This window comes from Ochotona curzoniae, unplaced genomic scaffold (genome assembly GCF_017591425.1).
Source record: "Ochotona curzoniae isolate NIBS_2020 unplaced genomic scaffold, NIBS_Ocur_1.0 scaffold_4701, whole genome shotgun sequence".
NCBI classification, from domain to species: Eukaryota; Metazoa; Chordata; class Mammalia; order Lagomorpha; family Ochotonidae; genus Ochotona; species Ochotona curzoniae.
In genome coordinates, this window is record NW_024467122.1 from 30,058,025 (window position 1) to 30,118,972 (window position 60,948).

Below are 60,948 nucleotides of genomic sequence, written 5' to 3' on the forward strand. Positions count from 1 at the left end.
CCACTGGCCTCCCTTGCAGCCCCCTCCTGTTGCTATGGCAAGAATCCTCTCTCTCTGCCTCCCCTCCCTTCGCACAGCCATCTTCCTCTGCCCTCCCACTTTGCACAGCCATCTTCCTGCTCTCTCTAAGTTCCCTGCGGCCACCTCACCCACTGAAACGAAAGACCTGCTGTGTGACTCGTTGCATCTGGTGCTCGGGTTTGCGGCGTGATTTCCTAACACTTTTCTCCAATAAAATGACTCTCCTTGCCAAAAGTCTGCAGCAGCACAGAGGAAACAGCTGAGAGAAGAGGCAGGCAGGTCCTTAATGATGCTGCTTCACTACGTGGGTCAAATTGACTCTGAAGTCCATTCAATCTTTGAACTTTTTTTTTAAAGATTTATTTTTATTATTTTTTTATTGGAAAGGCAGATATACAGAGAGGAGAGACAGAGAGGAAGATCTTCCGTCCGATGAGTCACTCCCCAAGTGAGCGCAACGGTCGATACTTTGCCAATCCGAAGCCAGGAGCCTCCTCCGGGTCTCCCACGCGGGTGCAGGGTCCCAAAGCCTTGGGCCATCCTCGACTGCTTTCCCGGGCCACAGGCAGGGAGCTGGAAGGGAAGTGGGGCTGCCGGGATAGAACCGGCGCCCATATGGGATCCCGGGCGTGCAAGGCGAGGACTTTAACCACTTGCGCCACTGCGCCGGGCCCCAATCTTTGAATTTTCCCAGCAGTGAGAAAGAATGAAATTCTCCTGTTTTGGAAAGTTAACTCAAATGGAGTTTCCTGCCCAATACTAAAGAAGTAGATTTTAAAACCTTCTAGAACACAAAAATGACAGAGTTCTGTGATCAGTTAGATGCAGAAAGTCAAATGTCCTATGTGTAAATTCAGGCCTAGAGGGGGGTTGGATGGGGTCCTGGGTTGGAGCCTGACAGCAAGGAGTTTCCATTTCACCCCGTAGACTTTGGTGGGTGTGTGCAGAGAATGAAGATCGGAAACAAGAGCTCAGAAGCTGGTCAAGTCAGAGCCAAGACACTAGCGTCCACAGACACAACCTGGAGAAAGCCTCAGCTTAGGAGAAAGATCAGCTCAGCTGAGAGAATGAAGTCTCAGTTGCTAAGAAAAAGTCATAATCAAGGCAAATCTAAGCAAAAAATGGGAAAGGGGTGGGGGGGGGGCAAAGAAAACAGTTCAGTGCAAAAAAAGACAATGACAAACCAACAACCAAAATCTAAGATTTCAAGTGTTTGCCCAAGCATTGAAGACACCGTTCCGGATGCTCCAGCCTCCATCAGAGCCGCTGGATGCCATTCCTGATGCTCCTCCTGACTCCGGCTCCCTGCTGCTGTATGCTCTGGAGGTAGTAGATGCTGGCTCACATGGCAGGGTCCGGGTCGCCCTTGTAGGAAACCTGGATTCCATGCTGCCGCCTGGCCCAGCTCTATATGGATGTCTATATCCCTGTATCTCTCTGTCTCATCAGTGAAAGTACCTCAAATAATGATTTTTAAGAAGACAACGCATGGAACCAGCACGCTAGCACTGCTGCTTAAGCCACCTGCTACATATCAGTGCCAGTTCAAATCTCTGCTCTTCCGCTCCAACCCAGCTTCACGTTAATGCACCTGCGAAGGCCCTGCAAGTTTGCCAAGAGCTAGTGTCCCTGCCACCCACCTGGGAGACCAGGGTTCCTGGTTTCTGGCTGCTGGCTCCTGGCTTCGGATCCAATCAGCTCAGGCCGTCATGGCCACTTGGGAAGAGAACCAGCAGATAGAAGATCTTTCTGTTTCTCCTTCTCTCTGTAAATCTGACTTTCCATAGAAATGAAAATAAATCCTTTTTTTTTAATGTGTTCTCTGTAGCCATTACATTTTTGCATAACATCCCAGAATGAGGTAATATTTGAAAACTGTTTCCCAACCCATCTAAGATGTTCATTGTGCCAATGACAAGCGAAAGAACTTTTGGTCTCTATTTTCCTTGTTTCGTATTTGTCTTACTCATTAATATAAATGCAAGTAACAATCAACAGGAGGAATCTCACCTATCAATAACTCGAGTGGCTTTTGACAGTCATGCATTTATTCACAGTCCACGTTTTTTTTAAGATTTTTTTTTCTTTTTTTTAATGCTAAGAGGGGCAGGCAGTGGTCAGGATTGACATCTGGCTTCTGTCTTGTCCCCAGCCTTCCTGTTAACGTATGTATCCTGGGGGCCAAAGGTCACAGCGCACGTGACCTGGACTGAGTTCACAGCTCCTGGCTGTGGTAGCCTGGCCCAGCTCCACCCACTTCCAGAATCAGAGATTTCTCCTTCTCCCTCTCTCTCTCTCTCTCTCTCTCTCTCACACACACACACACACACACACACACACACACACACACATATTTTTTGGTCTCTCCACTTCTCAAGTAAGTAAAATTTTAAAGAAATTTTACAAAGATGTGATGGTACAGTGTCTAACACCAAAAGTACAGGTAAAACTTAGGTCTCTGAATGTAAGATGTTTGCCATTTCTGAACTAGCACAGCACAGCTCTCATCCTCCTGTCGGCCTTGGTAAGCAGTTAACAGCAGGTTCAGCACTCAGCCGTTCTTCTTGTGGTTATTTCGGTGGCCGGAAGCTCGCTCTCCAGGAGAGTTCCTCAAACCTCGTTCCCCAAGACCCCCTAAAACAACACTTGGACTCCCATCTCTAAAAGTCAGTTTGCTGAACACAAAATAAAACTTTCCTTGAATGCCTTAAATATATTACTTCTTTTTCTGGTGATATAAAGCACCCTATTAAAGAGAAAGCCGAAGGCCACGTAACATTATTGCTTTTATAAGTCACTTGCTCTTTTCCTTCCTAGCTATCCTTTGAAGTGGCGTTTCTTTCCTTGAAGTTTAGCAGGTGAACAGAACATGCCTTCTCATTGGTCCTTCTGACTAGAGACCTTTGCTTGTGCTTCCGGTACATAATGCCAAAGTTTTTTTTTTATTATTATTATTTAAGGAAGTCTTTCTTAATCCTAGTTTTTCATGTTCATTTTGAGCCTTTGCTTTAGTTTCTTCTTCAGGGAGCTTGTAATTCACATAATCAATTCCCTTCACTATCTTTAATGTTTGTCACTTCATCCTGAATCCCTTTGGAATCTTAGCACATTTTCTTTTTCTTTTCCAATTTTCCTCTTCTTTGCCTTTTGTTTATTTGAAGGCAGTCTGGAGGGGGTTTGTCTGCTCTTGCATTCCATCTGGCTTAATTCCTATATCTGAAATGATGATTTCTTCGCTGCATTCTGTCATCTTATTCCTGAGTTTTTCTACTGCTGGTCTATTTTACTCTGTTTCCATCTTCTAATTTTGTCTTAATAGCATTCGCTTGGTCTTCAGTTGCTTCTCAACAGTACTTGCTGATTCTGATCCACTTTGTGGGCAGTATCTGTGGCATAGTTGATCTGCTGAATTTTCTGACACTAACTTCCACCAGACTCGCCTTTGATCACTCTTGGGGGAGAGTGCGTGTGAATACGGTTTTCCCGGACACGCAGAAAAGGCAGTGGATTGGGAACCCGTGGGTTGGGAACCTCTGCCTTCACGGAGCTGCTTGGTGTGGGTTGGTGTGCGGTGATACGGTGGTTGGCTTCTTAAATCTTAGGTGACTGTTTCCAGTCCGCACTTCCAACTGAGCCATCTCTTCCCTGGGGCTCCAGTGACTGCTCGCAGTTCAAAGTTCATTCCACTCTTAGGGGCAACTACTCAATTCCTGTTCATGGAGTCCACGAGGTTTGAGTTTCGCTTTTCAGTTCTCCTGGCCGTTATAATGTGGCAACTACGGGACGTTGGATAGTGATCTGCTCTTGTGGGGAGGGATGGAGGAGACCGTGCCACTGTACTACCCTCTCCCCAGAATTCTCGATCTGAAATGAGAGATTTCGTCTACACAAAAAAGAAAAAGAGCCAGTGCCCACATCTTCCTCCGGAGAGAGTTATTTCTCTGAAACTACTGATGGAAAAGCTCACTGTGTCCTCGCTGCTCTGCAACCCTTCCTCTGGCACGTGTTCGGGCTGTGAACGGCAAGCCTCTGTGTTCTACGTTCTGATCCACGGTCTAGTCACGTAGTCCTAGGTGCCACTGTCTGGTTTTAATTGACAAGTCTTTGTTTTAGCCTCTTGCTAAAAAAGCAGAGAGGCGGAGACAAGCCATCCACTGAGTCACTCCTTCAGGTGCCTGTACCAACGCAGCAGGCCCAAGGCCAACAGAACTCAGTCCAGTCTCCCACGGAGGTGGCACAGACCCTCCCAGGCTCGGCACTCATGGGAGCTAGTCAGAGACTGGCATTGAACCCAGCCGCTCTGATGTGGCACATCGCTGTCTTAACCAGCATTGGAACTGCTGGGCCACATGCCTAACCTACACACATAGTTTTTTTCCATTTGAAAGATTTTTCTTTTTTATTCATGATACAGTTCCATAGGCACAGGGCTTTTCCTTTCCACCCTCCCCCGACACATCTCTCCTGTATTATTACATCAGCCCTTCAACAACAGTCACAAGTCCATCATTCTGCTATTTAAGTGTATCATGACATTGTAAGTATAAACAATGGTAGAAAATCCAGCCTCCTAGTGTCAAGATGTATTTAATAGGGCCCGGCGGCATGGCCTAGTGGCTAAAGTCCTCACCTTGAACGCGCCAGGATCCCATATAGGCACCGGTTCTAATCCCAGCAACCCCACTTCCCCTCCAGCTCCCTGCCTGTGGCCTGGGAAAGCAGTCGAGGACGGCCCAGAGCCTTGGGACCCTGCACCGTGTGGGATACCCGGAAGAGCTCCTGGCTCCCAGCTTCAGATCGGCATAGCACCAGCCGTTGCGGCCACTTGGGGAGTGAATCATTAGATGGAAGATCTTCCTCTCTGTCTCTCCTCCTCTCTGTATATCTGACTTTGTAATAAAAATAATTAAATCTTTTTAAAAAAAGATACTAAATACAGTTAAATACAGTTTCATTGGGAGTCCATCTTTTACTTGGGAGTAGAGACAAATACTCAATGTATTTTCACTTCTCAGTGTGCTAGTCTCCATTATACAGTTCCTCTAGATGAGTAAATGTATATACATGTTTACCTGGATATCTATTAATCTCACATTTTCATGAAGGTTACCTTATGTCAGAGAGAACATATGATACTGATCTTTTTGGGATTGGTTTATTTCACTGAGCATAATGGTCTCTAGTTGGGATCATTTTGTTGCAAATGATAGAATTTCATTCTTCTTTATGGCTATGAAGTATTCCATAGAATAGACGTACCACAGTGTCTTTATCTAGTTCTCTTTTGATGGACATCTGGGTTATTTTCATGTCTTCAATACTATAAATTATATGGCTATAAATACAGCATTGCAGGTCATTTTCTCATATTCAGAGTTCATGTCCTTTGGATACGTTCCCAGAAGCGGGATAGCTGAGTCATACGGTAGCTCAATTTTCAGTTGTCCTAGCATTCTCCATTTATGACTTCCACAGTGGTTGTACTAGCCTACATCCCACCAACCGTGAAGTAGGGTACCTTTCCACATCTACGCCAGCAGGTGTTAATAGAGTTCTGGTTGGAGGCCAATGTCGCTAGAGTTAGGAGGAATCTCAATGTGGTTTTTATTTTTATTTTTCTGATAGCTAAGGAGCCTGAGCATTTTTTCATATGTCTATCAGCCATTGGAATTTGTTCTTTTGAAAAATGTCTATTCACTTCCTTTGCCCATTTCTTCACAGGATTCTTTGTTTTGCTGTCACTGAGTTTCTGAAATTCTTTGTATATCCTGGATATTAGTCTCCTATCTGTTGTGTAGTGTGCAAAGATCTTCATTCCATTGGTTGCTTCTTCCCTTTGTTGAATGCTTCCTTCGCTGTACAGAAGCTGCTTGGTTTGCTGCAGTAGCATTCGTTTGTCTGCGCTTTTGCTGACATTTCTAAGCAGTCTTTACCAATGCCTGTATCTTGCAGAGTACCTCCTACCACATCCATTCTTTCAAAAAATAAAGGATAGTGTGGTGGTACAGCAAGTAAAGCCACCGTCTGTGACCAGAATCCCATATGGGCAGTGGTTCACATCCCAGCTGTTTCACTTTTGGCCCAGTTCCAAGTTAATGATCTGAGAAACACAGCAGAAGTTGACCCGAGTGTTTGGGCCCTAGTCACCCATGTAGGAAACCCAGATGGGGCACCGAGCTGCCACTTTGCTCAACCATGGCCACTGCGGCCACTCGGGAACTGATATGAACAACTTCTCTATTTCTCTTTCCCTACACCCCTCCCTGGGGGTGTAAATCTTTTTTTTTTTTAATAAATTTAAAAATTGGCTGAATGGCTATCTCTTGGGAGAGAAGCAGAGGGATAAAATGAACAAGAAAATAAAAGTAGATATAAGCTATTGGTAATTTTCTAGTTCTTGAACTAGATAACAATATCCTTAAAATTTATTATGATTAATAAAAGAAAGTGGACCATGCATATACCGATAATACGTTACCACATCCAGAATCCAAGATTTTAATCAGTCCAATTTAATGCAGCGGAACCTCATCCTTTATAAAGAGGTAAAACACTAACAGGCCCAACAATGTAACACATACGTGTACAGATTCTATGTCCCAGTTCTACGTAAAACGTGTGCCCTAAAAAGCATACATGAAAACTTAAGTATTTTTAAATCTGTTTTTATAATTTTTATTTTCTGTTTAAGTACTTTAAGACTAGATACGTCTCTTTATATACACTTTATAAAGTTAGATATCAACTCAGGAGGCTCTAGCTTGACATGTGTGTGAATGGCAGATGGCTGGTGCACTCACTACCCTATCAGAAAGCTGGAAGCACTCCCCTCCGTCACCCCAAAGACCAGCCACGTACAGGCTGATTCTTCTCTCCATTGTTTCCATTTGAAGGCCACCTTCTCGCTGATTAAATTAGGCTGCTTTCAAACAGTCAGCATCGGGCCTCGTCCACACTTCCAGGGTACGAGTGCAGACGGTAGTGATGCGGTTGAAAAGAGCTGAGAGAAAACTTGCTTGCAGCCCTGCATACACTGCATCCTACAGAATCAACACTACTCTCCCGGACTGCGGCTCACGGGGGCAGAGGCTGCTGTTGCTGTTCTTTTTTGTAGACAACCATATCTTTTTCCAGACATGTTGGGTGTTGTAAATTAAGACTGAAAATCCTGGAAAATTGAGAACTATTCGAAATATCCTTTCTCTTAGGAAAATGGTTTGAAGACCGGCCGCACAGCTGGGCCAACAACAGAGTGAAATGTTAACATATAAGACCCCAAAGTGCCCTCTGCTGGCAGCCGATGATAACTACCACTAGTCTGTAATTTAAAAAAAAATAACATCCCCAATGGATTTTAAGCTGGTGGTTAGAAATAGAATTACGTATTTACTATTACATGTTTTACCTGTAAAACAGACCTCAACTCCTTCAAAGTGAAGATAACTGTTACACAGACTCTACAGTCAAAAGGCATTCTTACTATGCAGTTTTCAAGTATTACACACAAAATTACATACCATTTAAAAACAAAATGAACTAGTCACTGACACGTTGGAAACTCATTTTCACTGGCAAGTGTATTGCTGGAATACATACAGATCGCAGGCCTATGCTTCTAACTGGATGTTTTTTCCTGGTCAAAAACAGACCCATAACTGTCCTCCGACAGCCATTATGCAAAATGACTGCCCAAGAAAAATAGCCACGCAACAGAATGTATTCTCTGGACTTATTTGGAGTAAGTTTGCTTTTGCTGTGGTGCATAAAATAGCTTCTATTCCATGAAGCTGGAATAGAAAATAGCAAAATAAATGGTGCACAAAATAACCTCTTAAAATTCAGCTCACTCTAATCGTTTCTAAACTGCATGTTACGCCTGTGTCAGTCATATGGCAATAAAGTGTCAGCGTCATTTGTCATAATGACATCAACAACTTTGATCTGTTTATTTACACATTGATATGTCCAGCTAGTACATATGAATATTTGATTTTTTCTAGAAAGATGATGGAAATTCTGTTTTTCCTCATTTTCAAAGCTATTTCTAATACAAGTTGAACACCTGTAATTGGTAAAAATCCAAAATGCCAGATCCTCCCCAACCCAGCACATCTGGATCACCAGTGGGATACGACACCTGGAAAATTTCACGGCATGAAACTTCTACTTCATACAAATACTATAAAGGATGTTATATAACATTACCTTCAGGCTGTACATATAAGGTGTCTGTAACGTAAGTGAATTTTGATTTTGACTTGGGCCTCATCCCCATAGTATCTCATTTTTTTGTAAAAATATGTCAGAAAAAAAACAAAAACCGACCAAAATCTGAAACGCTTCTTTGTGTTTCAACACTGAAACAACACTTGCATTTCAGACAAGGAGTTCTCAGCCTGCACTCTTGTGCCCACTTAGTGGGGTCGCCAGAGCCTCAGTGTCACTGCAGAGACAGTTCAAAGGGCCAATGAAACAATCCCGTGCTAGGCTTTTATACAAAAAGTCTATACAATAATTATAACTAGGGCCCAGTGGCATGGCCTAGTGGCTAAAGTCCTCGCCTTGAACGCCCTGGGATCCCATACGGCCGCCAATTCTAATCCCGGCAGCTCCACTTCCCATCCAGTTCCCTGCTTGTGGCCTGGGAAAGCAGTTGATGACGGCCCAAAGCCTTGGGACCCTGTACCTGCGTGGGATACCCGGAAGAGGTTCCTGGCTCCTGGCTCCTGACTCCAGATCGGCATAGTACCAGCCATTGTGCTCACTTGGGGAGTGAATCATTGGACGGAAGATCTTCCCCTCTGTCTCTCCTCCTCTCTGTATATCTGACTTTGTAATAAAAAATAAATACAGCTTTAAAAATAATAATTGTTATTTTGATTAATTACCATGCTCTCCGCAAATTCTCTACATTTAATGATTAGGCTAAAAGCCTAGATATTTTATTGATTATAAGTAATAAAAACAGAACCCTACAAACATGGCAAATAAATTTAAGAATCAAATCAGGAAAGTGGTAGGGTGGAAGGGAGGCTGGCATGGTGGCTCAATTGGCTAACGTCCCTGAAAGCACCAGGATCCCAAAGGGGAACAAATTTGTGTCCCAGTTACTCCACTTCCCATTCAGCTCCCTTCTTGTGACCTAGAAAAGCAGTAGAGGATGGCCCAATGGGGACCCTGCACCCACATGGGTGGCCTGGAGGAGGCCACTGGCTCCTGGTTTCAGATCAGCTCAGCTCCAGCTGCTGAAGTCACTTGAGGAGTGGACAAGTAGATGGAAGATCTTTCTGTCTCTCCTCTTCTCTGTAAATCTGCCTTTAAATAAAAATAAATAAATCTTTTTTAAAAATCAGGGAAATGTGGGGCAAAGCCCACAGTGTATTTGTTGATGGCACCAACACACATAAACTATATATATTTCTGCCACATCCCCCCAACGCACTTTGGTCTGTGCTAAAGTCCAATGTTTCCTTTTGTTTACTATAGTAATTTTTTTTAAGATTTATTTATTTATTGGAAAGTCAGATATACAGAGAGGAGGATCTTCTGTCTGATGATTCACAATGGCCGGTGCTGTGCCGATCCGAAGCTGAGAGCCAGGAACCTCTTTCAGGTCTCCCACACAGGCGCAGGGTCCCAAGGCATTGGGCCATCCTCTACTGCTTTCCCAGGCCACAAGCAGGGAGCTGGATGGGAAGTGGGGTTGCCGGGATTAGAACCGGCACCCATATGGGATCCCGGCGCATTCAAGGCAAGGACTTTAGCCACTAGGCCATGCCGCCGGGCCCTACTATAGTAATTCTAAAACATATAATCAGCTGCAAAGTCCCTAAGTCTTTTAAATCGTTAGTAACAGTTACAACTTCCAAGTTATTAACAATAGCAAAAATATAACCCTTGCTTAGCACTTTATTTTGTCATTGCTATCTCTTAACTAGTATACAGTCAGATTAAATAACAACTGCAATCTTACACACGATTTTGAGGAATCATAAAGAAAAACGTGGATTGGAAGCTTAGTGTCTTAAGTCTTGTAGGAATTTACTGCCACCTGCAGGCTTGAATCAAAATGCATTAGGATTCCAGTGCTTGCATTTCCAGGAGTGTCACTGGTTAATGGGATAGAAATATTAATATTATTTCCTGTTTGGGGAAATAAAGCACTGTCTCATTTATATTACAGTACAAATGTCTCTCAAAAAAAGTCTTTCATCTTTTTGTCTTTACGTATGATTTTTTTATTTTTTTGAAGATTCATTGATTTTAATCAAAAAAGGCAGATTTCCAGAGAGGAGAAACAGAGAAAGATCTTCCATCTCTGGTTCACTCCCCAAGTGGCCACAACAGCCAAAGCTGAGCTGATCTGAAGCCAGGAGCCAGAGGCTTCTTCCAGGTCTCCCACATGAGTGCAGGGTCCTAAGGCTTTGTGCCATCCTCCATTGCTTTCCCAGGTTACAGGCAAGCAGCTGGATGGGAAGCAGAGTGGCCAGGACACAAACACGTGCCTATTTGGGATGCTGGCACTTGGAGGATTTGCCAGTTGTGCTGTTGCAGCGGCCCTGTCTTTATGATTCTATCTATAATGTACAATTGAAAACTAAAATCTAAGTGTTTTTCTCAGCCAGTATAACTATACACTGGAAACACTCCAAACAACATCCAGAATACACTTCTCTTTAGAATAAATCTTCCCAAAAATTTTAAAAAAAAATGCTTATTGACTTATTTGTTTTATGTGAAAGAAAGAAAGGGGTAAGAGAGATTGCCCACCTGCTGGTTCACTCCCCCAATTGCCAACAACAGCTAGAGAAGGGACAACCTGAAACCAGGAAACTGGGAACTCAGGCGGGACCTCCCACACAGTGGCAGGGAGCCAAGGACCTGAGCGATCCCTGCTGCCTCCCAGGCTGTGTACCTGCAGGCAGGCGGACAGGTGAAGTCAAGGGAAGAACCAGGACTAGAACCCAGGCACTCCAATACAGAACAGAGACACCTCAGGCAGGTCTAAACTGCTGAACCCAACACCTCCCCCACCAAACTGTTGGAAATATTCCATGTGTCAATATCCTCCAACTAAAGACAGGAGGACCACCCTGCAGGTGAAGCAATCTGGGTGTCTCTGACAGCGCAGTGAGGGAGCAGCACCTGCTGGGTGCGGGAAAGCACCTCGGGGCGTCAGAGTTTGTATCAGGAGACTTTGGAGTGGGGTGGAATGAAGGAAGCTTTGTTCTGGAAGGCCAGCTGTTAGGGAATGGGGGACCTGCCGTGACTGGCTCGCTTAGTCTTATCTATGAAGCAGAAGAGATGAAATGAGGCTAAAGTGCTGAAGCAGGCCTCCGCACCAGCCTGGACTCAGAGTGCCGAGTCCTTCTGTGGATGGCCCTCTGACCTTGCTTTTGTTGGGACAAGATCACAGGGTCCCAGGGCAGGATCTTCTGTTTTCTCAGAGCATCACAGTCACAGGGTACCCTGCTGAGGCTGCTGTGTAACAGGACACTGAGGCCTAGTTGGGGGGGCCAGGCTGCTGCTGAGGGGTCAGGAACAGCTTTTTCTTTCTCGCAGGTGCATTTGCAACTAAATGATAGCCTTATGTTTCCTAGAATTGTAGTGAAATTAGAAATTTTTGTTATGAGTTGCAAGAAAGAAGCTCAGGGTTTAGTGTCCTGCCAGCAGGCCCCAAGGCCACCGAGGGTAAGGCAACGGTGCTCTCTGGCCATAAGAACCACCAGGGACACACTGGTGAGGACAGTCCGTTTAATTCAGCTCAAATTCCAGGTTTATAAAGGTCTAGGGTAAGGGAGGGGTTTTCAGGTAGTTGACCTTCCAATCACATCGGAGGTATACAGGGTTGGAAGTTACACCTTAAACCAGGGCAGATAAGCCCTCGGTAATGCCCACCGGATAGCAGGCAGAGACCCAGGGGCAATTTCCCACAAAGAAAATCAACAAAAACAGGAAGTCTGCTGATCACTATAAATGTTACAAGAATCTAAGACCCAGGGGTTGGCATTGCGGCACAGCCATCTGGAGCTCAGGCATCCCATAGAGTGTCAGTTCATCTTCTGGCTGCTCCACTTCCAATTCAACTCTGCTAATGGCCTGGAAAAAGCTGAGGAAGATGGCCAAAGCGTTTGGACTGTTAGGTCCAAAAGGCCCCCGAACCACGGACAGACAAGTTCCACATGCAACAATGCAATAGCAAAGAAACTTAATTGCCAGCTCGAGCTAGGGTCCGAGTCTCATCCAACGCAGTAGCATCTTGACAAGGACCCTGCTTATCTCTTGCGGACCATTTTCACCCCCTCTTAGTCACGTACAACACGTCTCCAGCAGGCTGTGCAGTCTTTATCTTGGTCATGTATAACTTATACCACTGTAGGCCACATTCCCGTGCAACCCGTACCAGATCAGACCACATGCCATTTGCAGATGTGTGGATGCCCCTTGATTGGCCCATCTCCAAGGTCGTTGCCCCCTGCCCACTCCATCACTCTGAGGATAATGAAACTTTGAAGTGAAGTGAGACTTAGGCCTACTCCCTGACCTTAGGCCTATCATGGCGTCAGTCCTGTTCTTTATGCAGCAAAGCCAAGCAACGAACACAGAAGCCAAATGTAGCGGTTATGCTATCGGTTAAGAAACTCCCTTATCACTGCTTAGCACCCATGTATTCTTACTACTATTATTTGCTTGACTTATCTTACCTTTAAACACTATTTTACTATTTATCTTTGATAACCTTCCAGCACTACTGTTGCTAAGAATAAGTCCCTGACACTCAGCCCGCATCCCAACCCCACACTATAGGATCCCCGCCACCGTGTGCAGGACCTGGATGAAGCTCCTGGCTCCTTGCTCCCTGGCTATTGCGGCCATCTTGGGGGTGAACCAGCAGGTGGAAGTTCTCTCTCTGTTGCTCCCTCTTTCAAATGACTCTTCAAAAAACAAGGAGGCAGCAACATGACTCAACAGGCTAGTCCTCTACTCTGTGCTGCCAGCATCCCATAATGGTGCCATCTGCTATACTTCCCACCCATCTCCCTGTTTGTGACCTGGGAAAGCAGAAGAGTGAAGAACCTAGGTGTTTTCTGCTTCTGTGATTTCTGCCTTACTTGCTTGGCTGGGGGCTGTGAACTCCAGGCCTGGCAGCCTACGTGACAGCCGGCAGGTCGCGTAGGCAGAGCACTCCTCAGGAAGGGGGTCCCTCATGTAAGACCCACTGCCCTGTAGCTCATCAGTTCGTACTTGTTGAAAGTTGCTTGCTTCAAACCCACCAATAGAAGCCTGCCAACTTGCTCTTTTTGAAAGTTAACAAACTGACCAGTCGTGACTGTGTAATTATATGGAATTGGCCTGAAATGTTTAAGAACCCTGTGCTGTTCAACCTTTTTTTCAAGCTTTTTTTTCTGCCTTGCTGTTCCTGCTGCATCTGCCCCTCCCCCACCCAGCCCTGCTGGGCTGGGGGTGGGGGGATGGCTGAGAGACCTAGGTTAACCTGAATAAACTGCCCTTTATGCGTTAGCACCTACTTTAGACTTGATTTTCTGGGGATCTCAAAATCCAGCACAACAAAAGGATGTCCAAAAGCCCTGGGACCCTGTGTCCATGTGGGAGACCCTGAAGAAGCTCCTGGCACCTGGATTTGGATGGGCTCAGCTCCGGCCATTGCAGCCATTTGAGCAATGAACCAGCAGATGGAACCATCTTTCTGTCTCTTCTTTCCTCTGTAAACCCTATCTGCCTTTCCAATAAAAATAAATCAATCTTTAAAAAAATATAAAACCAGCTCAAAATAATTTAGAGAAAGGGATAATTATTAGAAGACCTGCGTATTATAAATAAGACTGGAGTGTAGGTGATATGAATTAAATGCTATGAAATTGCAGTCTCTCCATCCCTTCAGCTCACTCCACGGGGCATGACTTATACATGCCTGTAATTCCTAAACTTAACAGCCTCGGTTTCAATGCAAAAAGGAGACTATGTCCATAGTTTATTTGAAAGATTCCCCAGAAGATATTCTCATTGTGGGGGCAATCCGAGTCATATGCCCACCCAACCCAACCAGTAGGAACCAAGAATGGCGGAGGATTCAAGAAACAGACGTTTTCATCAGGACCATGCAGTCAGATCAAAGCATGGTTTCGTGTAAATAGTAGGTTAGAGTGGTCGGCAGGCAACAGAATTGGAGTTCTCCAGGAGGTTAAGCGGGGGAAAATCAGTTCCGGTCTTTAGAATTCTAAAAACTGTCATACAGAGAAAAGACAAGACCAGTTGAGGCAGTCCAATCACTGCAGTAGACTACATGAGACTCCAACTAGGGCAGCCCCAGTGGGAGCCCAGAGGGCAATGTCCTGAAACGTTCCTGAGTTAGGATCTACAGGACTGAATGACAGAGAGGCGATACGTCAAAACAGTCACATAGCTTTTCCATAGAACTGATCAGGTAGTAAGTATTGCTCTAAGCACCTGACATACACTGATTTGTTCTCCTTTACCTTATTAAAAAAAAAAAAAATTTGCTTATTTTTTATTGGAAAGTCAGATTTATAGAGAGAAAAGGAGACAAGAAAGATCTCTCCCTGTCCACTGGTTCACTCCCCAAGTGGCCACAATGGCTGGAGCTAAGTTGAACTGATCTGAAGCCAGGAGCCAGGAGCTCTTCCACGTCTCCCATGCAGATGCAGGGTCCCAAGGCCGTGGGCCACCTCGACTGCTTTCCCAGGCCACAAACAGGGAGCTGGATGGGAAGTGGGACAGCCAGGATTAGAACCGGAACATGCAAGGTGAGGAATTTAGCCACTAGGCTACCACACTGGCTCCTGTTACCTTATTTAAAGGTAATGGAAAGGCATATCACAATTACATATAGAAGAGTCAAAAAGATCTTCCATCCAAAAGTTAAAAAAAGAGAGAGAGAGAGAGAGAACTGAGAACTGTGATAAAAACAATCTCTGGAATTGACTCAGAAACAGAAGTTGGCCATAAACAGCAGCAGAAGCAGCTGCCACATCCCAATTTTTCTAAATTGAACCTATGACAGGACATCCGAAGGCAATATGCCAGTAGCAAAATATGTTTTGTGGTGCTTTAATCTGAGTGAGGCATGCTTTCTGAAACCTTAACAGCATTATATTATGCTTGTTTATTTGTAAAATAAGGATAACTTAAGTCTGGAGCACCTGAATATACCACAACAGAAGATGGATGATGGATGGCTTAGGAAAGCATAAGTCAAGCATTTATTAATACAGTTAGTAGGTTACATCTATTAATGTAACGTGGCTCAAATTCTTTTTGAAATGCACAGGTTACAGAGAATAAAAGAGGGCCTAGCATTGTGACTCACTGGACTAAGCCCTGTTAGCAATACCAGTATCCCAGCTCCTTTTCCTATCCAGCTTCCTGCTAACCCCACTCAGACGGCAGCCCAAGTACCTATGGGCGGCCCTGAGGGAGTCCCGGGCTCCATGCTTCAGCCTGGCCCAAACTGACTGTTGCGGCTATTTGTGTGAATGAATCAGCACAGAGAAGATCTCTCCCTGTTTCTGTCTTCCAAGTAAATAAAAAGATTCTTTTTAAAAATTAAAGAATGAAAGAACTGAGCACACATCAGTAATTCAAGACACTAGAAAGGACACTTCAACACATCTTTTTATTATATACTAAATTTAAAAATACAAATCTTATTAAAAATGCTTATCAAACATTGTATACATAAGTACTGTCAAAGACTACTGGGTTATGACATTCTGTACATTTGCTAAGGTCAATTAGAAAGAGAACGAAGTAGCATAACTTAGCTGATGTTGCATTTCAGCAGTCAAATGTTTTAAAATTTGGCAACCGGGAAGTAGTGATCTTCACCCGAGGTTTGCAGAGGTAAATGGTAAGAAAACAAACGGAATCGTGCAGCTCTTCCTGCGCTAAGTGTTCACAGGTGGATTTCTCCCTCGACCTCGAAAGTCTCACTGTAATGGGAATTAAAGTGCACAAGGCCACCAGGAATACTTGGCTTGCTTGCACCCTGAACACATGCTACCGCCCACAGTGCTGCCGTAATCAGGGTCTCGACGCTTCGTGCGCTTCCTGAGGCTCTGGAAGTTAATGTTGAATGTGGCTAGGGGACGGGAGCACATTTTCCAAATTGCACTGAAGGGCCTTAATGTACAGAAACACCAGAGATAAAAAATAATAAAGTTGGGAACAGATTCAAGGAGACTACCTCTGTCTATTTGACCATAGGAATCAAATCAGGTAAGGACCAAGCTTCACCTCTGGAAAAACACTTCCTAAAAATCTGTTTCCAAAAAATCAGACATGTACAGCAAGCACCACAATACTGCCAGTTAATGTCCACTTACACACCGCATCATAAATACCAGGTATAAAGGCCCGCCCTCTACGGGGTCACAGGAAACACAGGTCAAAGTATGTTATCACGTGACACTGACTTTACTAATGAAGTACAACTTGTAAAAAGCAGGTAACGACCACACACTCAAGGGAGAGGAAAAGGAAAGCCTCTATGCTACAAAAGTGCTCCTTTCAGCTCTCAAACCCACGAGTTCCATTTTGGGTAAAACAAGATTGTAACGTAAGGCCATCAGTTCTAAATAAGCTGATGATCCCATATGTACAGACTCACATATATATGTTTCAATCTCAATTGTGATTCAACACTAATCTACTAATACAAAACATTTATAGGAATCATTTTATCACCTATTTACAAAGAACGACAAAGATATGGAAAAAATTTGAACACTTATAATCATAGTGCACTAAAGATAAGACATATTTGTATAACCTTTAAAAAAAGAATTTAGAAAGAAATCCCTACCTATACTGTTCATGGGACCTAAGAGCAAACAAATGCAATGATCATGATTAACCTTTTATTACTGTTTCTTCTAATAACGTCGATATGAGGTCTACTTAAAGTACTGCCTACAAATACAAATTCTGCCTCGGTATAATGAGAATGTGAAGTTATTGAACAGAGATTTTTACTCCCATGGCACATCACACTTTGTAACACTAATAAGGTAGGTTTAGATAACACTTAAATCATGATTACGAATGCTTAATTGAATATTTTCCTTTCTGTAGCTGTGAAATGTAAAGCTTAGATTTGCTTCCGTCAGGCCTCTTAAACCAAACTTCATCATGGTTAATTGTTGTAATTATGGCACTAAAAAGGAAAAAAAAAAAAAGAATGAATTAATTACACTATGATTCATCTCATTTATTTTTGTTTTTTGTTTATTTTTACTTTGTTAAAAATCAAAAAGACCCTGGTTTATCAGAAATATAGGAAGGGCTATGAACAACAACTTAATGCAAAGATAACCAATTCATTCCTACAAATTTTAAAGCAATCACAGACCATTATGACTACAACAGTATAACATGCTCAGCACTGTTTTAACAAAAGCATAGAAATTTGACAAAGCTGCCACTTTCAGGATACAGACACAGGTTTTTTCCCCCCTTTTTAATTTTAACTCCCATACACGAGGGAGGACAGGCAGCATGTGCCCTTGGTATCTGCTTTATTTCACTCAATTTGCTGTCCTCCAGTTGTGTCCATTTCCTCACCTCACTGTAGATTACCAGCTCAAAAACAAAAAGTGCTGGACTGCAACAATAGGTGCTAGGGGAGGGTTGCCATTCACTAAAAGTCCGCGCTACTGCCATCAAAAACCTGATGCTCACCAACACACAGCAGGAAGCCTCCTTGCTTAATAGCATTGGTAAAATCTATTCTCTGTGAGAACTCCAGTCACACACAGTGCATAATGAGTTTTCTGTGAGGGACAGACCGGGAGCACAGCAGGCACCCCGCGAGGTTACAATGGGACCTCCAGCCTTTCTCTTGCCTGATGACACCCACTGCACTGCACTGCAGAGCACTGCACTGCACACGGGTCTATGCTGATGGTGCAGGCAAACCCTCAGCGCCACCAGCTGCCGGCAAGCTCAGCACGTACAAGCTTTGGTGTGGCACACGCCCTCGGTAATACACACCATGTTAACAATCTAGCCTAAGAGCACTTTAAAAGGTTCTTGAAAAACGGAATTCAAGGGTAAGTTGGATGTCAAAAAGTTTGAAATCTATGCATGGTGTTTTCACAACACACATTTGCCATGAACTTTTGAAAGCTCGCTCACACACACAAATTGACAAATTTGGGGGAGCAGGACTTGCAGGGCACCAGGTAAAGCCACCGCTTGGGTCACCCTCATTGCACATCAGAGCGTAGGTTCAAATCCTTGCTTCATCGATCTTCCTGCTAACGTGCCTGGGAAGGCTACAGAAGATGGTGCAAGTCCTGGGGGTCCTGGGGGTCCTGGGGGTCCTGGGCCCCAACATTCCTGGTTCCTGGCTTTGACCTGACACAGATCTAACTACTGTGGACACTTGGGGAGTGAACCAAGAAAGAGATGGAAAACCTCTTCCTCTCTCTCTGCGTCTTTGTCACCGCCTTTCCAATACATAAATCTTTAAAAAATGTACCAAAATAAGCTTATTTCTTTCATTCTATTTCCGTAAACCTTTTGAAATATCCTTGCTTTTATTATTTTATATCTTTTATTATTATATTTCAGTGAACCCCTTTTGGTTACTGTGAGACAGGAAGCCATGCTACACTGACAGCAGCCTCCTTCATCCCACCTTGGATGTGTCTCCTGCGTACAAGGGACCACACCAAGGGTCTGCCTTAGACCTCACAGCTCGGTGTAAGCATACTCTAAGATGCTTGCCCAATGACAATGCCTAAGGACGCATTTCTCAGAACACATTGCCACCGTTAAACAACATGTAATTGGTCAAAACACACTGTTCCAATTCTATCCCCACCCCGCCACGGCACTTTGAAATCCTTACTTACGTGGTGTTACACCCTCAACCTTGGCCTTGGCTACAGGAAATCTCTGCAACACTCATCCCCAATTCCCAGTGTCACACCACTGACTGTACTTACAGCAGTTCTTTTGGACATGACTAATCTTGACATAGAAAGTTTCCTAAAATAATTAATTTATGGGTTTTTTTTTCACACTATATCATCTTTCTTAACCACTACACTAGTAAACATGTCCAAAACAATAAACTAAGAATAATTTAGGACTATTATACCGATCTGTGAGCGTCTATGACAACAGTTACTATGCACAATGTTCCCGCACGCTACTATAATTCAATGGAAAGCCTCATAGTTAGAAAATGAGTGTTCAAGACTAAACTCTGAAAAAGGGTATTTTCTAACTCTAGGAACGTATTCAGAATTAAATGTGACGCTAGTGAGAAAATGAAAGCAGTGATTAACATAAATACTTTCAAAAGGCCACCTTGGATAAAATTTTCAATGCTATATAAATAAATGTGTAAACTTCATGTAAGCCTGGAAGTATTACTGACACTTTTAAAAGGCAATGCTCAATACTCAAGTTTTTCTTTAATTACTATTATGGCTTTCATTAATTTTTATATTACTTACCTACCTTAACTGATACAAATTCTTTTTATTCAAAATGTTACCATGAACACTCCAAGAGCAAGGGTTCATTCATGACAGGATGGCTTTAGGTCACTATTTGGGGATCATTATAATTTCTCTATGTTAAGAATTAATCAAAAGGACTATTATTTATCTAGCCGTATTTTTCCAACAGTCCCAGTGCATTCATGAATTTGATATGAAGTCTGGTGCATGCATATTAGCACCTGAGCACACACATGTTGTAACCAAATCGTGTGTCGACTGGAAAAGGACTCAGGCAACGTGATGTACCATGGAGGTAATGAGCCCCACGAACAGCATGACGTAAACTCTAACACTGAAATGACGGCGGCTTCTTACCTGGTAGGACATTCATCTTTTTTATCAATACATATGGTCTGTCCGCGTATATACCATTCGCCATCATAATACAGTCTTCCTTCTTCAGATCTGGCACTGTGCAGATGCTTCTCCAGCTTCACAGGGGCTAAGGGGTCAGGTCAGACACCGATACAATACTAAGACACCGTCAGAGAGCAAAAGGCTCGCAATCCTAAGACTGAACACCAACCCAGGCACACATGTGAAAGACATGTCTTAGACAGAGAAACTAATATCAAATAAAAACAAAGCAATGTGATGTCTCACATTCTTTATATAATTCATTATTCCTAAAAACAAAAGCCTACTAAACAATGAGCAAGAAATCACCTATTCACAAGATGAGTGGGGAAACAGGTGCATTATCAACTCCTAAGGCCAATTTTAAGTTTGTCAAACGCCATTCACCACAGTTCCAAAGGAAAATTATGCTTTCTGTGTTTTCTCCTCTGCAAGCACTTGACACTTTCAAAGATGCAGAGCTTACTACATATACCGAGAATTCCCCAGGCCTTTAATGCCAAAAGTGCACTGTGCTGAGTAGAAATTCCACTTTCAATCCCAGCATTGGTTTTATATGAGTCAAGTAAACTCATGCTGGGGAAGGAAAAAATGACCTTGATACAAACAGATCGTCACAGGCATGTCACAACTCTGATACCTCTGCATCCATCAAATGTCACCTGCTCTGGGAAGTCCTCCCCAGCCACTGCAGCCCCGGCTCTGTGGACCATCAGCACCACTTTATGTTTCCTGGAGCATGAGAACCTGTAACTGCCCTCGTCAGCGGTGACGGACGCATACATGATCCTGCCTTCAGCACTCCGCAGGAGACCCGCCTCTTCTCACCATCATATTTAGCACATGTATGCAGATGGGGTTCACGAAATACTCTCCCAAGACATCATGTCTGAGCACTTCATAAACACACAGAACTACACTGGGGAAAAAAAAATATTGCAACAAAAGCCTGTGTGTGGGGCTGCTACCGGGCTGTCCCCTGTAACACCTACACACCACATGGACACCAGTTCAAGTTCTAACTGTTCCGCTTGCAACACAGCTCCTTCTAATGTGCCAGGGAAAAGCACCAGAAGGTGGTCCAAGTGTTTGGGCTCTGTCACCCACATGGGAGACCTGGAAGAAGCTCCTGGTCCCAAGCTTTGGCCTGGTCTGAGCCGGGCCATCGTGGCCACCTGGGGAGTGAATCAGCAGATGAAAGAGCTCTCTGTTTCAACCACTCTGTCTATAATTCTTTCAAAATAAGTATTAAAAAAAAAAAGCTTTTGTGCTACTTACAGTCCAGTCAGGAGACAAGCAAGTAAATAATAAATAAAAAAAGTACAAAAAGTGTTTTGAAGAAAGCAAACAGGTTGCAACTTCTAACAATAACTGTAGTGTGGGGAAAACCTGCTATAACAGAGTAGTGAGGCTCTCAAAGGAATTCAGAACCTGAAAGTTGTTTCCCTGCAGGGTGAATTCCCAGGGACCATCCTCAGGAATCCTTGAGTTAAAGACAAGATGGAAATTATCTTATCTTTTCCAGATAAACTCTTGGCATGTGACTAGAAATTCCCTCTTTTAGTAACTAGAACATGTTATTAAAAAAAAAAAACATGTAGTTTTGCTAAACTGATGGGAAACCTAGCTTCCTCATCCTTACAGACATTAGCAAAACCCATTCGTGGTCAAAGAAGACTGATACCAGCGTCTGTCACAATTTCGGCAGTGATCAGAGTTTAAAAAAACACAATCAAGACAGCCACGTGGGTTTGCTGAAGAACGCCCTTGGCCTCGTGAGAGTGGCTGCACGGCCCAGCCTGCACAAGAGGCCAAGAATATTCTACACAAAGCTTCTTCGTGGTCTTGAACACCTGCCTAAACGTGCAACATACAGAAGACACTACAGAGCAGGTTACAGATGAGAAGCTGAGCATGGTCAGAGTGGAATCAGACATTAAAAAATAGGAAGCCCAGCTTCCGAGTGGCCAGACAGAAAATGGGACTCTTCAGACCAAACATGAACTAGGTCTGGTGAGAAAAATGACACAGCACAAGCCTTGGGAGCCATCGGTGCAAGACCCTCCTGCCGACCTGGGGCACTGGCTGACATAGTCACCATTACGTAGTTTTGCTAGACTGATGGGAAACTGATGTAACTAAATGTTCATTATATTCAAGAACCATCGTCTAGAAAACGGAAACAGGACGTATTTGGGAGAACGACTGAAATTAGTCATTATGTTGACAGTCTTGTGAACCACTTTTGAGTTGTAGAATATTAATTACTCTACAACTTATTTATTATTTCAAAGACGATACTTCCTCCAACAGAGAGTTAGTGGGGCGGGGGGGTTGGATTCAAAAGTTACTTAGAAAAATTCCCATAAGTCTTCAATGTAGAGGCCATGAACAAATGACTAAGTATCTTTAGTAGAATCTTTAACACATACTTTACTTTTGTTGCTGCTACTTATACTCAGAAAAGTCTGGAGGAAAGCTACTGACTTACTATTATGTAAACAAATTTACAAGTTATTGTTGAAAGTAGTAACAGTAAACACATTTAGTTGTGCGAAAACAGCAAAAACAACTGTAGATGTAATTTTATAATGCTGTTAACCTGTTTGGCTATGATGTGATGTTTATAAAGCAAAATATAATAATTATATTGACTTCCACATTCATAAATTATGATGTTTTACTTTACACTTGAATTATTCCATTTACTGTTTCATATTCTCTTCTTTTTCTTAAAAATTTATTTATTTTTATTGCAAAGTCAAATATACAGAGGAAGCGAGACAGAGAGGAAGATCTTCCGTCCAATGATTTCACTTCCCAACTGGCCGCAACAGCCAGAGCTGAGCCAATCCAAAGCCAGGAGTCAGGAGCTCCATTCTGGGTCTCCCATGCAGGTGCAGGGTCCCAAGGCTTTGGGCTGTCCTTGACTGCTTTCCCAGGCCACAAGCAGGGAGCTGCACAGTAAGCAGGGCTACCGGGATTAGAACTGGCACCCATATGAATCCTGGTAGACATGCAAGGCAAGGACTTTAGCCACTAGGCTACCATGCCAGGCCCTCACTGTCTTAATTTTATCATATTGTTGGTACTCTATTATCTTCCGTAGATCTTATCTGCCATCTAATTAGGATTTATTACACTGTTGAAAAAATTAAGTTGGTACTTACATGTTTTTTTATTGTACCCAAATAGTTAGGGAAGGTTCTCCTCTTTTCATTTCACACTTGGCTTTCTGGCCTATAGCCTTTAATTTTACTGGTCAACTCAACAACATCAGAATAGAGGTACAATTTCTTTTTAAAAGCAACTACTAAGTGAGTTTCTGGAGATTGCCTGGCGTACAAACAAGCTTATATTCAAAATATCTTAGTCATATGCTATAATTTCAAAATGAAATCACAAAATAGTTTTCACTACACTTTTTATATGAATGCAGCTAGATCTCAAACAAAAGACAAATGCTAGTTAAGCTGGCAAGCTTATTGTTAAAATTATCTTTTATCTGTCCCCACCTGATTCCTCTCCCTCCTCCATCACTTTTTAAATATCTTGTTAATTTAACTTGCTACTTCTTTTCTTCATAGATATGAGTCTTGGTTTTCTATGCCTGTGCTTTGTTGTACATTGTGATGTTTTGTAACAAAACAGCTTTTCAGAATGAGGAAAAAAAATCAAAAAAGTATAACTCGGTGTCAAATTTACTAAAGTCGACTGGAATATGTAAATCTTGGTAATGGATGAATTCAGAAAATATGCAACCTGAAGAAACTGCATAATTTCAGCAGGTTCACACCTGCCAGGAGCCCAGCTAGGAATTCCAAATATCACCCCCTAAAGAATCACCAGGCTCGCTCTTCTTTGCTCTTCTCTAACTCTCTCTCCTCCTTCCAGCCTCTCCTCCCTCCCCCCACTTCCCCTTTCCCTGCCCCGCTGGAATAAACCTCCTAAGATTAAAAAAAAAAAAAAAAAGAATTACCGGGCCCAAAAAATTCAATGAAGACTGAATATTGGATTTCTGACCTGATACGGCTAATAACAGTATAGCTGAACACCAAAAGAAGAAATATTCTATATTCAAAAGTTTTAAAACTTTCACACAAAAGTCGTCAGAGGAATTCCTGCTCATTTCAGGCAGAGTGATTAAAGACGAAAGAAAACCCTCACAGGAACGCCTGAGGATGCAGACAACTGATCAACCCTGCAGGGCCAGTCCTCCTCAACCCAGACTCACGTTCTGTTTTCACTCTGTGTGGACCCAGCGTAGCCATTGCCTTCGGAGAAAGTGGGAGAAAGATACAAACAAATTGAGTTTTGACTGAAAATATATTTTGGTATTCATTTAAGAAATACAACACTACTAATAAGCACAAATATTAAAACAGTAAAATCTAACCACCAGCTGCTTCAACAAATTTTTAAAGTCTAAGGCCAAATAGAATGTAATAAAAAAGAACCATTTCTCCTGGAAGTATTATCAACATCTGAAATAACACTCTCTCAGCTAGGAAGCTTATAAAAATGGAAAAATATAATAAGGAAAATGAGTCTCAACTCTCAACCAAGCACAAAAAGCCTGTAATTCTCAAATGTGACAAAACACAAGAAACACTGGGATTAAATGCTCATTTTTGTTCTTGCACCAAATATCCATCCAGTGTTTTCCATGACCTACCACAAAGCTAAGGATTAGGCAAAAAATGGTGGTATTATTTGGGGCAAAATGAACAAACACTTTTCTGTAATCATGCATACATTAAGAAAATACAGACCACTGGCATGTCCCTAATTCATGAAGTATCATTACAGACTGCTGTTATCTGTAATAGTATTAGCTGTCTTCGAGAAAATGTAAAAGCAAAGCATATTCAACAAGTATCAAGTTTGATGTACCAGTGAATAGCTACACTCTAGAAAGTAGACGACAGATATGTACATTTGCGCACTGCTTTCTCCTCATACCTTCCTGATTGTTGTCCAGTCTTCCAGAATGTCAAGATCTTGTAGCATATACACTATATATGGGCGTTGAAAGGTCAAGGTCAATTTAGCTGCAAAGATATCACACTCTGAACCATATTTCCAACATTTATTTTTTCAGAGAAGGAAACAAGGGTTTAGCAAGATAATCCTTTGTTATATTGTATTCTGATTCCAAATGATTCTTCATATTAGAATAAATATCGTGTGTGTGTACACTTATAAGGTCATAACCACATTCCCTCAAGTCTATGAAATCCTTAACTATACTTGCTTTCTAAGGTGGAGAGGAAAAGACAAAGACAAGGGGGAACATTCCATAAGGAATGCTGAGATTGAATACATACAGTAGTTTAATTTAAAGATGTTCCAATTTCAGAAATATTAAAATGTTTTTAAAGTACACAGGCGGGCCTGGCATGGTAGCCTAGTGGCTAAAGTTCTTACCATACACACGCTGGGATCCCATATGGGTGCCAGTTCTAATCCCAGCAGCCTCATTTCCCATCCAGCTCCCTGCTTGTGGCCTGGGAAAGCAGTAGAGGACGGCCCAAAGCCTTGGGACCCTGCACCCAGGTGGGAGATCTGGAAGAGGCTCCGTGTTCCTGGCTTCAGATTGACACAGCTCTGGCCGTTGCGGCCAGTTGGGGAGTGAATCAATGGATAGAAGATCTTTCTCTCTGTTTCTCGTCCTCTCTTTATATCTGACTTTCCAATAAAAATAAAATTAAAATCTTTAAAATAGAAGTACACATGAGAACTAAGTCATTATACAGTCATTTAACTTCTAACACCTTATAACTTTATGAAAATGCATATAGACACAGGTATACTTTGTTCTTTCTTGAGAGAGAGACAAAAGTAGAGAGCTTCCATCCACTGGTTCTCTACCCCCAAGCATCTGAGACGGCCAGGGCTGCGACCTGAGCTCAGCCCACGGGTCCAGCACTTGAGCCCTCCCCTGCTGCCTCCCAAGGCTCACACTGGCAGGAAGCTGGAGTCAGGACAGAACTGGACATCAAACCGAGGCATCCTCACTGCCCGCGGACAGCCACACCGCGGGCTCAAGTGCTCAAACTTGAGATCAAGAGTAAATTTCCTCTCCTCCCCCACCATTCTTCTAGTAAATGATTTCTTCTGCCCTCAATCCATTTAGTAAGTCATCTTCTACGTTTTTTTAAAGTCAAAATGTACTAATAAAAGCTGGCAAAGTACACATACTGTAGAAACGTAGGCAAGGGAGAAAAGCACAGCAGAGCGCCTGACAAAGGATATCCGAGACAACAACGGGCTTCTTCTTGTCGGGACTAAACGGGTCCTTCCTCTTCTTTCTTGACTGCAGCTCATCATTCCACAGCTCTGGCAGACAAATAAAAATTAAACATTACATTTATGGTGACAAAGGAGGAAAAGAGACTATAAACTACAGTATCATAGTGGCTACCTATTCAAGTATGAAACTACACAATTTCACTAATGGCGTTGCATACATACAAGACTGTTTCACTTTGTGAGCAGCTGTATACAGCACTTACAAATTTTTCTCTGCTTCTTAAAATCATAAATCAATGTGGCACTTGCTGATAACTGATGGGCACATGTCAGACACTTTGTAAAGTATGTGTTACATGCACTGTCTCCCCTAATTTTCGTCTTTATCTTGAAGGTAGACGTTCTGACTACTTCTTGTTGACAAGGAGGTCAGCTCAGAAAAGCTCAGCAACTCTCCCTGGTCACCCAGTAACCAGGACAGGGACCCCGGCATCAAGCCTCGGCTCATCCGAGTCCACCATACCCCTCTACACCAAGGAAATGAAATTACAAAAGATAAAATTAAACAGATGCAAGAACCTCAGGTAACCTACTAAGCCTTATGCTGGATGCAGAAAACCTCTCCATCATAACCCTGGAAAAAAGCAAATTACACATTGCGCCAACCTACTTTATGCACCTTCTTATTTTTCTGAGGAAAAGCCTCCATCCCTATCACTTGTGCTCATTGTCCTAGGCCTGAGCCCAAGTGAAAGGCTGTATCCGCTCCCACGCGAGCCTCCCAAGGCTCAGCAGGAAGAAAGTACCTCACTGCTGTCTGCTCACACTGTCCGTCAGTCCTGCCACACTCTGTTCACCAGCTCCAGGCGTTTGTCTTTCTAAAGCATGAGCTCAAGCCAAGCAGGTTCACATCAAGTTTTTCGGCAGCCTCCCCTTCTTCTCTGTTCAGACAATACCTAACATCTGCATCGGAAGACTAGGATCTCATGGAGTACTGCGGGCTGAGCAATGCTCATCCAAAAATCCAAAATCCCAAACTTTTCTTCTGAGTGCTAACATGACGATGCAAGCAGAAAATTCCACCCTTACTTCATGTGACTGGTCAAAGTCACAACACAGGCAAATCAGAAATACCATAGGAAGTTACTTCACGCTACACAGAAGTTGTATATGAAACATAAATGGATTTATGTTTAGACTTTCAAAGTTATCTCCAAACTATAAGTAAATATCCCCAAGCATTCCCAGTAAGAGATGCTCACGCTGTGGAGTACGTCAAGAGCTTGGTGTCATCATGTGTGCCAGACCCACCTGGTCCCTACCTGAGGTAATGTCGATGCTGTGCCTGTCCTCTTCCAGCCTTCGGATCTTCTCCTCCAGCTCACTCTGCACTGTATCATATAACAAAAGCTTCTCACTCTGGAGGGAAAAAAAACCATATCTAGGTAGAAACAAGAGTAAACTAAGAGGGACATGTAACTTACTCTCAAAGCACTGTGACATTTTTAAGAGTTTTAAGTTCAACTTAAAACTCTTAAAGAAATAAAGCTAGAAAACATAGAGCAAACATAGAAAACATAGAGCAAAACATACATTTCACTGCATGCAATTACATTTTGCTTAAAAACATCTAAAATTATATGTGATAATGAGGTAAATATATACTTAATAGAAACTCACAGAAAATTTCCCTGGCCACTTTTTAATATAAGCAGGTGTTACCTGTCACTGTAATGAAGGACATGTATTGTTATGTATTGTTATGTATGTCGCTGTCCCGCAGCGATGGACTTGGTGCACGGAGCCGATAATAACACGCGTGGACCCTGACTGATGGTCAAAACCGAAGATTATCAGGGGCATCAGACTTTATACACGTAGGGTTATATTGGTTAGGAGAGAAGGTATTTGAGCTTAGCAACAAAACCCATCAACTGCTTCCATACTCTTGTTTGGAACTCCTTTTGTTTTGTATATTCTACCAAGTATTCTCATTCACATGTGGTCCACTCAGCTGTTCTCATACAAATGATATCCAATCAGGTATACAAAAGATAGCCATTCTGTTGTTCTCCTGCAAATATTATCCAATCAACTGTAATCCTGTGCTCGCTGACCCTCTAGGGTCACAATGTCCTCCTACAATATATATAATTAGATTATATTTTATCATTAAAATAACTAGGCCTTTATTCCTAATACAATCTTTTTATTTAAAGAAACAAGAGATTTTTTTTAAAGATTTATTTATTTATTGGAAAGTCAGATATACAGAGAGGAGGAGAGACAGAGAGGAAGATCTTCCATCCGATGATTCACTCCCCAAGTGGCCGCAACAGCCAATGCTATGCCGAGCTGAAGCCTGGAGCCAGGAACTTCTTCCAGGTCTCCCACACGGGTTCAGGGTCCCAAAACTTTGGGCCGTCCTCGACTGCTTTCCCAGGGCACAAGCAGGGAGCTGGATGGGAAGTGGATCTGCTGCTGGGATTAGAACCGGCGCCCATATGGGATTCTGGTGCGTTCAAGGCGAGGACTTTAGCTGCCTGGCCACCAGGCCCTCCTAATACAATCCTAATGTCATATTAACATAACCCAGCATTATCAAAAGACTCAAGCATAAGTTTTATAATCACTGAAAGTAATTCAATAATAGTAAAAATTATATTGCAAATTAGATATATTCAAATTTACCAAAAACTATAAATAAATGACTTACTCAAAAAAAAAAAAAAAAGTTTCGGGCCCGGCGCAATGGCGCAGTGGTTAAGGTCCTCGCCTTGCACACCCGGGATCCCATATGGGTGCCAGTTCTAATCCCGGCAGCCCCGCTTCCCTTCCAGCTCCCTGCCTGTGGCCTGGGAAAGCAGTCGAGGAAGGCCCAAAGCTTTGGGACCCTGCACCCGTGTGGGAGACCCGGAAGAGGCTCCTGGCTTCGGATCGGCATAGCATCGGCTGTTGCACTCACTTGGGGAGTGAATCATCAGACGGAAGATCTTCCTTTCTGTCTCTCCTCTCTGTATATCCGCCTTTCCAATAAAAATAAAATAAATCTTTAAAAAAACAGTTTCATTGGCAGATCAGACTAAGAACCCAGATCTACTAATTCTACATTGTTCTTAATTATATTTTTCAATTTATTTTTATTTGAAAGGCAGAGTTGCACGGAGAGAAAGACAGAGATCTCTCATCGCTGGTTCACTCCCCAAATGGCCGCAACGGCCAGAGCTGAGCTGATCTGAAGCCAGGAGCCAGTAGCTGCTTCTGAGTCGGCCACATGAGGCCAGAGTCCTAAGGCTTTGGGTTATCCTCTGTTGCTTTCCCAGACCACAGACAGGCCATCCAGCAGGGAGCTGGATAGGAAATGGAGCAGCCGGGACTCGAACCGGCACCCACACAGCATGCTAATGCCACAGAGAGCAGCTCAGCTTAAACCAAGGTAACAGATCATTTTTATTTATGTCACACTGCAATCCTTATTTCGAAAGCCATAATGTGTATGTAAAATATAAAATGAAGAGTTCCTTCATATAAAAACCCTAAGATACACCCCAAACCCACCCACCACATGCTTGGCTCTCGCAAGGACTTGGGGCTGTTGGGACAGCACTGCATTTCCCCATTCACTGTGCATAAAGGCAGCACTCCCCTCATCAGCCATGAAGCCCACTCCCTGGGCCGCATGTCTGAAGCTTCCTGTCCGCTGCACAGGGAGCAGACAGCTTTGTCACTCTGAGCAAACAAGACCTAAGGCGAAAGCAAAACTGAAGACGAAGACAACTCACGGTCACACGGAAACTTATCTCACTCTTCAGCTCTCTCTCCTGGCTTCCTCTGATCCAGCCCGGCTTATGATAAAGTTGTGTACAACTCTCCAATCTTATCAACACTTTGCTACAAGAACTGAGAACTATCACATAGCAGAGAGGAGAGCACAGGCCCCTCCAGACACCGTACTGCGGCCGTCACACACAGAGCTGGGTGATAAAGATTTTGCTTTTAAGACTATAAAAGCTTACCTGGCAAATTCTTTCATTTCTATCCAAAATCTGCCCTACAACGAACAGAAATTCTACAAAAAATGCAGTAATTCTAGTTAAGAAAATAAACAAAAGCCATGAGAGTACAAGATGTTTCCAGCATTGAATGTCTCTTTCTAAAGACAATAAAAGTGGTGTACTTCACAGTACACAGAAGTGGGGTCCAGCACTATAGCCTAGTGGCTAAAGTCCTCGCTTGCATCTGCCAGAATTCCACATGAGCGCTGGTTTATGTCCCAGTTGTTCCACTGCCCATCCAGCTCCCTGCTTGAGGACTGGGAAAGCAGTGAGGGATGACCCAAAGCCTTTGGGACCCTGCACCCATGAGGAAGACCCGAAAGAAGTTCCTGGTTCCTGGTTTCTGGCTTCAATTGGCTCAGCTCCGGCAGTTGCAGTCACGTGGGGAGTGAACCTGCAGGTGAAGGATCTTTCTCTCTACATCCCCTTCTCTCTGTAAATCTGCCTTTCCAACAAAAATAAATCTTAAAAAAGAAAGAAAGAAAAAGTACACAGAAGCCCTTGCGGCTGTTCCCATTGTTCCTTCCCTCCCCATTTTCAGAAGGTTCTCTTCCTGTTTGCCATCCTCCAAGATTCCGCAGAGGGCTCTCCTGAGGAGAAGGGAAGAACTCAAAGCAGCTGCAGAGGCCGGAGCAGTGGCACAGCAAGCTAGTACTCCACCCTTCAACGCCAATCCCCCTGCGGGTGCCTGTTCATGTTCAGACTGTTCCACTTCCGGTCCAGCTCTCTTCTTTTGGCCTGTACTCAGGTGGGAGACCCAAGGAAACCTCCTGGCTCCCAGTATCGGATCAATTCAGCTCTAGCCACTGTGGTCTTTTGGGGAGTGAACCAACAGATAGGAGGCCCTCTCTCTGTGTCAAATCTGCTCGGGGGAGAGAGAGAGAGAGAGAGAGAGAGAGAGAGAGAGAGAACACAGCTAGATGGAAAAGAAAGGGGTGCCCAAACTCCCTGTCTTGGCGCCTGAGTTTAACAGGTAACTTAGTTATGTACATACAGTACTTGGAAGCAGGCATTTCACTATTGCATAACCTCCAGACGAAGGCTGACTGCACCTGTCCACTAAGCCCTTTTCCGGGCTGCCACCTATGCTGCTTCATACCTCAGACCCCCAGGAAAGTGGCTCTAAGGGTCCAGTGCAGATAGATCTCACACTGATCTGTGTTCAGAACCAAGTTCCCAGGGTAGGCATAGTGGTATAGTGGTTAAGGTGCTGCCTCCGATGCAAGCATCTCATCTCAGCAATGTTTCATGTCCCGGCTACCCTACTTACACTCCAGCTTTCTATAACATGTGCCTGGGAAAGCACTGGAACATGACCCAAGTCCTTGGGCCCCTGCACTCGTGTGGGAGACCCCAGAGGAAGCCATTGGCTGCCGGCCTCAGGCTGGTCCAGTCCCAGCTGTTGCAGTCAACAACTATGAAGTGAATCAGTGGACAGAAAATCTCTTTGATTCTTAATTCTCTCCGTAACACTGCCTTTCAAATGAATAAATAAATCTAAAAAAAAAAAGTTTTCCTTGATACCTCCCCGAGCTAGGTACCTCTCAGTTTCCAGCCTGTTTCAGCCCTGGAGTCCTGGGAGATTTCGAAACCCTAGCATTATCAAAGTGTGACACAGACTAAAAAGCTATAAGCTTTTTTTCTTTTTGAAATATATTGTCCTGGAAAGCATACATAATAGGATTTAAAACATAGAAACACAATCTGGTTATGTGGAAATGACTAAGATGACTCTTCAAATCATCAGGGAACTTAAAGATAATAAATAACAGAAAAAGGAGTTAAACTATATCCTGATGATAAAATAAATCCTAACTATAGGCTTTACACTACACATAAAGATACATGCATCAGAACTGACAGAAAGAAAAATATGAGGAACTTTTCAGAACACTCCAGAAGTCCCTGGAACTGTTTATGACTGACTTTAAAACGAGCAGCTGCTTTGACCTTTACTGGACAGGTTTTAATCCTCACAGGGATGGAAACTGATCAGCAGTCTCACGCTTATTGTGTGCGACTCCGCATGAGTTCATTACATTTGGTAACATGCTTTTTATTTTGCTGAACAGTCAAACCTTGTGAAAAATCAACAAAGCTGTTCATGTTTGCCTTAGCAAAAAAAAAAAAAAAAAGAATAGAATTAGGAGGCATCGAGGGTCTGCTGGAGTCTGAGAAGAACAGATAAACGCAGAGAAAAAGTAACAACAAATGAAGCAATTATCCATTCCAAGGTTAGAAAAAATATACAAGAAGGGAGGCGTAAGCACAATCCAATCCTTGGCTCAGTAAACAGTATTTATAACCAAGAAAACAAAAATAATACATGCAGAGGAAAACTCTCATGGCATTTTCAGGTTTCATCATAGGAACCAATAGATACTATCTAAAACTGATCAAATATTGAGAAATATGAGTTTAAATTCCAGAAGTAGTAGCATAAGATTTAGATAACAGTGCTTGGCATGCAGACTTTAGAAGTGGGATAAGGAATTTTTAAGACTAATTTATCTGAAAGGCAGAATTACAGAGATATAGAGACAAAGAGAGAGAGATCTTCCACTTAGATTCATTCTCCTAGTAGCCTCAAGAGCTGGGTGTAGGCAGGCCAAAGCCGGGAGGGGAGCCAGGAGCCAGGGAGGGGAGCCAGGAGCCAGCGGCCAGGGGCCAGGCTAATCCTGTGCCTGCTGGTGCTGGCATCCAAATGGATGCAGTTCATGCCAAGGCTGTTCCACTTTCCATCCAGCTTTCTGTTTATAACCTGGGAAAGCAGCAGAGGATGGTCCCGGGGCTAGGGCCCCTGAACTAAGGGAGACCTAGAAGAGGCTCCTCACTCCTGGCATCGGTCAGCTCAGCTCTGGCCACTGCAACCAGCTGGGGAGTGAACCAGTAGATCAAAGACTTCTCTTTTTCTCTCTCTCTGTCTCTCCTTCAATCTGGAAACATTCCTTTCAAATAAAAATAAATACATCTTTAAAAAAAAATCTCACTTGTATACAAAGAACTCAAATTTCTCAACAAAATATTAGAAAATTGACTGTGGCAACACAGAAATGAATCATTCCAGGAGCTATATATGAATATATATTTAATATATAAATCTATATTTATTATATATATGAATATATATATAATATGTGAATGACATAAGCTACTGCATTAATATACCAAAAAACAAAAATTGTCACAAATTTAGTAGATAGACAGAAATTTTATAAAATCTAACTACTCATGCAAAAATTCTTAGAAAACAAAATAAAAAGAAATTTCCTTAACCTGATAGATTTTCTAAAACACAAAATAACATATTTAATGAAAAAGTATCAAAAGCATTCCTTTATGATAAAAAATATGAAAATGATATTTTTTTCACCACTTTGACGTCATGTTGTAATAGAAATCCCATCAGTGCTGTTAAGCAAAAGAAATAAAAGGAAGATCAAGAGACTCAAGATGGCGGAATGCAATAATGACATGTTGAAACAGAGAAGCGTTAGCCAGAGTGAAGCAGAGAGGACACATCCCAGGAAACAGGGAGTACAGACCAGCAGCAGCGGGGCACCTGGAGACTGACAGACACAGGAAAGCGGCGGACACAACAGTGCTGCAGTAACCAGATACCCAGTGGCATTCAGCCACCAGCAATTTGAACTGTCAGAACTCTGTCAGCCACAAGGTGAGAAGGGGAGTTCACCGGGAGCTTAAGAGGTGAACTCAGACAAAGAATTGCCCATCCTGCAGGTTTGTTTGATTTGACCAGGAGCAGAGACACAGCAGCGCATCCCAAAAAGGCAGTGTGGGAACAGAGTAGTTTTCAGGGCCCAGCCCACCCCCTAGAGCAGAATCTGACACCATTTTGTGTGGGAAGTCCAAGGCTATGGGACAGAATTGCACATGCCCCGAGCTAGGAGTGAACTCATTTCTGTCTCAATTAACTGCAACAACGTAGCATCATGCATGTTCCATCCAAAATAGGTCCGGGTAGCCCTCAGACCTTACAGCCAGATCAAGTACTTCAGCAGTGGCATCAGGTGCCATTTTGTATGGTGTGGCAAAGGCTTTGAGACTGCAGGGACAACAGTGAGCTGCACATGTGCTGAGCCTGGGGAAAATTCACTGAGATCAGTGCATTGCACTTCTCCACAAGGAAAATAATACAAACCTTAGCATTGTATGACTCAAAATAGGTCCATGTGGCCCTCAGACCTAATGACAAACAGATTCTGGCAAGATCAGCACCACCAACAACCTAGCTATTTAGGACACTTGGTGTCTTCCTAATCCTGGAAACTGCTCAAACCTGAAGAGAGAGAAAGGTTGTACAGACAACAGCACAGCCACAAGCATGTATCACAGGAGGTGGAGAGTGGTAAGCAATAAGCTTGGGCTACAGAGATGGTGGAGAAGTCTAACATAAGAGCCCAGACCTGGAACTTGTTGGGCTGAAGGGCAAAAGCGACTACAAACAAAGATTCAAAAACCAACTGCAATAAATAAAATCCAATTGTAGACCTGTGGGTAACACAGCTTAGAAAACTGCCCTAAGAAGGATCTGCTAACCAGAAGTGCAATGACCAAGAGCAAAAAAAGAGACACAGGCACAATGAATATTACTAAAGACTCCCCTGCAAAGGAGCAAAACCTTATGCCAACCTCAGAGTTAACTGAGCAAGACACTGAGAAAATGGGGGACGCGCAATTCGGAAAACTCTTTACAAAGCTTCTTATCAACAATGAGAAGCACATACACCAATTTAAGGAATGTAAGGAGTGTGTCACACAAGAAATAGTAACACTGAAACAAAATCAAGCTGGATTACTGGCAATGAAGGATGCAACAGAGCAAATTAAAAATTCAATGGAAAGTCTCCATAATAGAAAGAAGGAAGCAAATGAAACAATCTCAGAATTACAAGATATTTCCTGTCACAATGGTGAAACAATCAAAAACCTGGACCAACAGCTAGGTCAAGCTAAAAACGGTATACAAGAATTAAAAGACACTATTTTTTTTTAAAGATTTATTTTATTTTTATCGCACTCAGATATACAGAGAGGAGGAGACACAGAAAGAAAGATCTTCCATCTGATGGTTCCTCCCCAAGTGACCACAACGGCCAGTGCTGTGCTGATCCAAAGCAAGGAGCCAGAAATTTCTTCCATGACTCCCACACGGGTGCAGGGTCCCAAGGCTTTGGGCCATCCTCGACTGCTTTCCCAGGCCACAGGCAGGGAGCTGGATGGGAAGTGGAGCTGCCAGGATTAGAACCAGTGCTCATATGGGATCTCAGCACATTCAAGGCGAGGACTTCAGCCACTAGGCCACCATGCCAGGCCCCAAAAGATACTATTATTAAAAGGCCAAATATAAGTTATGGGAGTTCCAGAAGGTATAGAAGGAAAAGCTGATTTAAAAATATAGTAACAAAATAAAAAAGCAAAAGTTTCCTGATCTGGAGAAAGAATTGGGAAGCAACATCCAGGAGGGGCACAGAACTTCTGACAGGGTTGACCAAAAGCAATCTTCAGTAAGACACATGATAATCAACCTCTCTTTAATCAAACATGTGAAAAAGATCCTTAAATATGCATGTGGAAAAAAAAATCAGTTGACACATAAAGAAATGGATTAAATTAACACAAGGCCTCTCACAGGAAACTCTACAGGTCAGAAGAGAATGTAGCAACATATTTCAGAATCTAAAAGCAAAACAATTGTAGGCCCAGAATAACACACCCAACAAAGCTTTCCTTACTTGAAAATAAAATTTTCCCGCAGTAAGGAAAAGTTAAAAGAACATGCCTCTTCCAAATCAGCCCTACAAGGATACTTCAAGATGTTCTCTTGACAGAGAAGAGGAATAACACCCACAAAACCGAACATCTCAGTAAAACAACAGAAGACTAACTTAATTTAACAACCCATTGCTAAAATAACAGGACCAAATTACCACCTGTCTATACTAATTCTGAATGTAAATGGCTAAAATTCATCAATCAAGTTTCATAGATTAGTAGACTGGATTAAAAAAACAAAACCGAGGCGTGGCATGGTAGCCTAGCAACTAAAGTCCTCGCCTTACACGCACCAGGATCCCATATAGGAGCCAGTCCTAATCCCAGCAGCTCCACATCCCATCCAGCTCCCTGCCTGTGGCCTGGGAAAGCAGTCGAGGACGGCCCAAAGCCTTGGGACCCTGCACCCACGTGGGAGACATGGAAGAAGTTTCTGGCTCCTTGCTTTGGATCGGCACAGCACTGGCCGTTGTGGTCACTTGGAGAGTGAACCATCGGACAGAAGATCTCTCTTTCTGTGTCTACTCCTCTCTGCATAGCTGACTCTGCAATAAAAATAAATAAATCTTTAAAAAACAAAAAACATCTATTTGTTGCCCACAGGAGACACATATCACCAACAAGGATCAGCAGCAACTATCTCTCATTAATTTTGATGTTTTCGTTTTTAGTTTCAACTCTTCAAACACTTTCTTCCTCACTAAACTCCTCTCTGATGATAGATCATACAGTAGCATCATTCTCTTTTTTTTTTTTTTGAAGATTTATTTATTTTTATTGGAAAGACAGATATACAGAGAGGAGGAGAGACACAAAGGAAAATCTTTTATCCACTGGTTCACTCCCCAAGTGAGCGCAACGGTCGGTGCTGTGCTGATCAGAAACCAGGATCCAGGAACCTCTTCCGCATCTCCCACACGGGTGCAAGGTCCCAACACCTTGGGCCGTCCTCGACTGCTTTCCCAGGCCACAAGCAGGGAGCTGGATGGGATGTGGAGCTGCCGGTATTAGAACTGGTGCCCATATGGGATCCTGGTATGTTCAAGGTGAGGACTTTAGCCATTATGCCACCGCACCAGGCCCAACAGAATCATTTTCTTTAAGAAAGTTCTTGATTTTTTTCATTTCTTCAGTGACACATTAGTCATTCAGCAGCATGTTATTTAACTTCATGGAGTTTTTCATTTCTTCCTGTTGTTGATTTTGTTTTGTGGCTTTTTGTTTAAAGGAATGTATGTAACTGTGTAATGGTGATTATCATATCCAGATGTGAGGATACACTGCAGTATGCATCTCTACTTCCAGATCAAAGATGGACTCTCAATGGAACTGTTAACTATATCTCGACAATAGGATGCTGGACTCTGCCATTGTTCATGCCCGCAATGATGTATTTATGTCTGTTTAGAAGAGTTATACAGGAGAACTCAATTGTGGGGGAGTGAAAGGATTTGATGAAGGAGTAAGGGAAATGATAATATAAATGATAATAATTATAATTATAAAACTATAGTATAAAATATCTTAATGATAATGATGCTACTATAGTGATTATATAATAATATTTACATGATGATGATAATTTTTAAAATTACTGCTGACAAAATTAATAGGAAGATCAAAACAGAGGAAGTAAATTCTTGGGGATGAAACAATGGCTCAATTGGCTAACCCTCTGTCTGCAAGCATCAGCATCCCATATGGGCACCAGTTCATGTCCCAACTATTCCACTTCCCATCCAGCTCCCTCTTTGTGGCCTAGGAAAGCAGAAGAGGTCAGCCCAAAGCACTGGGAACCTGCAGCTGAGTGAGTGCTGTACCTTCTGCTCCTGGCTTCAAATAGGCTCAGCTCCAACAGTTGTGGTCATTTAGGGAGTGAACCAACGAATGGCATATCTTTCTGTCTCTGCTTCTCTCTATAAATCTGCCTTTCCAATAAAAATAAATAAATCTTCAAAAACAAAAACACCCGACAAATTCTCATTTTTCACAAATGACATGGTTTCTGTGTGGAAAATCAAAGACAATCAATCTGTACACAAATTATTAGAATTAAGTAAAGGGGTATATAAGTCTACCAGACATAACAACACACAAAGTTACTTTTCCAAGCAGTAGCACAAAAAGTTTCTATTTTAAGACTGTAGGTAGGTATTGCCAGCTGGGCTGAAGTACCACGAGTACACACAAGCTCTGAGGCTGGGAATGTGCCTTGTAGGAGAATGCTAAGAACTCCCGTGATGGGCTGCAGCTCCCACTGGTTAACTTGAAAGTCATAGCTGGGAGCAGTAAGGCTGTAGCATCTGCCAGTATGCCTGTGGGCTGGGTTAGGGCGCAGGCCAGACTGGGCTAGGCCCCAGCACCTGTGGGTGCTCATGAGAGCCAGAGTGGGCGTGGACAGACCAAACTAGGCTTTGACACATGCCGGTTCACATGAGGACCAGGTCAGGTGGTGGGCCAAGCTGGGCTAGGCTGTAACACCCACTAGCAAATCAGAACTACACTTTATAATGCACACAAAATTCAATTATAAGTAATTTAGCAGTTTAAAAGGAAACCTTAAAGAAAAAGACGTATTTTCTTGAACTAAGAAGACTAAGAAAGCATAAATGAGAAGGATCGGGCCCGGCAGCGCGGCCTAGAAGCTAAAGTCCTCGCCTTGAATGCGCCGGGATCCCATATGGATGCCGGTTCTAATCCTGGCAGCTCTACTTCCCATCCAGCTTCCTGCTTGTGGCCTGGGAAAGCAGTTGAGGACAGCCCAAGGTCTTGGGATCCTGCACCCGTGTGGGAGACATGGAAAAGGTTCCTGGTTCCCGGCTTTGGATCAGCACAGCACTGGATCAGCACAGCACCAGTCATTGCAGTCACTTGGGGAGTGAATCAAGGGACAGAAGATCTTCCTCTCTGTCTCTCCTCCTCTCTGTATATCTGATTTTGTAATGGAAAAAAAAAAATCATAAGGACCACAAATTCAGCCACTTTATAAATAATAAAACTTGGGCCCAGCACAGTTGCCTAGTGGTCAAATCCTAGCCTCGCTTGCATTAGGATTTCATATGGGCACCAATTCATATCCCAGCTGCTCCACTTTCCATTCAGCTCCCTGCTTGTAGCCTGGGAAAGCAGTTGAGGACGGCCCAAAGTCTTGAGACCCTGCACCCAGGCGGGAGACCCAGAAGAAGCTCTTGGCTCCTGACTTCAGATCAGTTCAGCTCCAGCTGTTGCAGCTACTTGGGGAATGAACCAGTGGATGGAAGATTTTTCTCTCTGTCTCTCCACTCTGTAAATCTGACTTCCCAATAAAAATAAATAAATCTTTAAAATAAGATAATAATGGAATTTGACCTTGGCGGCTGGGGGGTGACAGCAGTCCTCCTCAGCAGTGGCAACTTTCTTGTGGAGAGTACCCAAGCCAAGTCGGACCCAACGCCCAGGACTCGACCCCTGGGCACCGTCGCCACACACGGTGAGAGTCCTAGGCTTTAGGCAGCCAGTGCTCATATTTGGCGACAGGTTCTGCCTGCTGGCTGCTCAGCAGCGAGTTCTAGGTTCTTCACGGTATGTAGTTGTTGCCGAGGGACATCCATGGATAGGGCCAACGTGAGTGTAGGTGAGGGATTAACCCTGAGTGACTTCCAGTGACAGGGTCACAGAACTTGCTGGCAAGCATGGGGACTGAGACTTGATTGCTAGGAGCAGAGAGTCCATAAGATGTATTTGGGCCAGACTGATTTACCAGTCCACATGGAAGTCCTGAGATGGGCTGTTAGCATAGAGCATCACTGACTGGCACACACGAGTCTACACGAAAGCTATGGCTGGGGGTCTGTCTAGCAGGGCTAGGTACCAGTACCTGACTGAGTGGTGGAACAGGGAAAGGGTCACACTTGGCAAGGTCAAAACACTAACTAGCACATGAGAGAACCAGGTCCAGGTATATATACTGTGGGGGAAGTGTGGACCCAACCCTGTGGAAACACAAGTCCCACTGGTTAGCTCAAGAATTGAGGTGTTAACAGGCTGAACTAGGTGTGACCAAGGAACCGGCCATCACTCACAGGTGAAGGAACTGACAACAGCCTGGGCAGGTCAAGGCAGCACCACTAAAATGTGCATCCTAGAACAGGATGTGGGGTGGGCCGAGCTGCAACTGGAAGGGAGCAGATAGGGCAGGGCTGAGCAAACCTTAACTCACAAGGAAGAACAGAAATCAGGATGGAGCACAATTCACGCCAAGCTAGGTCTTACACCGACTGGTCTGCATGAGCCAGGGATACTAGGACACAGCATTGAAGGCAAAGGCTGAGACAAGTGAGACTAAAAGGCTAAGCCAACTGGGTCACAGCAACCACTGGCACGTGTGCAATCTAGGGCTGGGAATAGATCCAGCTGGGGAACTATGAGAGAGGACACCCTTGCTGGGTTGGGGTTCCCACTGGTGAGTGCAGGGACCCGGGTGGGGCTGCGTTCTGGTCTGGATATGGTTGCAGTATCCCTTGGCACAAGTGTGAACTGGGACTGTCCACACCTAGCCGGGCTAGACTCCAGCACCATCTGGTGCTCTGGAGAACCAAGGCAGATGTAGGACAGACTAGGTTAGATCTCTGCCCCTATTGGGTGAACATGGTCTGAGTATGGACAAGCCTTGGCTGGGCTGAAACATCCAATAGTAAGAACCAGAATGGGTTGAAGGCCAGTCAGGAAAGGCCACTGTTACTGTCAGGACAAGAGGTGGACTAAGTAGGGCTGGCTCATGGACCCACCGGTAAGCATAAGAACTGCCATAGGGAGAGATTATGATGGAAGAGCTTGGGAAACTCCTCTGTCAGGACACAGTTCCTGCAGGTGACCACAAGAACCACGACAGGGAGCAACCCAGAGAACAAAACCCACCGGCAAATATTTGGCATAGGTTGGGAGCAGACCAGGCTGAACCAGTCCACATCACCCGCTGCTGAATCTGAGCACCAGAACAGAGTGAGGGTCAGACCAGTTTCAGTCACAGCACATACCATTGCACATTATGGCTGGGATTGGGTGCCTGCTGGGCTGGGCTGGGCTGGCTAGGCTATAACCCTAACCAGCATCAGCTGGAATTGGGGGTGGGCCAAGCCAGGCCGGGCCAGATTACAACACCCACTGGCAAATGCCAAGGTGAGGTGGACCATACCAGACTTGGCCGCAATGCCCAACCAGTACACATGAGAACCAGGGAGGGAGGGGGCAAAGCCGGTAGGGGGAATGTGAGAGGTCCCCTGCTGTACAGCCATTCCCACTGGAGAGCGTGAGTTGGGATGGGGGCAGACCAGACTGGATAGGGCTACAACAACTGTGGGCCTCATATGAGCGACATCAGGGAAAAGCCAGGCTGGGCTGACTGTTCCTATTGGTGTAAGCATAAATTAGAGTGGGTGAGGATTGGTTGGGCTTTGCCACAGCATCAGCTGGCAGGGTCTGGCACTGGGCACTAATTCTGTCAAGTTAAACCCCAGAACCACCTGGAGAGTGCATTATCCAGGAGTGGGAGTAGCCTAGTAGAGAAATAGTGGGCACCTCCCTGTTGGGTTACCACTCCCACTGCAGAACACAAAAACCAGGACTGGGACAAGGGTGGCTAGACAGAAAGGCACCTGCCAGTATGTGTGTGGGCTGGATAGTAGGTTGGTTGGGTTGAACTAGGCTTCAATGCCCATTGACAAGTACAAGAGCTAAATGGGATGTGGGACAGACTGAACAAGTCTGCAGTACATACTGGCATGCATGGGAACCAGGACAGGAGGCAGTCCTGGTGGGGGTTATAGGGAGTCGCCCCAACTAGGCTGCAGCTCCCACTGGAGTGCATGAGGGCCAAGTGTGAAGAGGGCAGGATCAGGATGGATTGCAACAGCCACTGGTTCATGTGGAAGACAGGTCTGGAAACAGAATTGACCCAGCAATTGCAACCACCAGCGACGGACTGTGCTGGACCCAGTACTGGCAAGCACACATACGAATCAGGTCTGGGATAGCCTCAGACAAAGTTTCTTTGGGAATCCCTCCAACTGAACTGCTGATCTTGGAACGCCAACCATGAAGAGACAATGTCAACCAGTGGATTCTGAAGAGATTTCATCGTGCTTGGAACAGCAAGATTGGCAGCAATTTAGAACTGATGAACTATCAAAACTGCATGAGCAGGACCCTTGGAACATGCCCCACATTGGGGACCTGGGATGGGTAGGAGGCTGAGTGGGGCTTTTCCCCTTAACTCTCCCCTTTCTCCGAATACAGAAAAAAAATAATAATAATATTAATGTGGAAACAATGGTCTTATTCACTTTCCTGTAGTCCTTGACCCTTTGTGCCCTAATCAACTATGTAAAGATTATTAAAATAAAATAATTTTTTAAAAAGATAATAATAATAAAAGTTGGGGCTGCCATTTGGCCAAGGAGTTAAAACGGTGCTTGGAATACTAACAGCCCACGGTACCTGGGTTCAAGTCCCAGCTCTGCTCTCAATTCCAACTTCACATCACTACACTCTCTAGGAGGCACAACAGGTGATGGCAGCTCAAGTGCTTGCATCTCTGTCACCCACCTGGGGGATCTGGCTCAGGTTCCCAGCTCCTGGCTGTGGCAGGCTCAGCCCTAGACCTTGGGCTTCTGGGAAGTAAACCAGCAGACAGGGGCATGCATTTGTTCTCCACGGCCCACTTTCAAAATTTAGCAAAAAGTAAAATTTGTGTGCATTAAGTAATCAAAAATTGTGAAAACATTCACACCTAGGTAAAAAATAGTTGAAAAGCATATAACGAGTGAAGCGTCTGTACTCAGAACACATACAAAGAATCTCTGCAGCCAACAAGGAAAAGATAAAGAGCCTAACATGAAAGCAAAAGATAAAAACAAGTACTTCTTTGGAAAGAATATCCAAGTGGCTAGTAAACAAAGCTGTAGCCAAGCACCATCACTTTTACACTACCCCTTTTTAGTATTTGTGTAATAAATGAAATGGGTAAGAGCCGGGGCTGGCTGTGGGCATGGCAGGTTGCCTGGAAGGTCTCTCCATCCAGGCCAGCGCACCCACCTAACTGTTTGAGAACCAGGACTGGGAACAATCCGGATCAGGTGGCTGCACGTGAACGGGGCTCAAGGCGGGCCAGGAAGCAGAGCCTGGCCAAGAACAGGCTTCTTGAGTCCCATAAGCGCTTTAGACCAACAGGATCCCCCATCTCAGAGAACATTCCACAGAGGTGTTGTCAGACTGAGGCACTGCTGATTGCCATGCAAGGATGAAGAGCATACCCAATCGCACAAGAAGGCAGCCTGCTCCTCTAATCCGACACAACACCTCAAGTGCCGCTTCAAAGGGTGGAAAGAGAACTCCAACATCATTTCTGGCTAATCTCTAGAGTAAGCACCAAAGTCCTCAAACTCAAAAAATAGTCAATGGGAATCATATACAGTGTTCCCTCTTGGTCTCACCAGCATATTTAGGACGTTGTCTAGGTTTTCTGAAAAGCAGCACATTTTTAAAGGACACTCAAACAGAACATGTAGAAACGATACCCATCTCTTTCTGTAAATCAAGAATTCTAACTCAGCACATGCAGAGACAGGGATCATTTCCATCTCCTAACATTCTAACTGCACCACTGCGTATTCCATTTTTAAGTCTAAACTTCTAGGCGATTCTAACTACGCTAATATATTCAGAGGTGCCAGATGGCATAATCATTCCAAACTCTTTTCAAAGTAACAACTACAACATTCCTAAAGTTATCTCAGCTCTTTTCCATGGTCTTTTTTTGTGTGCCCTATCTGCAAACACAGCTTCCAGTGCCATTGTATTTTATTTGTGCTTTGGTTAAAACACAAACATTAACAATGAACTAAAGTTATTACTTCAGTTTGTTTTACTTATTTTAGCAAATGCTTGGGGATCAAACAGCTTGAAGATTAAGTGAAAAAACAGTACCTCACAATGCTGGCGAGAAGCTTGAATTTCACATTCATATTTGTTCTTTACTGATTCTAAGCAGAGCTCTCTATAGATTCCTGCAACCAAACACAGTGATTCCAATTAAGGGAGCAATAAGGCGCTGCCAAACCATTTCCCTGAAGGAACTGTGTCCTCACCATGTGGGATGACTCAAGAAGAAATTCTAATTCCACCTCCACAAATTAACAACAAAAAAGGTGCACTTAAAATACATTTCAAAGAAAAATAGAAGTTTAAAAACTATAAAGAAACATTATTAATTTTTACTTGCTCTTTATTCTTGTTACCAAAAACAATTCCAAATGTTTGAAAGGCAACGATGCAGTGAAAGTAAAATTCTTTTCCTGTGAAAAACAATCTCTCAGATTTCCCATCATAGATATAGACAATAAACTCGGGTTTCATTAACCATCTACGCCCAGGTGACAGCTAGATACTACATTTCACTAAAACCATTATTTTCAAATGATTTTTTTTATTTTCAGAGTCCAAAGCTGCCAACAGAAGTAAATGCACCAAGGTATCTGGGATAATCTGCACAGAGCTTTACCTTCAGCAACAGCACTGAACTTCAACATAACAAGATAATAGTATAAACCCGGCAGCCTAGCAAGGCACCATGCCACCACAAAGTGGCAAGAAGAGTCCTAGAGGTGTATACTAAACTCTATGCCATAATCGGCCTAGAAATTTAATGATCTCTTTGCACAGGAAAACTGGTGGAGACATCCAGAACTACGCCTTTGCAATGCATTCATACACTATTCTCTGCAAAATCAAAAAGTGAGAGGTCTAATTTTGAAAAAAAAAAAATCATTGATTTGGGTGATAGTTCCTATCATTCATTTAATCTAAAAGAACATTAGAGTAAATTAGGCACACTCTTAAGAGTGTAAGTTTGCATGCAAAGACAGCAGGTTAGGTACCAGAAAGAACTTGTCAGCAATGCTTAGGTGTTACTTACCAAAACCGTAAGAATCAAAGAAAAAAAAAAAATCAGCATTTCCACCAATTAAAGTTCAGATTTTAGTTTAATCACAGAAAACCTTCAGTCTTCTTCACATAGATATATGATTAAGAATGCCTGGACAGGGAGGCTAGATCCCAGTTAATAAACAGAAAACTGAAGTTTATCCATACAAATATATTATATCTTCATTTATGCAGTCATAAATGAATAATCAAATATAGAAATAAATAAGTACCAAATTAATTTTCCAGCTGAGGGTTAATACTGTGTACTGTAATTTCCTGACCAAACATTTTAAGGTTTCCATTGCTTTTTGAAAAACATCTTACTACTCTTACAAAGAAAAATGCCAATAGTACTTAAACCTTAACTTACTAATAGGGAATTTAACTAGGACAGGACATAAATACTGTAAACTTTAGGGTCGTTATTCTGTTAATCCTGCACAGAAGCAAAGAAGAGCAAAAGGCAATAAATGCGGAATGACGGTGGAATTGCAGCATCTGTGTGAACAGACTCCTGTAATTCCATCCGTTACAAGCACTGACTGGACAAACACCTTTTAAAGCTACTCAAGAGTTTACATTCTACCGTATGGAAAAGATGTTTCACTTTCCTACCTGCCACCTTTGTACGAATTTGCATATTTTCTTGTAGAGTTGCCAGTGGTTCCAAATACTCTGGTGCTTTCCCAGCTATGACTTCTTGTAGTTTTGCATCCACCTGACTTAATCGCTCTTTATAAAGTCTTAACAAAGCAAAAATGAATGTTAATTTAAAAATTCCAACAAAGGCCAACAATATGCCATTTTCATGTTATTTATTCCTCATATCATAATAGTCTAGTAACCTACCAAATGTATTTTTGCTTTGATCTTATGTAAAATCACAAAATAGATATCCACACCCTTTTTATCAGTATCTCTCATAAATGGTTTATTCGTAATACCAAATACACAGCTGAAATAACTACTTTATGGCACTCTCAATTTTTGTTTTTTGTTTTTTAACTGTAGAACAATGAATCAATTTTAAAAGAAAAGGTCATTTAAACATTGAGGTTAAAAGGAAACCATTTGTAATTGTTTAGATATGGACTTCTTAGTTGTCAAAACAACTGATTCTGTGACTTTTTTCTATTCTTCTTATAAAGGCATTCGTATGACAAAATTCAGCCTACTGAACGTTTTGAAGAACAAAGAGGAAGCTGAATGCTTACAGTAAAGCCAACAGCTCCAGAAGCTGCGGCCCGGCTAAGCCAGTTCATTGTGACTGCAAATGAAGAGGCAGTGACCAAATGAGCTCATCAATGGAGAAGGAAACGAAAAACTGGGAGTTACTCTATCACCCCCACTTATAAGTCCACTGATAAGTCCTTTCTGCCAATAGAGTACCATGGTTTCACTACAAAAGACAGAATTAATCAGACAACCCTGTGTTTATTTTTGACCATCACCTTGCAGAACTATCTCTTTCTAATATGAAGACAATTACATTGAATATTTATGAAAAGATATTTCTAATCCTGGTTCTTTCTGGCATTTTGAGAACGTCCTAAGAAGTTCAAACCAAATTAACAATTTTAAACAATCCTATAAATTGTCAGAAGTGATTTGGAGTAGCTCCCCAAGCAACCACTGCTTATGCTTGCAGAGGTTAGTGTAACTAGCATCAGGCTTCCAAAAACATTACAGCAACTACCTTTCATACTAAATGTTGCTCTTCTCTCTTGCAAATACCCACTAACGCAATTAAGAAAGTCAATACAAATAAATGATTACTGTAATTAGCATACGAGATTTGATGATTTAGGGGGCAAAGCAGGTTTAAGCATTAATGCGATAAATATTTTTATTGTAGGAAAAAGGGGTAAAATTATCTGAATTAACTGCCAAAGAAATACAATATCTAGACTGAGTTAGATATTTTTTTAATTCAAGATAAAATTTATAAACAAATACATGAAGTCAGAAAAGTACATTACTTATTCACTGTATGATCACTTTAAGAAAAAAATACCAGACAACATACCGGAGAACAATGTCTGAAAAACATCAAATATTTACAAAGATACTGAAAAGTTATCCTGAATTTATAAATTAGTATCTTGAATGAAAATGAGGTACGAATTAAGTTTTCAATAATTAACCTTTTAAAAGAATAGATTCTTCAAATTCAATTTAATTTTTATAATCCTGCAATTCCAGTACAAATTCAAAGACAAGGATCACGAGTGTCCCACAGCAATCACCATGCTATTCATACTGTAGCTGCTCAATTAACGAGTGGTGCATGCTGAATATTCAAACGAATGGAAATCTGAACAGTAGAATCCCTCCACCTTTGGAAGGGGGTGGAAGAACTCACCTTCCACCACTAGAAACTGCAGCTGGTGGCTTTTCTGTCTTATGAAGGGAGTGCTACTGTGCCCTGTGGTGCTAAACAAGGAGAACCAGGACAACTGTTACTACTATTTCGGTCTAACCTCTTCTAAAGAGGGTTTGAGACAGTTTCCCAGAGATGCAGAGTACAACAGAAAATAACAACGCAGCGAGTGGAAAAGAGGGAGAATTTAAACCCAGTACAAAGATTCATATTTTAAACCTATATCTAGAAGTCAATTCCTTGAGAAAGTGCCTTACTAAATAACAGTCACGAATCCACCTTGCGTACTTGTAGATGGAGGAAGTCGGTGGGGAGAGCTGGCTGACCGTGGCAGTGAGCCAGGACAACAAACAATAAAGGTAGTGGAGCAGCCTGGCACAAATGGGCTGAGGCCCAAAGACCAGCCAGTTACAGCACCCCCACACCATAAAGTCAAGTAAGTAAATCTTAATTAACTGTATCTTCGTATTTATTAAGTGTATTTATTCACACCTGACGTGCTAAAACACAAAACTTTACATATGCCATCTCTCTTTCAAAATGATCCTAAATGAACTGTGCATACTGTGCAAACAATGGGTCCCGTGGGGGGACTACACTAATTTTAATTTGAAATTCTAAATCTCTTTTTTTTTAAGATTTATTTTATTTTTACTGGAAAGGCAGGTATACAGAGAAGAGAGACAGAGAGGAAGATCTTCCGTCCAATGCTTCACTCCCCAAGTGAGTGCAACGGTCGATGCTATGCCGATCCAAAGCCAGGAGCCTCTTCTGGGTCTCCCATGCGGGTGCAGGGTCCCAAAACTTTGGGCCGTCCTCAACTGCTTTTCAGGCCACAGGCAGGGAGCCGGATGGGAAGCAGGGCTGCCGGGATTAGAACCGGCACCCATATGGGATCCCAGGTGTGCAAGGCGAGGACCTTAACCACTTGCGCCACTGCGCCTGGCCCAAAATTCTAAAGCTTTAGAATAAGAAAACTATACCATGTTTTCCAAAGGTAAAATTTAAAACTTTGGATTATTTTTCATTGCTTATATGTAGGTACTTCAAAGGGTTCACGGAAACGTGGACTTAAAAGCCCATTTCTGGGCCCAGCGCAGTAGCCTAGCAGCTAAAAACCTAGCCTTACATGCACTGGGATCCCATATGGATGCCCAGCGGCCCTGCTTCCTTTTTTTTTTTTTTTTAAAGATTTATTTTTATTATTTTTTCATTGGAAAGGCGGATATACAGAGAGGAGAGACAGAGAGGAAGGTCTTCCGTCCGATGATTCACTCCCCAAGTGAGCGCAACGGGCCGATACTATGCCGATCCGAAGCCAGGAGCCTCTTCCGGGTCTCCCACGCGGGTGCAGGTTCCCAAAGCTTTGGGCCGTCCTCGACTGCTTTCCCAGGCCACAGGCAGGGAGCTGGAAGGGAAGCGGGGCTGCCGGGATTAGAACCGGCGCCCATATGGGATCCCGGGCGTGCAAGGCGAGGACCTTTAACCACTTGCGCCACCGCGCCGGGCCCAGCGGCCCTGCTTCCTATCCAGCTCCCTGCTTGTGGCCTGGGAAAACTGTCGATGAAGGCCCAAAGTCTTGGGACCCTGCACCTAAGTGGGAGACTTGGAGGTGGCTCCAGGCTTCTGGCTTCAGACTGGTACAGTTCCAGCCATTGTTGTCACTTGGGGAGTGAACCATCAGACGGAAGATCTTCCTCTCTGTCTCTCCTCACTGAATTTCTGACTTTGCAATAAGAATAAAAAATAAAGCTTTAAAAAAAAGTTCATTGGGCCCGGCGCGGTGGCGCAAGTGGTTAAAAGGTCCTCGCCTTGCACGCCCAGGATCCCATATGGGCGCCGGTTCTAATCCCGGCAGCCCTGCTTCCCTTCCAGCTCCCTGCCTGTGGCCCGGGAAAGCAGTCGAGGACGGCCCAAAGCTTTGGGAACCTGCACCCGCGTGGGATGCCCAGAAGAGGCTCCTGGCTTCGGATCGGCATAGTATCGGCCCGTTGCGCTCACTTGGGGAGTGAACCATCGGACGGAAGATCTTCCTCTCTGTCTCTCCTCTCTGTATATCCGCCTTTCCAATGAAAAAATAATAAAAAAATAAATCTTTTAAAAAAAAAAAAAGTTCATTTATGAGAAAAATAATTGATATTCACGCAGTTTTTTCATATTATAAATTCAGAATTCATATTATGAAATCCCATAAACTCTTCCCAACCCATAAATTTAAAAAAAAATATTTTCACTGAAAGAAATTTATCTTTTTAATTCCATTTTCCTTTATTTACTTTATTTACTTTTTTTTTTTTTGAGAGGCAGAGAGAAAAGCAGGCCGGCCAACTGACGGATGGAGAACTCCCATCTCCCACTCCTTTGCCACATGTCTGCAATGGCCCCAAACCAGGCCGCAGCTGAGAACTCCACCCCCACCTCCCCCATAGGGCAGCAGGGATCCGCGGGCACGAGCCATCACCTCTGCCTCCGAGGGCGAGCACTAGCAAAAAGCTGGCATTCAGAACGCAGCCAGTACTCAATAAGGGACAGTCCAAACCAACTGCAAAACGAAACTCCCACTCCTCCGTGAAGCTCTGAAGTGCCCTTGCTAATCTGAGCTAGCATGACACATATTTGGACGTTAACATAGAATATCAATAAAAGTTAACGCCAGAGTCATGTGGTGGGAATTCCAAATACAAAGCATTACCTTGGTCTGCCTAGGGTTATAGAACAATAAACAGCAAAATGATTAGCCATGTATACAGTTGTTACAAGCCTGCCTTGTGTAAGATGTCTATAACTCCAGAAGCTTCTCTTTGGTCTATGCTCCATGATCATGCCATTAAGTCCCAAAGTGAAAACGCTCCTGTAAGATGTTGCTTGGCAGTTAAATTTATCTACATTATCTCGTGTCATTGGAATTCATACTCGCATTGCCATCTCCCATTAGATTGCCGGCATTTTAGGAGAGGAGACAAAACCAGTATCCAATGGGCACTTAGCTAACGCCAGACGAATAGGTAAGTATTATGTAGACTGTCCATTAGGCCTCATGTTAGATGCTAAGGAAGCTATTATTATTATTTCTAATACTCAGTCAAGAAAGCCTGGACTCTTTCTATTCCAACACATTTCCTCCAGAGTAATGAGCCTTCGTGGAAGCAACACAATAGCTTTAGGAGGCAAGAAGTTTGGCTTACAGGTCACTTCTGATCAACTATGGGCAAATCCATTAACCTCCCTAGGGATCAATTTTCTCACAGGTAAAACGAAGATAAAATTATCTTCCAACCTGGCAGAATTGCTGTAATAATCAAAATAAATAATATACAAAAAAAATATGTATGGGCCCGGCGCAGTGGCGCAAGTGGTTAAGTCCTCGCCTTGCACGCCCGGGATCCTATATGGGCGCCGGTTCTAATCCCGGCAGCCCCGCTTCCCTTCCAGCTCCCTGCCTGTGGCCCGGGAAAGCAGTCGAGGACGGCCCAAAGCTTTGGGACCCTGCACCCGTGTGGGAGACCCGGAAGAGGCTCCTGGCTTTGGATCGGCATAGTATCGGCCGTTGAGCTCACTTGGGGAGTGAAGCATCGGATGGAAGATCTTCCTCTCTGTATCTCCTCTCTGTATATCCGCCTTTCCAATAAAAAATAATAAAAATAAATCTTTAAAAAAAAAAAAATATGTAGGATCTGGGTGGTAGTCAACTGGCTAGAATACTCGCCTTGCACATGCCAGGATATCATATGGACACCAGTTAACATCCCGGCAGCTCCACTTCCCATCCAGCTCCCTGCCTGTGGCCTGGGAAAAAAGTTGAGGACGGCCCAAAGCCTTGGGACCCTGCACCCAATGTGGGAGACTCAGAAGAAGCTCCTGGTTCCTGGCTTCAGATCAGCTCAATTCTGGCCATTGCAGTCACTTGGGGAGTGAACCAGGAAATGGAAGATGTTTCTCTCTGCATCTCCTTCTCTCTGTGAATCTGCCTTTCCAATAAGAATAAATAATTCTAAAAATAATAAAAATCATGGAATTATTTTTTAAAAAACACACGTCATGCCATACTATCAGGTATATAACAAACAAAATTACTCTGCCAGAATCTCTGGGAAACAGTCTCTTATTTGCAAATTTCAAAAATACATCTTTGTCAAATTATTTAAGAAAAGAATAAAGTATATAACAAGAAAGGATGCAGTAATCCGAGGAAAGCATTTTAGTTTATGAATTCTTTTTGCGTCTTGCCCTCTCAGCGAGCCCATCTCCAAATCCTGAGTTTAGGCATGAAGTCTTCAGCACACAGTACGAGCTGAAGCCTCTTGTGTCGGGCAGCCCCACACCACGCAGAGGGGACATGGGAGCCTGACTGTGACCGCCCTGACGCCACTGCTCATGGGACAGTCACTACTTACTGATCTTTGAGATCGGTAAATTGTTTTTCAAGATTGGACATTTCATCTAAACATTCCATTCTTCTTCTTTCACAGTCTTCATCGTCCATTTCTATGAATAAAAAGAGAAATATCCAGGATAAAATTAATTTTTAAGTTTCAAATACATCTGAATGTGCATTCAAATGGAGAAAAATCTAGCACCAAGGCCTAGCCTAAGTCTTCCAAGGATAAATATTTCACCAAAACAATTTCCACTATAGAATTAATCTGAAACGCAGATAAAACTATAGCTATCTTTTGGACTTTCAAAGCTCGCATTGATTAATGAAGTTCTAGCTTGATTATTTCATAGATAGAGCTTATCAACAGCCTTTTGAAATGTTATAAGTTTGTATAATCAACCCACTTTAGGTTTGCTTACCATCAATTCACCAGACCTTAACATCAAAACATGCCCTTTAAAAGTGAACAAAGGGCTCAGCTACGTGGCCTAGTGGCTAAAGTCCTCGCCTTGAACGCGCCAGGATCCCATATGGGCATCGGTTCTAATCCCAGCAGCAGCTCCACTTCCCATCCAGCTCCCTGCTTGTGGCCTGGGAAAGCAGTGGAGGACAGCCCAAAGCCTTGGGACCCTGCACCAGCATGGGAGGCCCAGAAGAAGTTCCTGGATCCTGGATTTGGATCGGCATAGCATCGACCATTGCGCTCACTTGGGGAGTGAATCATCGGACAGTAGATCTTCCTCTCTGTCTCTTCTCCTCTCTGTATATCTGACTTTCTAATAAATAAATAAATCTTAAAAAAAATAAAAATAAATAAAAGTGAACAAAGAGCTTGGGCCAGGCACAGTTGCCTGGTGGCTAAAGTCCTCGCTTTGAATGCACTGGGATCCCATATGGGCACCAGTTCTAATCCCGGAATCTCCACTTCCCACCCAGCTCCCTGCTTGCAGTCTGGGAAAGCAGTCGAGGACGGCCCAAAGTTTTGGGACCCTGCACCCTTGTGGGAGGCCTATAAGAGGCTCCTGGCTCCTGGTTTCAGATCAGCTCAGCTCTGGCCATTATGGTCACTTGGGGAGTGAACCATTGGATGGAAGATCTTCCTCTCTGTCTCCTCTTCTCTGTATATTGAAATAAGAAAATAAATAATTCCAATAGAAATAAATAAATCTTAAAAAAAAAAAAAAAAGAAGTGAACATAGCCCCAAACCACTTGTGGAACTGCTGCAGAGCTGCTCTCGTGCCAGCCTACCAGCCAGACACTCCCGTCACACCATGCCCCTGAGCTCCCGTGGCTCGCTCTCCCCAGCTCACTGCTGGGCACTGAGAACCAGGCAGACAAGGGGCAAACTTCCTGAGCAAACGCCATTAACGACCAGCTCTCCCCCATTCCACAGCCTCTGTTTTTATATTACGAATATTCAACACATCGATTAAACTGAAGGGCAAAATGATCCACATCATGGTCTCTATCCAAAAGGCCAAATAAGAGAAACACTTAAGGTGCATGTGGCTATTTTCATAGAGCAAAGAAGTACATGATTCATCTTTGAAATGCTTCCACAAGACAGCAAAATAAAAATTGTACTTCTTACTGGCTTATTCCTTGGCTCTTTAAAACTTGCTTTACTGACATGACTCACTCTCCAAGTTCTCTGGATAGCAGAGGTTTTTCTGTAGCCTCAGGAGCTGTTCATTATCAAGGTTTCAGAAGAATAACACGTTGGAAGGTTAGCATGCGTTACATATGGCAAGACACAACTGGGCCAACATGGTGGCTTAGTATGTCAAGCCTCTGCCTGCTGCAGGAGCCTGGTGCCCCAGGTGGAGCACCAGTTCAAGCTTTGGCTGCTCCACTTCTGATCAGGCTAATAGCTTGGGAAAGCAGTAAAAGACGGCCCAAGGTCCTGTGTAGGAGGACATTGTGACCCTAGAAGGTCAGCGAGCACAGAATTACAGTTGATTGGATAATATTTGCAGGAGAAGAACAGAATGGCTACCTTTTGTATACCTGATTGGATATCATTTGTATAAGAATAGTTGAATGGACAGTATGTGTGTGAGAACACTTGGTGGGATATACAAGACAAAAGGAGTTCCAAACAAAAGCATAGAAGCAGTTGATGGGTTTTGTTGCTAAGCTCAATACCTCCTCTCTTAACCAATATAACCCTCAGTGTACAGTCTGATGCCACTAATAAACTTCGGCTTTGACCATCAGTCAGGTTCCACGCGTGTTATTATCAGCTCCGTGCACCAAATCCATCGCTTCAGGACAGCGACAATCCTGGGCCCCTGCATCTATGTGGGAGACCCGAAACTCCTGGCATTACTTCAGTGCGGCTCCAGCCACTGTGGCCCTTGGAGAGTGAACCAGCAGACAGACCTCTCGTTCTGTCTTTCCTTCTCTGTTACTCTACCTTTCCTTTTTAAGAAAAAAAAATTACATAATACAACTGAAAAAAAATGTAGCAATAACCAATCTATTGGCACTTAAAATTCCAACTAGTGGTTCAAACTATCAGTTTAGGACTTTTTAAAATTATTACTGCAAAGATGTATAGACAAAAGGAAAGAGAGAAAGATCTTCCATCTGCTGGTTGAGGTCCCAAATGCTGCAAGAGCCAGAACTGAGCCCAATCCCGCCCAAGAGCGTCTTGCACGTTTCCCATGTCATCTTTGAGTCAACTTTCACTACAAACCAGGGCCCGGCAGCATGGCCTAGCAGCTATAGTCCTCGCCTTGAATGCGTCGGGATCCCATATGGGCACCAGTTCTAATCCCAGCAGCAGATCCACTTCCCATCCAGCTTCCTGCTTGTGGCCTGGGAAAGCAGTTGAGGATGGCCCAATGCCTTGGGACACTTCACCCGCTTGGGAGACCCAGAAGAAGTTCCTGGTTTCCAGCTTCAGCTCAGCATAGCACCGGCTGTTGCTCTCACTTGGGGAGTGAATCATCGGACAGAAGATCTTCCTCTCTGTCTCTCCTCCTCTCTGTATATCTGACTTTGTAATAAAAATAAGTCAATCTTTAAAAAAAAAAGAAGATACAAACTGGCAGATGGGATGCTGGCGCTTAAAGGCAACGGATTAGCCAAATGAGCCATTGTGCAGAACACAATTATCTATTTTCATATGTGTTATTCCCTGAGCCAAGATAAAAAATAAAAAATCACAAAAGTCAACATAACAGGGCCCAGCGCAATGGCGCAGTGGTTAAGGTCCTCGCCTTGCACGCCCGGGATCCCATATGGTTGCCGGTTCTAATCCCAGCAACCCTGCTTCCCATCCAGCTCCCTGCCTGTGGCCTGGGACAGCAGTTGAGGACAGCCCAAAGCTTTGGGACCCTGCACCCGGAAGAGGCTCCTGGCTTCGGATTGGCTCAGCTCTAGCCGTTGCGGCCACCTGGGGAGTGAACCATTGGACAGAAGCTCTTCCTCTCTGTCTCTCTTCTCTGTATATCCGCCTTTTCAATAAAAATAAAATAAATCTTTAAAAAAAAAGTCAACATAGAAATTACAGGGTGGGAGGGGGTGGTGGTATGTTGGCTCAACTTGTCTAACCCTCCAAGCACCAGCATCCCATATGGGTACCAGTTTATGTCCCAGCTGCTCCACTTCCCTTCTAGCTCCCAGCATGTAGCCTGGGAAAGCAGCAGAGGACAGCCAAAAGTCTTGGGACCCACATGGGAGACCCAGAAGGAGCTCCTGGCTCCTGGCTTTGGATCGGCTCAGTTCCAGTGTTGCAGTGATTTGGGAAGTGAGCCAGCAGATGGAGGATCTTTGCCTCTCTCTCTGTAAATCTGCCTTACCGATGAAAATAAAATAAGCCTGGTTTAAAAAAAAGGAAAGCAAATAGAGAAACGAAATAAAGAAAAAGAAAAAGCTATGGGAGGAGAGTATTAAGGAACAGAGGCATTTTTTTTTTTTTGAGATCTCATCTCCCACTAAAACAAGCAGATTCGTTGAGGATGAAATGCTTGGCAGATCTAGCAAGCAGATGAGCCCGCAGTCCAGATCTCCCAGCTCTGTTCCCACTTCCAGAGGCCCACCTACTCACAAGGCGTGGGACCTTGGGATGATTCCTCCCCCCTGGGGCGTCCCAGGGCCACTACCCTGTTAGCTCAGAAGGCCTGGGGGCAGGCCGCAAGTCCGGGACTCATTCAAACAGAGCCAACCAATCAGAAGACAACACATACGTAGACCTCAGGCCCCATCAGCCCCACTACTTAAGCAGTGGCCTCAGTCCAAGAGAGACTTTCACAGCCCACCTCCTCATGGACCTGTGACCCTCGCCCCAGACTTGACCCTAATAAAACCTGGTTTCATCATCGTTCTGGTCTCGGTGGTCTCGGTAGACCCGCTGTTTTGGTGCGGTTTTGTTCTAACAATTCCCAGCTGCCAGCTGGGCGTTCTTGCTTCAATACACATGTCTTACTCAAAAAGCAACATGTCGAAGATACCCTACCTTTTATCTTTATCTTGAAATGCTTACCGATGCCATCACCCTTCTCTGGGTTTCCTCTCAGCTTTCCGCTGAGCCTGCATTCCCCGACCCTGCCTTTCCAGCTCATCCACCTTCCAAAGTGGCTCCCTCCTTCCCGTGTAAGCATGCGCGCCAACCTTTGCCCTTTTTCCGCCATTCCTTCCTCAGCCTGGAGCACTTGTGCAGGTTACCACAGCACTCCGAATTCTACTCATTCTTCAGGAGCATGACGGCAATGCCCACCTTCCCCCACTTGCCTCACTGGTCAGTCAGTTCCTAAGGAATCCCTGCCGCAGGTCAGTTAAGCATTTACTTAGCCACTTCATCAAGTAGTCACAAGTCAGTTCTTTAAGTTTTTTTTAAGATTTACTTTTTTATTATTATGGGAAAGGAAGCTTTACAGAAAGAAGAGATAAGATATTCCATCCACTGGTTCACTCCCTAAGAGATCACAATCGCAGGATCTGCGCCCATCTGAAGCCAGGAGCCAGGAGCCTCTTCCGGGTCTCCCACAAGGGTGCAGGGCCCCAAGCTCTGGGCCGTCCTCCACTGCTTTCCCAGGCCACAGGCAGGGAGCTGGATGGGAAGTGGGACAGCCAGGACACGAACCAGCACCCTTATGGGATCCCGGCATTCGCAGGGCCCAAGAAAGACTCCATTATTTATTTGCACCTCCTAATGAACATAAAGCCGCTAAGTACGTATATGGGGGTGGGCAATTTAGTGATTGGAACTTTCACCCTTCCAGAGATTCGCTTTGAAAAGGGAAGCCTGAAACAGATCTGAAAAGCAATGACAGAGAGCTGTCAAACTGTCATCCCCTCTCCTTTATGCATCAAAAATCAGGCCAAGACAAAGAGGGCAGGGTTGTCCCCACAACACGGAGCGAAGGAAAAGAACTCTGGTGACCTTTTGAACAGCGGTTCTGTAAAGTTTGCAGAATTGACTTGTGATGTTTATCTGCCCTCTCCTCCCTTCTCCTCCCAGTCTTAAGCACTACCACTAACCACCACGACCACCATCTCAAATTCCGAAATAGCCCCCTAAAGTTAGGAAAAGTGGGAGGGGAAAAAAGATGCGCAGAATTGCCATGCTGCCTCCCCCTGAAAACCCAGCGAATAAACAAGCATATGCAGACCCCAAATCATCCTGACGCTGTCCCTTTCCAGGGAAATTCCAAGGGGATTCTGCAAACGGGACAGCCCCGCCCCCAAGTCAGCCCCCTCCCCCTCCAAAGGACACTTTGCTAAGAAGGGCTGACGGACGGGCCGACTCGTCCTACGCGGCCAAGATGGACTGAGCTACGTCCTGGGCCGCCGCGACCCTCCCACGCAGAGAAGCGGGACTTGCAAAGGCGAGAGGGAGGAGAGGGTCTCCCAGACGGGCCGCAGCCGCGGGGCACCGGCGGGAGGTGTCGGGGCGGCTCCCTCCGGCCGAGGCACCGGGCCCGAGCGTCGGAGCCCGCCGGGACCCGCGGCGGGCGGGCAGCGCCGGGCGGGCAGCGCCGGGCGGCCGGGCGCTCGGGGCGGCAGCCCGGGGCTCGCGGCCAGTCTCCGCCCCCTTCCCTCGCGTCCCCGCCCCGCTCGCCCAGCAGGACGCGGCTGCCCGGTGTGCGGAGCGCGGCCTGCGGCGCGCCGGGGGACTCGGGGTCCCGGAGGCTCCCGGGGTCGCGCACCTGAGCTGTCGCCATCCTCCGAGACTGACGAGCTCTCGGTGTCCTCGTCCTCGGAGCTACTCCCTTCGTTCTCGGCGTAGTCCACCTCCATCTCATCGTGATGGTTCGTCTCCTTCTTATCCCCCCGGGAATGCACCGGCATTTTCAAGCCGCGCCGTCGCTTCCCACTCCCGGCGCCCACCCCGGCCACCGCCGCCTCGAGGAAGGGAGCGCCGAACGCCCGGAGCCACCCGGCGGCCGAGCTCGCTCCGAACCCCCTCGGCTCCTCCCCGCCCCCGGCCCGGGCCTCACAGCCTAACCCGCAGGCTCCGCGCTGGGAGCCCTGCCATTGGCGGAGGCCGGCTCCAGCCTGGGGGCGGGGCTTGCCCTGCTGGGGCGCGGTTGGCTGCCGCTAATGACGGCGCGGACCCCGGTGCTTATCGGGAGTTGTAGTCCCGGAGGCACAGACATGCGATGGGGGAAGCTACCAGCTTCCCAGCTCCGACAGTCCGGATCCTTCCTTCTTTCTGGACTTCAAATCCCACAAGGCACGGACGCTGGCACCTTGGACCGCGACTGATAAACTAACCCAAAACAGATAGTGTGGATTTGAGCTAGATGGGTGCTTTTCCCGCCAAGTGTTTGTCTGAGCACCCTGGCCAGCTAGCGTGTAACGTTCAGTGGTGAAAAGGTTTTTTGCTTGGAAAACTCTTTGCCTTGTTTTTGAAACGTTTGCCATCAAAAAGTGACAAGTTGTATCTTTGCACTTGCAATTTGGTCTTTTTCCAAATTTATTTATTTATTTATTTATTTATTTATTTATTTTACCAAATGCTGTTGGAAAATGCCACCAATTTTGATATCGGCTCTCCAATGAAAAGTATATTCGTGACCTAATGTGATATTATTTATCACAAGCATTGAGTATAAAGGCAAGGAAGACTAAGTATCCAGTCATGACTCAAATTAACTGTGCTTTTTCTGCGTTAGATGTCCTTAGGAAACTCGCTCTATGGCTTCATGGAATTTAGTTCCCAGTTCAGTAGCGCTAAGGCAGGTGCCAATAGCATCTTCCATTTACAGAAAAGGGAATTTCTCTTACAGGCAAAACTTCAAACTGTATTTTATCCATCATAAAGAAAGGGCTTCTTGGGCCCAGCGCTGTAGCCTAGCAGCTAAAGTCCTCGCCTTGAACACGGCAGGATCCCATATGGGCACCGGTTCTTCCCATCCAGCTCCCTGCTTGTGGCCTGGGTAAGCAGTTGAGGACAGCCCAGTGCCTTGGGACCCTGCACCTGCATGTGGAAGACTCAGAAGAGCTCCTGGCTTTGGATCAGCGCAGCACTGGCCATTGGGGAATCATCAGACGGAAGATATTTCTCTCTGTCTCTCCTTCTCTATATATATACATTTGACTTTGCAATAAAAATAAATAAATCTTAAACAAAATGGGGGGGGACTTCTTGCTAAATTGGCAATTTCCTATGGAAAGATATTTCATGCACCATTTTTTTTAAAAGATTTATTTATTTATTGGAAAGTCAGATATACAGAAAGGAGAAGAGACAGAGAGGAAGATCTTCCGTCCGATGATTCATTCCCCAAGTGAGTGCAACACCCGGTGCTATGCCAATCTGAACCAGGACCCAGGAACTTCTTCTGTTTATCCCCACATGGTACAGGGTCCCAAGGCATTGGGCCATCCTCGACTGCTTTCCCAGGGCACAAGCAGGGAGCTAGATGGGAAGTGGAGCTTCCAGGACTAGAACCGGTGCACATATGGGATCCCGGTGCGTTCAAGGCGAGGACTTTAGCCGCTAGGCCACACTGCCAGGCCCACACCTTTTTTTTTTTTTAATTGTATTTATTCTATTTGAGAAGGAAAGGGTTGGGGTAGAGAGGAATTTCCCATTAGGTGGTTCACTCTACAAATGCATGTGACAGTGTGACAGCCGAGGCAGGGCTAGGCTAAGCCAGGAACCAAGAACTCAACTGAGCAGGATCCCAGCTGCCTCCCAAGGTGCACACCGACAGAAAGGTGGGACCAGAACCCAGGGTCTCCAATGCAGGAGGCAGGCATGCAGCACAGCCACTCAGGCACTAGTCTGACTGCCGGCTGCCAAAGCAAGATGCAGAGACGTCAGACGGAGGACAGGAAGGGTGTCCACAGAGCACCATTCAATTCACATTTTTTTTTTATTGGAAAGGCAGATATACAGAGAGGAGAGACGGAGAGGAAGATCTTCCATCTCATGGTTCACTCCCCAAACTTCCACAATGACTGGAGCTGAACCAATCTGAAACCAGGAGCCAGGAGTTCTTCCAGGTCTCCCACACAGCTGCAGGGTCCCAAGGATTTGGGCTGTCCTCGACTGCCTTCCCAGGCCACAAGCAGGGAGCTGGATTGGAAGTGGGGTCACTGGGATTAGAACCGGCACCCAAATGGGATTCCAATATGTTCAAGGTGAGGACTTTAGCTGCTAGGCTATCGCACCTTGACTCGCAAATTAGTGACAGAGCAAGCCAAATGAGGGACTGTGTGTAGGGATTCCTTATGTTCAGTTGCTCAACGCCCAAGCTGCTTCCCACTTGTACCCATTTTATCTCCTCTGCCTCCCTCCCCTCCTCTCCTTTTCTTGTTTAAAGTCAACTTTTTTTGCAATACCCACCATCACCACCATTCATTAGTGGGTTCCTTTAGGCTGCTATTGTACGTGGGTTTTTTGTTTTGTTTTTTCCAGCATTGTCCTTATTCATATCCCAGGTATGGAAGGTGGCTTAGTAAAGCCTCTCACCTATTGGGTGATGAGGGCCTGTGTGCAAATTCAAAGGGAAATGGTCGAGGTAGGAAGCCTAAGCCACTGGACTCCAGGGGCCGCTGCCTTTTAGCTGCCTTTTTCTGTACTCAAGATCTGAAATCTTGGCCGCTCACAAGATCTTATACCTTCCTATTTTTCAAGCAACACGTGGGAAATAGCATGATTTTAAAACATTATCTCAAGTGAACTTTTTGTTTCATTTTGGTTTTGTTACTTAGACTGCAGATTAAACAAAAACAGC

At 44.2% G+C, this 60,948-nt stretch overlaps 1 protein-coding gene across 1 annotated transcript; it reads right to left on the reverse strand.

Moving 5' to 3' along the window:
* Positions 1 to 16,468: 16,468 nt before the first annotated feature.
* Positions 16,469 to 58,190, reverse strand: BRMS1L (BRMS1 like transcriptional repressor). The gene is made up of 10 exons (XM_040969126.1): positions 57,910 to 58,190; positions 51,770 to 51,860; positions 45,611 to 45,738; positions 43,997 to 44,076; positions 27,506 to 27,602; positions 26,187 to 26,270; positions 24,894 to 24,958; positions 24,166 to 24,205; positions 19,890 to 20,016; positions 16,469 to 17,215 (listed from the first exon to the last, which is right to left on the reverse strand). Exons 1-10 carry the CDS (start codon positions 58,049 to 58,051, stop codon positions 17,098 to 17,100), a joined length of 972 nt encoding a protein of 323 aa, XP_040825060.1. The 5' UTR covers positions 58,052 to 58,190; the 3' UTR covers positions 16,469 to 17,097.
* Between the last annotated feature and the right edge of the window lie 2,758 nt (positions 58,191 to 60,948).

What these genes read in the sequence shown, in the direction of transcription:
- BRMS1L (XM_040969126.1), bottom strand. Translation starts at nt 58,051, where the DNA reads ATGCCGGTGCATTCCCGGGGGGATAAGAAGGAGACGAACCATCACGAT. An exon ending in TTTACCGATCTCAAAGATCA is followed by an intron (nt 45,739 to 51,769) that starts GTAAGTAGTGAC and finishes TGCTTTGTTAAG; the next exon opens with ACTTTATAAAGAGCGATTAA. An exon ending in CAGCATCGACATTACCTCAG is followed by an intron (nt 26,271 to 27,505) that starts GTAGGGACCAGG and finishes TTTGTCTGCCAG; the next exon opens with AGCTGTGGAATGATGAGCTG.